This window comes from Thunnus albacares, chromosome 22 (genome assembly GCF_914725855.1).
Source record: "Thunnus albacares chromosome 22, fThuAlb1.1, whole genome shotgun sequence".
Taxonomy (NCBI): domain Eukaryota; kingdom Metazoa; phylum Chordata; class Actinopteri; order Scombriformes; family Scombridae; genus Thunnus; species Thunnus albacares.
In genome coordinates this window covers 8,467,826-8,539,914 of record NC_058127.1, presented here as the reverse complement: position 1 = coordinate 8,539,914, position 72,089 = coordinate 8,467,826, and the positions used below count along the sequence as shown (strand labels likewise).

Here is a 72,089-nt window from a genome sequence, read left to right as displayed (position 1 = left end):
GAAAAATAAATGATCGGTAGTTTCAATTTCAGTATCACAATAGCTGCACTTATTGTGGTTAACATTACATCCCAGTCTCAGCGGTTCATTGGATAGATAAATATTATTAGACTCTTGACTTGTGTTGTTGTTTGACTTTCAACAGAGCTGTTGCTTTATCAATCTTCTGCAACTGAGTAAACAAGTTTACAGTTATTGCCTGCAAAGGCTGTGCCACCAAATATTAAGTTAAGGGTACCAATATTTTGGCCAAACTATTTTCATTTGTTTTATTGTATTAAATAATATGTTACGTTGTAAATCAAAAGCAAAGTTTCAGTTATATTCAATGTGAAATAAAGAATGATGGATACCATGTACTTCTGTCAGTTTCAACTTAATACAGAGAAAATTTAGTTTTTTTTAAAAAGTTGAAAGGGTACCAATAGCTTTGGCCACACCTGTTTGTGGTATCATGCCTGTCTTGGACAACGTCCAGTTCTTGTATTTAGTTCCCCTTTTCAAACAATCTCTTCTTATCATCTGTTTCACCATGTATCATGCACTTCAGATAACCCTTTCTATTTCTTTATTCCTAACAAACTAGACATTAATTTGCCTACACAAGCAAGAAACATCTTACTTAAAAACACAACAATGTGATTACAACATATAAAGGTCAACAGACAGGGTCAAGAGTGCATCATGTTCTTTAAAGGCAAAACTGATCAGTTGAATAGACTTCTACACTGGATTAACCATCATCCAAATATTAATACAATTTAGTGATTTCTCCAACAGAACACTTCTACTGTCATTTTTCCAGCACAGTGGTTTCATCTTCTAGGCCACCTCCTATATCATAACCAGAAGTTAAGCTGTTTTTTCAGAATTGATACAATTTGACAGTACAAAGCTGTAGCTGTAAAACCATTGAACATGTGACACATTTAACATGTAAACACCAGTGTGTAAAACCTAAAGGCAGGTGATTATTTTTGTGAATAAGTGTTCTCCTCTTCAACATGTGTTTAATAACATAATAAATGGTAATTTACCTGAGTGATTAGTTTGTATTCAAAATTAAAACATTTGCTTCTGCAGCTTAGAGCAACATTGCATAATTGTGAAACACCCAAAACAAGAGAAAATGGCCCAAACACTTTCACAGATAGCCTCGACACTGGCAACAATCTCCGAGTCACTTGAAGAAATGAGTACAAATAATAATAATAGTACAAATCTTGAGATTAATTGTAAGCTATGAATAATAACACTGTAAAAGTTAAATGAATTTTAAAGCCTTTATTTAGAAACAAGCAATTAATTGCTGTCAAACTTGGACAGTAAGTCTATAGTCCCAGGAGTGGTTGAGGACGGACATCCTCGTTTGTGTTTTAAAACCATAATGCTTTGTAAAATAATTATTACAAATATTACAAATGATAACATTTTGATTGTAATTTAAATCCCATAATATTATACAACTGTTGAACTGAAGAAAATGTAATAACAGATTATTTTGGACAAACATGTCAACACTCAAACGTGCATAAGTGTGCTCTTGAGTGTGAGTAGACTCTGTTCTTAACTAAGAACAAATCTCAAATAAGAAAACATCGGTGAATGTCAGAATCTTCGTGAAAACTGCATAAGTGGGTTTTAAGAAGAACTTTCTTTTTAAGGGCGGCTGGTGAATGAGGCCCGTTGTTTTCAAGTTGCATCTTCCTCCGATGCACCTGTCACATACTCAGGTGTGTGGAGATTTTTTTCAAAAATATATATACAGACTACCAGTTTTTCAAAGTCAAAATATCTTACAACCTTTAGAGTGAGTTAGCTTGAAATTTGGCACAGTCAGTGTTCCCAGAGGATGTATCCTAATAACTTTGTTGATCCCTCAACTTTTCCTCTATAGCGCCACAAGGTTCACATTTGTAGCCATATTTGTGCAATACTTTGGTTTATGACCAAATCCATGCAGAACTAAACCCATCAGCCAGTAAAGTAGCAGTACAGTACTTTGTGTTTAGCGCCAATTATCACATATTAGCATGCTAACACACTTAACTAGAATTGGGGAAAACATTAATTAAATTAAATCAAATTGAATATTATTCCTGCAAATGTCAGCACTGATATTGTGAGCATGTTAGCATGTTTATGTTTAAGGACGGTTCACAACTTTTCAACTCAACTGTCTTAAAACAACATTCAGGAGCCCAAATGAACGATGAAATAGTTTTTTCTTGCTGTAATCATTCCTGCTGTTCATACTGACTTCATAATGCACCTACAGTGTAATTGATGGGGACCAAAATCCACAAGCCTCCATCTCTGAAAAGCGCCACAAGGTTCACATTTGTAGCCATATTTGTGCAATACTTTGGTTTATGACCAAATCCATGCAGAACTAAACCCATCAGCCAGTAAAGTAGCAGTAGCTAAACCCATCAGCCAGTAAAGTAGCAGTACAGTACAAAAGCCTCACAGATGCTTGCATTGCTGTAGACTCTTGACTTGTGTTGTTGTTTGACTTTCAACACAGCTGTTGCTTTATCAATCTTCTGCAACTCAGTAAACAAGTTTTGAATCAACAAATTAAGAAATATTTTCCTACAGTGGAAGTATAAAGTTAAATAAAATGGAGATTGCCTAATAAGTTCAAGGTCCTCAAAATTGTACTTGAGTCATTTCTTGAGTAGTTATTCTTTGCGTTCTAGGAAACTTGATTTTCGTTGGAAGTAGAGGGATATTTCTTCAAACTGTTTTACTTGAATGTTTCATTTCATACAATTTTTACCATGTATGTTTTGATTTTAGGTATGTAGAATATAGACTATATTTCTTTTTTTTTCACTGTAGGCACAAACAATCATGATCTCATCTTATCATAGTTCATCTTATCATATACAGTTGTAGTAGTAGGTCTTGTAAAGTAGTAAGTAAAAGAAGCTCTATCAGTAGTGATAGTAGTTTTTTTTCTTCTTCTTTATTGAAAAAGATTCATTAACAAACATCAAGGCATAAAAACAATAAACTATTGTGATGACTTGGCATGTTCTCTTTTCAATGGTCTCAAAGCAACGAGAAGAATGTCCACAAGGTCCCAAGGAAAAAAGCGGGCTTCATTTTCCTCCATCTAGATACATGGATGAAAAATGTTTGCCAGGAGCTTCAATATCAAGTCACTCTTAATGTCTCCCATGTTAATACCAAACACAAACTCTCTTGTGAGAGGAGCAAATAGTTGGCTTTTGGTTGACAGCCAGTCCTGTAAATCCTCCCAGAATGTCACATATAATAGAAAAATAAATGATCTGTAGTTTCAATTTCAGTATCACAATAGCTGCACTTATTGTGGTTAACATTACATCCCAGTCTCAGCGGTTCATTGGATAGATAAATATTATTAGACTCTTGACTTGTGTTGTTGTTTGACTTTCAACAGAGCTGTTGCTTTATCAATCTTCTGCAACTGAGTAAACAAGTTTACAGTTATTGCCTGCAAAGGCTGTGCCACCAAATATTAAGTTAAGGGTACCAATATTTTGGCCAAACTATTTTCATTTGTTTTATTGTATTAAATAATATGTTACGTTGTAAATCAAAAGCAAAGTTTCAGTTATATTCAATGTGAAATAAAGAATGATGGATACCATGTACTTCTGTCAGTTTCAACTTAATACAGAGAAAATGTAGTTTTTTTTAAAAAGTTGAAAGGGTACCAATAGCTTTGGCCACACCTGTTTGTGGTATCATGCCTGTCTTGGACAACGTCCAGTTCTTGTATTTAGTTCCCCTTTTCAAACAATCTCTTCTTATCATCTGTTTCACCATGTATCATGCACTTCAGATAACCCTTTCTATTTCTTTATTCCTAACAAACTAGACATTAATTTGCCTACACAAGCAAGAAACATCTTACTTAAAAACACAACAATGTGATTACAACATATAAAGGTCAACAGACAGGGTCAAGAGTGCATCATGTTCTTTAAAGGCAAAACTGATCAGTTGAACAGACTTCTACACTGGATTAACCATCATCCAAATATTAATACAATTTAGTGATTTCTCCAACAGAACACTTCTACTGTCATTTTTCCAGCACAGTGGTTTCATCTTCTAGGCCACCTCCTATATCATAACCAGAAGTTAAGCTGTTTTTTCAGAATTGATACAATTTGACAGTACAAAGCTGTAGCTGTAAAACCATTGAACATGTGACACATTTAACATGTAAACACCAGTGTGTAAAACCTAAAGGCAGGTGATTATTTTTGTGAATAAGTGTTCTCCTCTTCAACATGTGTTTAATAACATAATAAATGGTAATTTACCTGAGTGATTAGTTTGTATTCAAAATTAAAACATTTGCTTCTGCAGCTTAGAGCAACATTGCATAATTGTGAAACACCCAAAACAAGAGAAAATGGCCCAAACACTTTCACAGATAGCCTCGACACTGGCAACAATCTCCGAGTCACTTGAAGAAATGAGTACAAATAATAATAATAGTACAAATCTTGAGATTAAGTGTAAGCTATGAATAATAACACTGTAAAAGTTAAATGAATTTTAAAGCCTTTATTTACAAACAAGCAATTAATTGCTGTCAAACTTGGACAGTAAGTCTATAGTCCCAGGAGTGGTTGAGGACGGACATCCTCGTTTGTGTTTTAAAACCATAATGCTTTGTAAAATAATTATTACAAATATTACGAATGATAACATTTTGATTGTAATTTAAATCCCATAATATTATACAACTGTTGAACTGAAGAAAATGTAATAACAGATTATTTTGGACAAACATGTCAACACTCAAACGTGCATAAGTGTGCTCTTGAGTGTGAGTAGACTCTGTTCTTAACTAAGAACAAATCTCAAATAAGAAAACATCGGTGAATGTCAGAATCTTCGTGAAAACTGCATAAGTGGGTTTTAAGAAGAACTTTCTTTTTAAGGACGGCTGGTGAATGAGGCCCGTTGTTTTCAAGTTGCATCTTCCTCCGATGCACCTGTCACATACTCAGGTGTGTGGAGATTTTTTTCAAAAATATATATACAGACTACCAGTTTTTCAAAGTCAAAATATCTTACAACCTTCAGAGTGAGTTAGCTTGAAATTTGGCACAGTCAGTGTTCCCAGAGGATGTATCCTAATAACTTTGTTGATCCCTCAACTTTTCCTCTATAGCGCCACAAGGTTCACATTTGTAGCCATATTTGTGCAATACTTTGGTTTATGACCAAATCCATGCAGAACTAAACCCATCAGCCAGTAAAGTAGCAGTACAGCACTTTGTGTTTAGTGCCAATTATCACATATTAGCATGCTAACACACTTAACTAGAATTGGGGAAAACATTAATTCAATTAAATCAAATTAAATATTATTCCTGCAAATGTCAGCACTGATATTGTGAGCATGTTAGCATGTTTATGTTTAAGGACGGTTCACAACTTTTCAACTCAACTGTCTTAAAACAACATTCAGGAGCCCAAATGAACAATGAAATAGTTTTTTCTTGCTGTAATCATTCCTGCTGTTCATACTGACTTCATAATGCACCTACAGTGTAATTGATGGGGACCAAAATCCACAAGCCTCCATCTCTGAAAAGCGCCACAAGGTTCACATTTGTAGCCATATTTGTGCAATACTTTGGTTTATGACCAAATCCATGCAGAACTAAACCCATCAGCCAGTAAAGTAGCAGTAGCTAAACCCATCAGCCAGTAAAGTAGCAGTACAGTACAAAAGCCTCACAGATGCTTGCATTGCTGTAGACTCTTGACTTGTGTTGTTGTTTGACTTTCAACACAGCTGTTGCTTTATCAATCTTCTGCAACTCAGTAAACAAGTTTTGAATCAACAAATTAAGAAATATTTTCCTACAGTGGAAGTATAAAGTTAAATAAAATGGAGATTGCCTAATAAGTTCAAGGTCCTCAAAATTGTACTTGAGTCATTTCTTGAGTAGTTATTCTTTGCGTTCTAGGAAACTTGATTTTCGTTGGAAGTAGAGGGATATTTCTTCAAACTGTTTTACTTGAATGTTTCATTTCATACAATTTTTACCATGTATGTTTTTATTTTAGGTATGTAGAATATAGACTATATTTCTTTTTTTTTCACTGTAGGCACAAACAATCATGATCTCATCTTATCATAGTTCATCTTATCATATACAGTTGTAGTAGTAGGTCTTGTAAAGTAGTAAGTAAAAGAAGCTCTATCAGTAGTGATAGTAGTTTTTTTTCTTCTTCTTTATTGAAAAAGATTCATTAACAAACATCAAGGCATAAAAACAATAAACTATTGTGATGACTTGGCATGTTCTCTTTTCAATGGTCTCAAAGCAACGAGAAGAATGTCCACAAGGTCCCAAGGAAAAAAGCGGGCTTCATTTTCCTCCATCTAGATACATGGATGAAAAATGTTTGCCAGGAGCTTCAATATCAAGTCACTCTTAATGTCTCCCATGTTAATACCAAACACAAACTCTCTTGTGAGAGGAGCAAATAGTTGGCTTTTGGTTGACAGCCAGTCCTGTAAATCCTCCCAGAATGTCACATATAATAGAAAAATAAATGATCTGTAGTTTCAATTTCAGTATCACAATAGCTGCACTTATTGTGGTTAACATTACATCCCAGTCTCAGCGGTTCATTGGATAGATAAATATTATTAGACTCTTGACTTGTGTTGTTGTTTGACTTTCAACAGAGCTGTTGCTTTATCAATCTTCTGCAACTGAGTAAACAAGTTTACAGTTATTGCCTGCAAAGGCTGTGCCACCAAATATTAAGTTAAGGGTACCAATATTTTGGCCAAACTATTTTCATTTGTTTTATTGTATTAAATAATATGTTACGTTGTAAATCAAAAGCAAAGTTTCAGTTATATTCAATGTGAAATAAAGAATGATGGATACCATGTACTTCTGTCAGTTTCAACTTAATACAGAGAAAATTTAGTTTTTTTTAAAAAGTTGAAAGGGTACCAATAGCTTTGGCCACACCTGTTTGTGGTATCATGCCTGTCTTGGACAACGTCCAGTTCTTGTATTTAGTTCCCCTTTTCAAACAATCTCTTCTTATCATCTGTTTCACCATGTATCATGCACTTCAGATAACCCTTTCTATTTCTTTATTCCTAACAAACTAGACATTAATTTGCCTACACAAGCAAGAAACATCTTACTTAAAAACACAACAATGTGATTACAACATATAAAGGTCAACAGACAGGGTCAAGAGTGCATCATGTTCTTTAAAGGCAAAACTGATCAGTTGAATAGACTTCTACACTGGATTAACCATCATCCAAATATTAATACAATTTAGTGATTTCTCCAACAGAACACTTCTACTGTCATTTTTCCAGCACAGTGGTTTCATCTTCTAGGCCACCTCCTATATCATAACCAGAAGTTAAGCTGTTTTTTCAGAATTGATACAATTTGACAGTACAAAGCTGTAGCTGTAAAACCATTGAACATGTGACATTTAACATGTAAACACCAGTGTGTAAAACCTAAAGGCAGGTGATTATTTTTGTGAATAAGTGTTCTCCTCTTCAACATGTGTTTAATAACATAATAAATGATAATCTACCTGAGTGATTAGTTTGTATTCAAAATTAAAACATTTGCTTCTGCAGCTTAGACCAACATTGCATAATTGTGAAACACCCAAAACAAGAGAAAATGGCCCAAACACTTTCACAGATAGCCTCGACACTGGAAACAATCGCCGAGTCACTTGAAGAAATGAGTACAAATAATAATAATAGTACAAATCTTGAGATTAAGTGTAAGCTATGAATAATAACACTGTAAAAGTTAAATGAATTTTAAAGCCTTTATTTACAAACAAGCAATTAATTGCTGTCAAACTTGGACAGTAAGTCTATAGTCCCAGGAGTGGTTGAGGACGGACATCCTCGTTTGTGTTTTAAAACCATAATGCTTTGTAAAATAATTATTACAAATATTACAAATGATAACATTTTGATTGTAATTTAAATCCCATAATATTATACAACTGTTGAACTGAAGAAAATGTAATAACAGATTATTTTGGACAAACATGTCAACACTCAAACGTGCATAAGTGTGCTCTTGAGTGTGAGTAGACTCTGTTCTTAACTAAGAACAAATCTCAAATAAGAAAACATCGGTGAATGTCAGAATCTTCGTGAAAACTGCATAAGTGGGTTTTAAGAAGAACTTTCTTTTTAAGGACGGCTGGTGAATGAGGCCCGTTGTTTTCAAGTTGCATCTTCCTCCGATGCACCTTTCACATACTCAGGTGTGTGGAGATTTTTTTCAAAAATATATATACAGACTACCAGTTTTTCAAAGTCAAAATATCTTACAACCTTCAGAGTGAGTTAGCTTGAAATTTGGCACAGTCAGTGTTCCCAGAGGATGTATCCTAATAACTTTGTTGATCCCTCAACTTTTCCTCTATAGCGCCACAAGGTTCACATTTGTAGCCATATTTGTGCAATACTTTGGTTTATGACCAAATCCATGCAGAACTAAACCCATCAGCCAGTAAAGTAGCAGTACAGCACTTTGTGTTTAGTGCCAATTATCACATATTAGCATGCTAACACACTTAACTAGAATTGGGGAAAACATTAATTCAATTAAATCAAATTAAATATTATTCCTGCAAATGTCAGCACTGATATTGTGAGCATGTTAGCATGTTTATGTTTAAGGACGGTTCACAACTTTTCAACTCAACTGTCTTAAAACAACATTCAGGAGCCCAAATGAACAATGAAATAGTTTTTTCTTGCTGTAATCATTCCTCCTGTTCATACTGACTTCATAATGCACCTACAGTGTAATTGATGGGGACCAAAATCCACAAGCCTCCATCTCTGAAAAGCGCCACAAGGTTCACATTTGTAGCCATATTTGTGCAATACTTTGGTTTATGACCAAATCCATGCAGAACTAAACCCATCAGCCAGTAAAGTAGCAGTAGCTAAACCCATCAGCCAGTAAAGTAGCAGTACAGTACAAAAGCCTCACAGATGCTTGCATTGCTGTAGACTCTTGACTTGTGTTGTTGTTTGACTTTCAACACAGCTGTTGCTTTATCAATCTTCTGCAACTCAGTAAACAAGTTTTGAATCAACAAATTAAGAAATATTTTCCTACAGTGGAAGTATAAAGTTAAATAAAATGGAGATTGCCTAATAAGTTCAAGGTCCTCAAAATTGTACTTGAGTCATTTCTTGAGTAGTTATTCTTTGCGTTCTAGGAAACTTGATTTTCGTTGGAAGTAGAGGGATATTTCTTCAAACTGTTTTACTTGAATGTTTCATTTCATACAATTTTTACCATGTATGTTTTTATTTTAGGTATGTAGAATATAGACTATATTTCTTTTTTTTTTTCACTGTAGGCACAAACAATCATGATCTCATCTTATCATAGTTCATCTTATCATATACAGTTGTAGTAGTAGGTCTTGTAAAGTAGTAAGTAAAAGAAGCTCTATCAGTAGTGATAGTAGTTTTTTTTCTTCTTCTTTATTGAAAAAGATTCATTAACAAACATCAAGGCATAAAAACAATAAACTATTGTGATGACTTGGCATGTTCTCTTTTCAATGGTCTCAAAGCAACGAGAAGAATGTCCACAAGGTCCCAAGGAAAAAAGCGGGCTTCATTTTCCTCCATCTAGATACATGGATGAAAAATGTTTGCCAGGAGCTTCAATATCAAGTCACTCTTAATGTCTCCCATGTTAATACCAAACACAAACTCTCTTGTGAGAGGAGCAAATAGTTGGCTTTTGGTTGACAGCCAGTCCTGTAAATCCTCCCAGAATGTCACATATAATAGAAAAATAAATGATCTGTAGTTTCAATTTCAGTATTACAATAGCTGCACTTATTGTGGTTAACATTACATCCCAGTCTCAGCGGTTCATTGGATAGATAAATATTATTAGACTCTTGACTTGTGTTGTTGTTTGACTTTCAACAGAGCTGTTGCTTTATCAATCTTCTGCAACTGAGTAAACAAGTTTACAGTTATTGCCTGCAAAGGCTGTGCCACCAAATATTAAGTTAAGGGTACCAATATTTTGGCCAAACTATTTTCATTTGTTTTATTGTATTAAATAATATGTTACGTTGTAAATCAAAAGCAAAGTTTCAGTTATATTCAATGTGAAATAAAGAATGATGGATACCATGTACTTCTGTCAGTTTCAACTTAATACAGAGAAAATTTAGTTTTTTTTAAAAAGTTGAAAGGGTACCAATAGCTTTGGCCACACCTGTTTGTGGTATCATGCCTGTCTTGGACAATGTCCAGTTCTTTTATTTAGTTCCCCTTTTCAAACAATCTCTTCTTATCATCTGTTTCACCATGTATCATGCACTTCAGATAACCCTTTCTATTTCTTTATTCCTAACAAACTAGACATTAATTTGCCTACACAAGCAAGAAACATCTTACTTAAAAACAGAACAATGTGATTACAACATATAAAGGTCAACAGACAGGGTCAAGAGTGCATCATGTTCTTTAAAGGCAAAACTGATCAGTTGAACAGACTTCTACACTGGATTAACCATCATCCAAATATTAATACAATTTAGTGATTTCTCCAACAGAACACTTCTACTGTCATTTTTCCAGCACAGTGGTTTCATCTTCTAGGCCACCTCCTATATCATAACCAGAAGTTAAGCTGTTTTTTCAGAATTGATACAATTTGACAGTACAAAACTGTAGCTGTAAAACCATTGAACATGTGACATTTAACATGTAAACACCAGTGTGTAAAACCTAAAGGCAGGTGATTATTTTTGTGAATAAGTGTTCTCCTCTTCAACATGTGTTTAATAACATAATAAATGGTAATTTACCTGAGTGATTAGTTTGTATTCAAAATTAAAACATTTGCTTCTGCAGCTTAGACCAACATTGCATAATTGTGAAACACCCAAAACAAGAGAAAATGGCCCAAACACTTTCACAGATAGCCTCGACACTGGCAACAATCTCCGAGTCACTTGAAGAAATGAGTACAAATAATAATAATAATAGTACAAATCTTGAGATTAAGTGTAAGCTATGAATAATAACACTGTAAAAGTTAAATGAATTTTAAAGCCTTTATTTACAAACAAGCAATTAATTGCTGTCAAACTTGGACAGTAAGTCTATAGTCCCAGGAGTGGTTGAGGACGGACATCCTCGTTTGTGTTTTAAAACCATAATGCTTTGTAAAATAATTATTACAAATATTACAAATGATAACATTTTGATTGTAATTTAAATCCCATAATATTATACAACTGTTGAACTGAAGAAAATGTAATAACAGATTATTTTGGACAAACATGTCAACACTCAAACGTGCATAAGTGTGCTCTTGAGTGTGAGTAGACTCTGTTCTTAACTAAGAACAAATCTCAAATAAGAAAACATCGGTGAATGTCAGAATCTTCGTGAAAACTGCATAAGTGGGTTTTAAGAAGAACTTTCTTTTTAAGGACGGCTGGTGAATGAGGCCCGTTGTTTTCAAGTTGCATCTTCCTCCGATGCACCTGTCACATACTCAGGTGTGTGGAGATTTTTTTCAAAAATATATATACAGACTACCAGTTTTTCAAAGTCAAAATATATTACAACCTTCAGAGTGAGTTAGCTTGAAATTTGGCACAGTCAGTGTTCCCAGAGGATGTATCCTAATAACTTTGTTGATCCCTCAACTTTTCCTCTATAGCGCCACAAGGTTCACATTTGTAGCCATATTTGTGCAATACTTTGGTTTATGACCAAATCCATGCAGAACTAAACCCATCAGCCAGTAAAGTAGCAGTACAGCACTTTGTGTTTAGTGCCAATTATCACATATTAGCATGCTAACACACTTAACTAGAATTGGGGAAAACATTAATTAAATTAAATTAAATCAAATTAAATATTATTCCTGCAAATGTCAGCACTGATATTGTGAGCATGTTAGCATGTTTATGTTTAAGGACGGTTCACAACTTTTCAACTCAACTGTCTTAAAACAACATTCAGGAGCCCAAATGAACAATGAAATAGTTTTTTCTTGCTGTAATCATTCCTGCTGTTCATACTGACTTCATAATGCACCTACAGTGTAATTGATGGGGACCAAAATCCACAAGCCTCCATCTCTGAAAAGCGCCACAAGGTTCACATTTGTAGCCATATTTGTGCAATACTTTGGTTTATGACCAAATCCATGCAGAACTAAACCCATCAGCCAGTAAAGTAGCAGTAGCTAAACCCATCAGCCAGTAAAGTAGCAGTACAGTACAAAAGCCTCACAGATGCTTGCATTGCTGTAGACTCTTGACTTGTGTTGTTGTTTGACTTTCAACACAGCTGTTGCTTTATCAATCTTCTGCAACTCAGTAAACAAGTTTTGAATCAACAAATTAAGAAATATTTTCCTACAGTGGAAGTATAAAGTTAAATAAAATGGAGATTGCCTAATAAGTTCAAGTTCCTCAGAATTGTACTTGAGTCATTTCTTGAGTAGTTATTCTCTGCATTCTAGGAAACTTGATTTCCGTTGGAAGTAGAGGGATATTTCTTCAAACTGTTTTACTTGAATGTTTCATTTCATACAATTTTTACCATGTATGTTTTTATTTTAGGTATGTAGAATATAGACTATATTTCTTTTTTTTTCACTGTAGGCACAAACAATCATGATCTCATCTTATCATAGTTCATCTTATCATATACAGTTGTAGTAGTAGGTCTTGTAAAGTAGTAAGTAAAAGAAGCTCTATCAGTAGTGATAGTAGTTTTTTTTCTTCTTCTTTATTGAAAAAGATTCATTAACAAACATCAAGGCATAAAAACAATAAACTATTGTGATGACTTGGCATGTTCTCTTTTCAATGGTCTCAAAGCAACGAGAAGAATGTCCACAAGGTCCCAAGGAAAAAAGCGGGCTTCATTTTCCTCCATCTAGATACATGGATGAAAAATGTTTGCCAGGAGCTTCAATATCAAGTCACTCTTAATGTCTCCCATGTTAATACCAAACACAAACTCTCTTGTGAGAGGAGCAAATAGTTGGCTTTTGGTTGACAGCCAGTCCTGTAAATCCTCCCAGAATGTCACATATAATAGAAAAATAAATGATCTGTAGTTTCAATTTCAGTATCACAATAGCTGCACTTATTGTGGTTAACATTACATCCCAGTCTCAGCGGTTCATTGGATAGATAAATATTATTAGACTCTTGACTTGTGTTGTTGTTTGACTTTCAACAGAGCTGTTGCTTTATCAATCTTCTGCAACTGAGTAAACAAGTTTACAGTTATTGCCTGCAAAGGCTGTGCCACCAAATATTAAGTTAAGGGTACCAATATTTTGGCCAAACTATTTTCATTTGTTTTATTGTATTAAATAATATGTTACGTTGTAAATCAAAAGCAAAGTTTCAGTTATATTCAATGTGAAATAAAGAATGATGGATACCATGTACTTCTGTCAGTTTCAACTTAATACAGAGAAAATTTAGTTTTTTTTAAAAAGTTGAAAGGGTACCAATAGCTTTGGCCACACCTGTTTGTGGTATCATGCCTGTCTTGGACAATGTCCAGTTCTTTTATTTAGTTCCCCTTTTCAAACAATCTCTTCTTATCATCTGTTTCACCATGTATCATGCACTTCAGATAACCCTTTCTATTTCTTTATTCCTAACAAACTAGACATTAATTTGCCTACACAAGCAAGAAACATCTTACTTAAAAACAGAACAATGTGATTACAACATATAAAGGTCAACAGACAGGGTCAAGAGTGCATCATGTTCTTTAAAGGCAAAACTGATCAGTTGAACAGACTTCTACACTGGATTAACCATCATCCAAATATTAATACAATTTAGTGATTTCTCCAACAGAACACTTCTACTGTCATTTTTCCAGCACAGTGGTTTCATCTTCTAGGCCACCTCCTATATCATAACCAGAAGTTAAGCTGTTTTTTCAGAATTGATACAATTTGACAGTACAAAACTGTAGCTGTAAAACCATTGAACATGTGACATTTAACATGTAAACACCAGTGTGTAAAACCTAAAGGCAGGTGATTATTTTTGTGAATAAGTGTTCTCCTCTTCAACATGTGTTTAATAACATAATAAATGGTAATTTACCTGAGTGATTAGTTTGTATTCAAAATTAAAACATTTGCTTCTGCAGCTTAGACCAACATTGCATAATTGTGAAACACCCAAAACAAGAGAAAATGGCCCAAACACTTTCACAGATAGCCTCGACACTGGCAACAATCTCCGAGTCACTTGAAGAAATGAGTACAAATAATAATAATAATAGTACAAATCTTGAGATTAAGTGTAAGCTATGAATAATAACACTGTAAAAGTTAAATGAATTTTAAAGCCTTTATTTACAAACAAGCAATTAATTGCTGTCAAACTTGGACAGTAAGTCTATAGTCCCAGGAGTGGTTGAGGACGGACATCCTCGTTTGTGTTTTAAAACCATAATGCTTTGTAAAATAATTATTACAAATATTACAAATGATAACATTTTGATTGTAATTTAAATCCCATAATATTATACAACTGTTGAACTGAAGAAAATGTAATAACAGATTATTTTGGACAAACATGTCAACACTCAAACGTGCATAAGTGTGCTCTTGAGTGTGAGTAGACTCTGTTCTTAACTAAGAACAAATCTCAAATAAGAAAACATCGGTGAATGTCAGAATCTTCGTGAAAACTGCATAAGTGGGTTTTAAGAAGAACTTTCTTTTTAAGGACGGCTGGTGAATGAGGCCCGTTGTTTTCAAGTTGCATCTTCCTCCGATGCACCTGTCACATACTCAGGTGTGTGGAGATTTTTTTCAAAAATATATATACAGACTACCAGTTTTTCAAAGTCAAAATATATTACAACCTTCAGAGTGAGTTAGCTTGAAATTTGGCACAGTCAGTGTTCCCAGAGGATGTATCCTAATAACTTTGTTGATCCCTCAACTTTTCCTCTATAGCGCCACAAGGTTCACATTTGTAGCCATATTTGTGCAATACTTTGGTTTATGACCAAATCCATGCAGAACTAAACCCATCAGCCAGTAAAGTAGCAGTACAGCACTTTGTGTTTAGTGCCAATTATCACATATTAGCATGCTAACACACTTAACTAGAATTGGGGAAAACATTAATTAAATTAAATTAAATCAAATTAAATATTATTCCTGCAAATGTCAGCACTGATATTGTGAGCATGTTAGCATGTTTATGTTTAAGGACGGTTCACAACTTTTCAACTCAACTGTCTTAAAACAACATTCAGGAGCCCAAATGAACAATGAAATAGTTTTTTCTTGCTGTAATCATTCCTGCTGTTCATACTGACTTCATAATGCACCTACAGTGTAATTGATGGGGACCAAAATCCACAAGCCTCCATCTCTGAAAAGCGCCACAAGGTTCACATTTGTAGCCATATTTGTGCAATACTTTGGTTTATGACCAAATCCATGCAGAACTAAACCCATCAGCCAGTAAAGTAGCAGTAGCTAAACCCATCAGCCAGTAAAGTAGCAGTACAGTACAAAAGCCTCACAGATGCTTGCATTGCTGTAGACTCTTGACTTGTGTTGTTGTTTGACTTTCAACACAGCTGTTGCTTTATCAATCTTCTGCAACTCAGTAAACAAGTTTTGAATCAACAAATTAAGAAATATTTTCCTACAGTGGAAGTATAAAGTTAAATAAAATGGAGATTGCCTAATAAGTTCAAGTTCCTCAGAATTGTACTTGAGTCATTTCTTGAGTAGTTATTCTTTGCGTTCTAGGAAACTTGATTTTCGTTGGAAGTAGAGGGATATTTCTTCAAACTGTTTTACTTGAATGTTTCATTTCATACAATTTTTACCATGTATGTTTTTATTTTAGGTATGTAGAATATAGACTATATTTCTTTTTTTTTCACTGTAGGCACAAACAATCATGATCTCATCTTATCATAGTTCATCTTATCATATACAGTTGTAGTAGTAGGTCTTGTAAAGTAGTAAGTAAAAGAAGCTCTATCAGTAGTGATAGTAGTTTTTTTTCTTCTTCTTTATTGAAAAAGATTCATTAACAAACATCAAGGCATAAAAACAATAAACTATTGTGATGACTTGGCATGTTCTCTTTTCAATGGTCTCAAAGCAACGAGAAGAATGTCCACAAGGTCCCAAGGAAAAAAGCGGGCTTCATTTTCCTCCATCTAGATACATGGATGAAAAATGTTTGCCAGGAGCTTCAATATCAAGTCACTCTTAATGTCTCCCATGTTAATACCAAACACAAACTCTCTTGTGAGAGGAGCAAATAGTTGGCTTTTGGTTGACAGCCAGTCCTGTAAATCCTCCCAGAATGTCACATATAATAGAAAAATAAATGATCTGTAGTTTCAATTTCAGTATCACAATAGCTGCACTTATTGTGGTTAACATTACATCCCAGTCTCAGCGGTTCATTGGATAGATAAATATTATTAGACTCTTGACTTGTGTTGTTGTTTGACTTTCAACAGAGCTGTTGCTTTATCAATCTTCTGCAACTGAGTAAACAAGTTTACAGTTATTGCCTGCAAAGGCTGTGCCACCAAATATTAAGTTAAGGGTACCAATATTTTGGCCAAACTATTTTCATTTGTTTTATTGTATTAAATAATATGTTACGTTGTAAATCAAAAGCAAAGTTTCAGTTATATTCAATGTGAAATAAAGAATGATGGATACCATGTACTTCTGTCAGTTTCAACTTAATACAGAGAAAATTTAGTTTTTTTTAAAAAGTTGAAAGGGTACCAATAGCTTTGGCCACACCTGTTTGTGGTATCATGCCTGTCTTGGACAATGTCCAGTTCTTTTATTTAGTTCCCCTTTTCAAACAATCTCTTCTTATCATCTGTTTCACCATGTATCATGCACTTCAGATAACCCTTTCTATTTCTTTATTCCTAACAAACTAGACATTAATTTGCCTACACAAGCAAGAAACATCTTACTTAAAAACACAACAATGTGATTACAACATATAAAGGTCAACAGACAGGGTCAAGAGTGCATCATGTTCTTTAAAGGCAAAACTGATCAGTTGAACAGACTTCTACACTGGATTAACCATCATCCAAATATTAATACAATTTAGTGATTTCTCCAACAGAACACTTCTACTGTCATTTTTCCAGCACAGTGGTTTCATCTTCTAGGCCACCTCCTATATCATAACCAGAAGTTAAGCTGTTTTTTCAGAATTGATACAATTTGACAGTACAAAGCTGTAGCTGTAAAACCATTGAACATGTGACACATTTAACATGTAAACACCAGTGTGTAAAACCTAAAGGCAGGTGATTATTTTTGTGAATAAGTGTTCTCCTCTTCAACATGTGTTTAATAACATAATAAATGGTAATTTACCTGAGTGATTAGTTTGTATTCAAAATTAAAACATTTGCTTCTGCAGCTTAGAGCAACATTGCATAATTGTGAAACACCCAAAACAAGAGAAAATGGCCCAAACACTTTCACAGATAGCCTCGACACTGGCAACAATCTCCGAGTCACTTGAAGAAATGAGTACAAATAATAATAATAGTACAAATCTTGAGATTAAGTGTAAGCTATGAATAATAACACTGTAAAAGTTAAATGAATTTTAAAGCCTTTATTTAGAAACAAGCAATTAATTGCTGTCAAACTTGGACAGTAAGTCTATAGTCCCAGGAGTGGTTGAGGACGGACATCCTCGTTTGTGTTTTAAAACCATAATGCTTTGTAAAATAATTATTACAAATATTACAAATGATAACATTTTGATTGTAATTTAAATCCCATAATATTATACAACTGTTGAACTGAAGAAAATGTAATAACAGATTATTTTGGACAAACATGTCAACACTCAAACGTGCATAAGTGTGCTCTTGAGTGTGAGTAGACTCTGTTCTTAACTAAGAACAAATCTCAAATAAGAAAACATCGGTGAATGTCAGAATCTTCGTGAAAACTGCATAAGTGGGTTTTAAGAAGAACTTTCTTTTTAAGGACGGCTGGTGAATGAGGCCCGTTGTTTTCAAGTTGCATCTTCCTCCGATGCACCTGTCACATACTCAGGTGTGTGGAGATTTTTTTCAAAAATATATATACAGACTACCAGTTTTTCAAAGTCAAAATATCTTACAACCTTTAGAGTGAGTTAGCTTGAAATTTGGCACAGTCAGTGTTCCCAGAGGATGTATCCTAATAACTCTGTTGATCCCTCAACTTTTCCTCTATAGCACCACAAGGTTCACATTTGTAGCCATATTTGTGCAATACTTTGGTTTATGACCAAATCCATGCAGAACTAAAGCCATCAGCCAGTAAAGTAGCAGTACAGTACTTTGTGTTTAGTGCCAATTATCACATATTAGCATGCTAACACACTTAACTAGAATTGGGGAAAACATTAATTTAATTAAATCAAATTAAATATTATTCCTGCAAATGTCAGCACTGATATTGTGAGCATGTTAGCATGTTTATGTTTAAGGACGGTTCACAACTTTTCAACTCAACTGTCTTAAAACAACATTCAGGAGCCCAAATGAACAATGAAATAGTTTTTTCTTGCTGTAATCATTCCTCCTGTTCATACTGACTTCATAATGCACCTACAGTGTAATTGATGGGGACCAAAATCCACAAGCCTCCATCTCTGAAAAGCGCCACAAGGTTCACATTTGTAGCCATATTTGTGCAATACTTTGGTTTATGACCAAATCCATGCAGAACTAAACCCATCAGCCAGTAAAGTAGCAGTAGCTAAACCCATCAGCCAGTAAAGTAGCAGTACAGTACAAAAGCCTCACAGATGCTTGCATTGCTGTAGACTCTTGACTTGTGTTGTTGTTTGACTTTCAACACAGCTGTTGCTTTATCAATCTTCTGCAACTCAGTAAACAAGTTTTGAATCAACAAATTAAGAAATATTTTCCTACAGTGGAAGTATAAAGTTAAATAAAATGGAGATTGCCTAATAAGTTCAAGGTCCTCAAAATTGTACTTGAGTCATTTCTTGAGTAGTTATTCTTTGCGTTCTAGGAAACTTGATTTTCGTTGGAAGTAGAGGGATATTTCTTCAAACTGTTTTACTTGAATGTTTCATTTCATACAGTTTTTACCATGTATGTTTTTATTTTAGGTATGTAGAATATAGACTATATTTCTTTTTTTTTTCACTGTAGGCACAAACAATCATGATCTCATCTTATCATAGTTCATCTTATCATATACAGTTGTAGTAGTAGGTCTTGTAAAGTAGTAAGTAAAAGAAGCTCTATCAGTAGTGATAGTAGTTTTTTTTCTTCTTCTTTATTGAAAAAGATTCATTAACAAACATCAAGGCATAAAAACAGTAAACACCTCAGAGGCCCATGGTGTCACCTCTAGCCTCTTTCCACCAGTCTCTGCACTCTTCCATGTAGTTGCTCTAGACGTCTCAAATATTGTGATGACTTGGCATGTTCTCTTTTCAATCGTCTCAAAGCAACGAGAAGAATGTCCACAAGGTCCCAAGGAAAAAAGCGGGCTTCATTTTCCTCCATCTAGATACATGGATGAAAAATGTTTGCCAGGAGCTTCAATATCAAGTCACTCTTAATGTCTCCCATGTTAATACCAAACACAAACTCTCTTGTGAGAGGAGCAAATAGTTGGCTTTTGGTTGACAGCCAGTCCTGTAAATCCTCCCAGAATGTCACATATAATAGAAAAATAAATGATCTGTAGTTTCAATTTCAATATCACAATAGCTGCACTTATTGTGGTTAACATTACATCCCAGTCTCAGCGGTTCATTGGATAGATAAATATTATTACTAAGTCCCCATAGACTAAAAAATATGTTTTTCTTCTTGTTCCTTTAGTTTGATGTTTGAGCTTCACTGTGCAGAATGATGTATGTGCAGAGTTTGACACTAAAAGACTGTTTTCACATTTATCTGCTGAAGGTGGAAAATCTCTCTGTGCTTAAATCTGATTTTAAGGGGTCGGTCTGTACGCATAATTTGTGACATCACAACTAGTTTGGAGGCCAATCCTGGTCCAGTATTCGACTTACACGAGTGTGATGTGGAAACTTGAAGCCTCCAGTGCACAAACACTGATAACAGACTTTACAGTGAACAAAGAGACATCTTGTGTGCAGCAATTAAACATCTGGAAAAAAAACATATTTGCATTATCATATCCTCCATGTCTGGAGGGGATCTTGTAGAATTTTGAAACTGACTTTTTTTGTCTAGTTCCCCATTTCTTAAAGATCCCTTCCAGGCATGTATTAAGACATAAATACTCTGCTTGGAGCAACAGTGTGTGCCTGATATGGTTTTTCCACAAAAAAAAGTATAATTCCCACTTTAAAATCATTAAAATGTCATCTACTCCTTCTCCCTCGTTAAAAATACCAGATTCTAGGAATATGCAAATATTTTTCATTTGAGATGTTTAACTGCTGAACACAAGATGTCTCCTACTTCACTGTAATATCTATTCTCAATATATGTGCACTGGAGGTTTCAAGTTTCCACATCACATTTGTATAAATTGAATATTTGAGCAGCATTGGCTTCCAAACTAGTTGCAATGTCACAAATCATGCTTTCAGGCCAACCCCTTAAAATCAGATTCAAGCACAAAGAAACTTTTAGTGTCAAACTCTGCACGTACATCATTCTGTGCAGTGAAGCTCAAACATCCAACTGAAGGAACAAGAAGAAAAGCACATTTTTGAGTGGAAGGGAGCTTTAATATCTGACTCTGAAAACAGTAGTTGTAGAGGAAGAAATACTAGATACATTAGTAGCCAGTGGCAGACTAAGTACATTTACTCAAGTACTGTACTCATGTACAATTTTGAGGTACTTGTACTTTACTTGAGTATTTCCATGTGATGCTACTTTATACTTCCAATCCACTACATTTCAGAGGGAAATATTATACTTTCTACTCCACTAAATTTATTTGACAGTTTTAGTTACTTTTCAGATGAAGATTTGACACAATGGATAATATAACAAGCTTTTAAAATACAACACATTGTTAAAGGTGAAACCTGTGGTTTCCAACCTTTTTTGGTTTTTGACGTCTTACAAAAAGCAGTGTGTAGTCAGGGTCACATTTCAGATGTCTATGAGTTGTTAACAGCTCCACCAAATAGTGATTTTTCCCTCTAAACTTCTCACATGCTTTCATTTCAATAAATGTTCAAATGGTCCAATATTTCACCCAAAAATCAAAGATTAGAGAAGTTTCCAAAAACTGAAAACAGCTTTGTGTATCAGAACTTTGTTTTTTCTTCTTTTCTCTCCCATTAATCATCTCATGACCCCTCAGATTTATCTGGTGACCCTTTGGAGGGGCCCGACCCCTAGGTTGGGAACCACTGGACTAAACTAGCTAACTGTATATAAAGTATTTGAAACTAGCTCCACCTCCAGCAGCTACAACAGTAACACGCTGCTCTAACACTGATGTTTCAGTATTAATAATTTAATGATTTCATATATAATAATATATCAGTCAGAGGGACCAAAACACTACTTTTATTTTAATACTTTAATAGTTTTACATTCATGCAGGACTTTTACTTGTAATGTAGTATTTTTACATTGCTGTATTGGTACTTTTTCTTAAGTGAAGGATCTGAATACTTCTGCAAACACTGTTAGTTGTAGTAAGCAGCCTGTGACCACTAGAGGGAGCTGAGCGTCGACTCTCTTCTTGAGACGGACGCACAGAGACGTGTTGACGCACAGGGAGACGTATTGACGCACAGAGAGTCTTGTACGTAAAGGAAGAAAGGAGTAGCCTCTCTCCAGCATGGCAGCGACCATAGACAACAGCAATGCAGTACAGGCGACAAAGAGAAAGCATCTCGGGATCCCTGAAGCGGTGTTTGTGGTGCGTAAACCCTCTGAAATGTCTCACTATAACATGTCGGCAGCGTTAAAAAGACGCGTTTGTACTTGTAACCGGCGTGTGGGCGCGTCATGCTAAGTTAGCTAAGCTAGCGAGAGAGCTAACACAAGTGGGGCGGTTGCTCACTGCCATCTATGGACACAGCAGCCTGTACCTCATTTCCACTTTACATTTTTAGCTCATTATAGCTAAATAAACGTCTGTCAATCAACCTAGCTGTGCTAATAAATCTGCTGCTGTCATTTAAAGTAGCGTTAGCTTCCTGCTTCTCCTCCATTCATTGTTAGGTAATATATCACAGTGGAGGAGCCAGGCTAACACTAAATAAAAACAGTTTATAGAGGAATAATTCATCATTGTTGAGGATTTCTACCTAAAGGGATTAAAATTATGCGTTAAAACATGTTTGGGTTGTTGGCTGCCAGGTGTATGGCCACTTAAAGGGGATGTATCATGCACATTTGAAGGTTTATATTTATATTTTAGGGCTCTACTGGAATATCTATCATTATTTATAGTTAAAAACATCTTATTTAGGTCATTATGAAGCCCTTCAGTTTAGCCTCTGTCTGAAACATTGAGGTCGTAGTAAGTGGTGATGATGTACTGTCATAAAACAACAGTCAGGTGCCCAAATGAACATTGAAATAGGTTTTTCTGGTTATAATCATTCCTCCTGTTCATACTGACCATTAGAAGATCCCTTCATAATGTACATACCAGATATGCAATGTATTTAAAAGTTTATCTGAAGCTAATATAAAGCTTCAGCTGACCAAAAGAGTCAAATAAAGTCATCTTGTGATGTTACAGTCTTTTTTAGTGCCAAAGTTCCTCTTTTTGTTCCTGCTCTTCCATTGCAGCTCAAGGCAAGGTGAGTTAATTTGTATAGCACACTTCAACAAGACAGTTCAAAGTGCTTTACATAAAACATAAAAGGCTTCAAGGCAAAATGTAAAAGAAACACAAGATAATATAAAAAAAAAGACATTTAAATACAGTTAAATAGAAAGTAAAAATAGATTAAGGCAAATAAAATAGGAGAGTAAAAGTTACAGTGCGAGATATTAATCAAAGGCCTCAAATTTGATTTAGCTGATAAAATGCAGCAACGACCTCAAATCTTCTTGGAGTTTGTTTCAGGGGCCTCATTCATTACCTTTGAGATATATACGTCACTTCCCACCAAAAAGGACAGGAGAATGTGCTCACCTGTACGGAAACTCTGACCCATACATACGAACATTTTGGTGGTGAATCGAAGCCAGTTTATATAACGATTCCTCTCGCGTATTTCATTTCACTTCACTTCATACCACACGTTTACTATAGATCCACTTTATCAGCAGTGTTGCTTGTGCTTGTAGTCAGCCATAACTATTCCATAAACACCTTTTTTGTGATTTTTTTTAAAAAAAAAATTTTATTATTGAACTATTAATGAAACTTCTCACCATCACATTCCCAGAGCGCAGAGGAGAGGAGCTGTATGGTGCTCACATTTGGTTGTGAAGCAGTGCAGCTGCTGAAATGCCAGCATGATGCCAGGATTGTGGCATATTGAGTGTGTGGTCTCATCAGTCATGTATGTGTCTATATACAGTAGATGCTTAACAAATACCAAAGCGGTGAGCTTCGGTGTCGCCGTGCCTGCGCTACTTTGTACCCTCTTGCCACATCTTCACTTTTAATCACGTCTAATTTCATGAATTGTTTCGTTTGTTGCTCCGACTGCGTTACCAGCTGCTGCAGTCGTCACCCGCTCAAACTTTCTTCTTTTTAATGCTGCCGTTCTCCACAGGAACAGATTGTACCTCAATATTCATGAAGGCTTTTGCATTGACCATTTGCGCACGCCATTTTCAGCTTTTGTGCGCACATAGGCTACACTTTTGAGGCCCCAGATATGTGGAGCATAAAAACTGAATGCTGCTTCTCCATGTTTGACTCCGGGGACAGAAAAGAGACCTGTCCTAGACGATCTGAGAGGCGTGGACGGCTCATAATGTAGCATCAGATCAGTGCTTTATAAACCAACAGCAGTATGTTGAAATCAATTGTTTGACAGACAGGGAAGCCAGTGTAAAGATCTGAGAACCGGAGTGATGTGACGTCTCGAGCAGCAGCGTCCTGAATCAGCTGCAGCTGTCCGATCGATATTTTAGAGAGACCTGTAGTCGAATCGACCGAAGATAAACACGTGGATGAGTTTTTGCCAAATCCCGCTGAGAAATAAGTCCTTTTAATTCTTGATATATTCTTCGTCTATCTTAATGTGGCCGTTGAAATTCACGTCTCAGCAGGGAAACACAAAGAGGGAATTTAAAGCTAAAAAGACTGTAAATGTGTCAGATATCCACTTGATATGACTAACTCAGACTGCTGAAGCCATATATAAGCTTCACATCAACTTTTAAATGCATTTTTGCAGAAAGCGACTGTGTACACTGTGGATTTTGGCCTCCATCACTTACATTGAAAACACATGTGAAGGGGATCTTTTAGCAGCCAGTAAGAACAGAAGGAACGATTACAGTTCACTCGTCATATGGGCACCTAACTAGCTGTTTTAAGACTTTAAAAAAATTGTGAACGTATCCTTTAAATTGAACAGTATTCCTAATAGTTTCCCCTCCTCATGTATGTTTATGGGGTGGACGAAATATTAGGAACACTTGTCAATTTAATGAACTACAGCATACCACCACCATCCACTAAGACCTCAAGAATAAACATAAAGTAGAATTTATAGCAGCGCTGTTGTGTTGGATTACACTAGATTGCACAGTTGTTCCTAATAAAGTGCTCGCTGAGTGTTTATTGATATTGGCTTGTATGTGAGCTGATGAGTAACAAAGTGCAGAATAGGGTAATTTATCAGCTAATTTAGAAACAGTCTCACCATTACGTCATTCGTCCACCTAACAGCACTGAAAATATCCTGCTCAGTATATCTCATCAAGCTAAAAAAAAAAGCTAATTTAAGAGAATCTTTAAGAGATTCTAATTTAAGAGATTTAAGAGATTCTTTGTTTAAAATCAAGTTTTGATTTTAAACAAAGATTGTCTGATATGTGATTATTGACTCTAATAACTCAGTGTCATTCCAGTTTTAATGTCTTGGCTCACTGTTTGTACTCTGCAGGAGGATGTTGACTCTTTTATGAAGCAGCCTGGCAATGAGACAGCAGACTCAGCGCTGAGGAAGCTGGACGAACAGTACCAGAAATATAAATACATGGAGCTCAACCTGTCCCAGAAGAAACTCAGGTAACAACATACAGACACCAAGTTTCTCTGTCCCGCTCAAAATTAAACAGTGTAAAGGGACATGTAGTCATTTGCAAATAGAAGAGCATTTATCAGCTGTTTTAACTGTATTTACATGTGATTTTTACATCATGTGATATATTTCAAGCTGCTTTTAATCTTGTTTTCCCTTGTTTGAAGTTAGCTTTGCTTTGGTACAGAAATACACACTGTTTCATGTTTCTTTTTTTTTTCTTCTTCCTGACTCTTTCTCTCTCGGTACGTAGGTTGAAAAACCAGATCCCACAAATCACACAGACGCTAGAAATCCTACGGCACATGCAGAAGAAAAAGGTGCGTTTTTGTGACCTAACTTTGAACAAATGTTTGTTGTCATTTTCTTATGAAATATACAGTAACAATACAACAGTTTGAGAACAGAAAATGCACATATATAACACAAACACCCACGTACACGCACTCAATTTGCACCGGTATGGGATAGAATACAAATAAAACAAAATACCTCCCTGTATTCTTTACTAATTCCTCTCAGGTAAAGCCTACATTCCCATCTTTCATGACATTATTTGCCATTAAAAATGTAAGTTAGTCTTTCCGGACCGATACAATCTAAAAGCTGGAGCGTCTATATTTTTCCAACATAGATCAATAGCTCTCCTGGTTTGAAGAAGTCCGAAATTAGTGTGTTTCGATGTACAGTGTATTTAAAGTCCTTCAGATATATTCCAAGCACAGAGTTTGATGTTTAAAGGGACTTTGGATCTTTGGACATTCCTATAAAAAAAAAATAGAGCACCTTTCTCTCTCAAACATTTCGTACAAACATCTGGAATATTAGCAGACACATGATGAAGCTTGACAGGACTTATGTACATTAACTACTTAAATTGGAGTCATTTAAAACTTGCTAGTTGTGCTAAACTGGTATGACATCAATGTATTATGCTATGAGATGGCAGTGTGGTGGGTAAAACGTGTTGCAGTCTTAATTTGTTGTTGATTTAACTTGTCTGAGTAATCCGCGAATGACCCGAGATGAAAATAAAAGGATCACAGAAGGAATTTCTAACCGGATCAATAGACCTTTGACTGTTTTAAATCAGCTGCTTAACAAAAAACGTCACATTTCAGCACAGACGCAGGCAGTTTATTGGTCTTGTCAGGTTTTAATGTAGAAATCTTCAGTTATGCTCTCTCCACCTTCTTATCAATCAGTATTGATACGTCACAATATCAAGTATCTGTTGAGCTTCAAGATTCGCTTAAGTTTGATCTAAGAGGTTTAAAATGAAAAGATTTATGTGCTGCAAATACAATTTACTAACTAAATTATACAAAAATGAATAAATCATCTTTCTTGTTCGTATAAATCTTTATGAACTACAAACTATTCTTAATGTTCAGGTTTGTTGTGGCTAGAGCTGCAACGATTGGTTGATTAATCAGTCGACAGAAAACTTATACCAACTTTTTTGATAATCGATTAATAGTTTTGAGTTTGTTTTTTTTTTTAACAGAAAAAAAGTCCAAATTTTCTGATTTCAGCTTCACAAATATGAATATTTTCTGGTTTATTTAGTCTTCTGTGACAGTAATGAAAAATCTTAATCAGTTTTCACAATTTTCAGACATTTTATAGACCAACCGACTAATCGACTTAATCAAGAAAATAAACAACTAACAACTTTCTCCTGGACAAGTGCTCATCTCTCCTCTATTAGAGCTGTGTGATAGAAAATTTAAGATCAAACTTTGTTTAAAAAAATAACTGAAAAGTCTGTTTTTGACCAAGTTTGCTGTCATTTTTTTTCTTTTTACACAGGAGACCACAGACCCCATGGAAACACACTTCCTATTGGCTGACAATGTTTACTGCAAGGCCTCAGTGCCGCCCACCGATAAAGTCTGCCTATGGTTAGGAGTAAGTAGAGCTCTGATTTATGTCTCAAAGAACTTTATAGATACAGAATATAAGTCACAAAAGACATCAGCATGTGATGTTTGGAAAGAGGTTTAAGTTACTTTCACTGTGAGGCTGTAAACTCTCAACTTAATAGTCTTCTTCTTCTTCATCATCATTCTCCCTCCAAAGGCTAACGTCATGTTAGAGTACGACATCGACGAAGCCCAGGCTCTCCTAGAGAAGAACCTGTCCACAGCATCTCGTAACCTAGAGACACTCGAGGATGACCTGGATTTCCTGCGAGACCAGTTCACCACCACCGAAGTCAGTATCCTTCCACCTGGACCTGTAGTCCACGCAGGTTTGGCTCACAGTCGGTTTAAAGCGACAGGAAGTTCAGTGAAGCTGTTCCTGCTCGCTCGTGTGTTTTTATATATTACTTTACCAAGTTTATTCTCTAGTGATGCCTCCTTTGAACATTTTCTTTTTTTGTCAATTGTTAATAAAAAAGATAACACAGGTAAGAAAAACAAAATTAACAAGAAAAAAATGTACATTAAGTCAAATCTCTGTTTTTTTTATGTCAACATGATTCAATTTAAAGGTCTTAAAAATTACATCTTTACTTCTCATGTGATGTACTTATTGGCCCAAATATAAAAGACGACCCCCGTTTCTCCAACACATTTTCAGAAAAATACTTTATGAAGATAAAAACACACTTTTACACTGTTGGGAAAGTTTCCCAAAGATACTATTTATCAAAGGAGAATAAAGTCCTCGTCCTTGAATCATTTTCTCTCATAAAAGGGAAATGGCACCATTAAAGCAGAACGTAAAGTGCAAATTTGTGTACTTGTCAATCAGTCACTCACTCACAGTCTCCTGTGTCATTGTTGGAAGCATTGATATTATTTTCTCTGGCATTCACCATTTTTAAGACTTTGTGTCTTTTCGAGCTCCTCATCAGGTGTGACAGCAGAGATTCTCGGCTGCCTGATCGGTCCGCAATCTGTTTCTAAAGTAAACTCACTCGTCATGAATTTATTTCCTCCATTGTAGGAAAACATGTTACACGAGCCTTCAGAAACTCCTGCAGGTTAAACTGAACTAACCAAACACTTTTAGTGCTGACAGACTCTTAACAGACTCAATATAAACTGACTTGGAAACACTTGCTAGCGTTCATCAAGGCTACAAACACATGATGCAGCTCTCTGTATAAGCCAGTATTATAGATACTCGCCGATACATCGCCTTCTATTCGGGCCAATATGGTATTTCTCATAAAAAGAGGATGTTGTTTGGTTTTAAACAAAGAGGTATCAGTTTAAATGGTAAATCAATACAATATCAGTCAAGGAGTGAAATGCAGTTTGGTTTAATAGAGAAAAAAACACATTGTACCTTTCATGCAAAACAGAAAAATAAGAAGATAAATTGCACATTATTGATGGATTTTTGAGAGTTTAAAGGATGTTTACTACTTTTTTTTTTTTTTCTAACCCTAACCCTTTTTACATGATTACATAATATTAAACCTTTTTAATAAGGATCTTTTTAAGAGAAAGATCTAAGTAACTAGTAGATGTACAAAGGTGAACATTACTGTTAAAAATTAGTGCCCTCTAGTGGACAAACTATATAATGGAAACACAATTTCTATATCACCTTTACCTTTAGTTCTTATGAAAAGGTATGTCAAAGATTTTACAGGTAGTTTTATGAAAATGTTTTATATAATTTGGGTGAACTGACCTTTTTAAATCTATTGTCGAGGAATAGTGTTGTATTAGTTTGCTTATTTACCAGCCTGACAGTCAGTGTTGAGTTTACAGTTCTGTAGTTTTCTGTAAAAGGGACCAAAACAGGAAACAGCAGCTACTATATGTCTCCAGGTCCAACACTAAATGGAAAACTCTGTTTTACTATGACTAATCATGATGCTGTCACTGTGCCGCCGCCGCCGCTGCTGTTGTTCCTTAACCCAACGCTCCCCTCAGACATGGCACGAGTCTACAACTGGGACGTGAAGAGAAGGAGCAAAGAAAACCTCCTCAAATCAGCAGACAAGTCTTAATATTGACAAAACAGCCTCCACATCCCCTCCTGCTAACTATCTTCTCCTTTAGTCAATGAAAAACAAACCCTGTCCCCTCCTCCCCTCTCCTCCCCCCACACATCATATGTATGTTCACCCCAGAGCTCAGCAGATGGAGGGCATGTTTAAAACATTTCAGCGTGCTTGATTTAACTCTGTATTTGGAAGACGAAACCGGTTAAATCAAGCACACTTTTCATAAATCTGTCTGGTTTTGAATATGCCCTCTCATCACGTCTGGCTCTATCTACCACAACTACTGTTTTCTGTTGATTTGTTACTTTTTAAAGTATTTTTTCAAGTAAAAACTAACAAAAAAAACAAAGGCAACGAGGCAACTTTTGTATTCTTTTTAATGATTTAAGTATGTTCCTGTTATTTTCGGCAGATTTATGAGTGAGGGTTCTCTCGCATCGTCTTTTCCTCCATGCATTTTCCTGACTCACTGACCCGGCACCTCTGGTTTTTCTTTTGGGGTTTTTTTTTGTTGTTTTTGTTTTTATTTTTTTCTCAACCTGCAACAACATTCTCACATGGGATTTTTACTTGAATTGATTATCGTTGAAGCGCAGTTGCCATTATACTCCAGTAGAATCAGGCTTGTAGGATGGCTGAGATCTCAACAGAAGAAGAATACAGAATTTAAAAACTAGTTTCGCCTTGTGGCTCCGGTTTTCACCTAACTACAGGACTTTTTTTTAGGAGTTCAGAAGGATCGATGACTCTGTTCCCCGTCTGTAGTCCTGCTCCAAACCTGCTGCTCCTCCTCCTCCTCCTCCGTCCCTTTTACTCGACCATCTCTTCCTCTCCTCCAGTTCTCCTCTTTCGACGCTTCCTCTGCTCCCCCCCTTTTACCGCTGTTCTGTCTGTATTTATTTGTCTCTCACTGTACTCATTAAACAATGAATGAAGTAAATGAAGAACATTGGGCAAAGAGATGAGACCTTGACCTGGTTCTCTGTGTGTTATTTTTCTGATGAGAACTCCCCCGACAAAAAGGTTGATGGAGGTTAGAAAAGAAGAATATTTAACATTTAATGATGTTTGGAGTCGAGTACCTGCATGTAATCGTGTCGGGTTTCCTTTAAAACACAACATTTAAGCAGAATCAAAGGTCTAAGAGTAGCATCAACAGTAACTACAGTTGAAGACAAACAGCATTTAGCAAGGTTATAATTTCCACCAGTACAGTTGAAAGTAAGTAAATGTCAACTTTATTGCTTGCCACTGTAATATATTGTCGTCATACTCTAAATTCATCCCTCCTGTTCTTTCTCCCAGAGCTTCATCTTGAACTTTTCCCTCCTCTCATAAAATGCAACCCTTTTCCCTTTTTTTATTAATCCTGTCATCTGTCATTTTAAGATTCTGGATAAAGAAGCCAAAATAAGCAGTGTGTAGAGGAGACGTTGTAGTGCCTTTTTTAATTGACTGAGAGAAATAAATTTATTACATCTGCAGAATGCAACTTTTTGAGCTGATTCAGCTGATAGTTTGAAGTGTATCAAACCTTTGCTGCTCAGTGTTCAGTGTCTCCACCCAGTGGTGATGTGAGGAACTACAGCACATTTCAAGAAAATCGGTGCAGATCTACATCAGCTTATTTTATCTTTTTTAGTTTTTCCACTCATCTGTTAAATCTAACTAATCCACATCTTATGACTAGGATCAACATATTTTTATTGTACTTAATTACTCTCAAATGGCATAAAATGTGTGTTTCTTTGATCACACAGTGCAATGTACACTTGAGAGGAGAAAATAATGTTAGGAAAGAAAAAGCAAAATCTAATTTTTTGGCAAAACATAAAAGAATTAATTTTTGACATGTGGTAAGATCTATTAAAGACCCCTCCCAGTTTGCTTTAAGACATAAAATACTCTGACTAATAATTTGTGTCTGATGTTTTTCCACAAAAAAAAGTTCAATTAATGGGTTAAAGATTCTTAAAATGACATCCCCTTCTTCTGCCTCAATCCAGAATCTATGAATATGTAAATATTTTACATTTCAAAATGTCTCCTCGTTGTAAAGTCCATTCTCAGTGTTTGTGTACGGGAGGCTTCAAGTTTCCACATCACACTTGTGTAAGCTGCATACTGGACCGCGATTGGCTCCAATTACTTGTGATGTCACAAATCGTGCAAATCGTAAGTACAGGCCTTAAACTCAGATTTTTAATGAGCGCAGAGAAAACTTTCCACTTTCAGCAGATGAATATGAAAACAAGCTTTCTAGTGTCAAACTCTGCACATACATCATTCTGCACAGTGAAGATCAAACATCCAACTGAAGGAACAACACATGTTTGAGTGGAGGGAGGCTTTAATTATTGTATATGATGTATGGCTTAAACCCCTCTCCAACCCCAACTACCACTCTCTATACATTGTGTATGTATCTAGTCACCCTATTCAGTGTATTGCGTGCTACAGACTACACATGGCAGCTTTATTATATGCACAACCAGGTCAGGTAACTTACAGTTAATTGGTTAAACAACTTTATTTAGGAGTATGTACCATGTGAGTCCAATATAAACTAAAAAGGTGTTAAAACTATAACACAGTGCCTCTCAAAATTAAGGAATAATGCATGACTCACTTTTAGTTGACATATTTTAGTGGTGCAAATTCGCTCATAAACTTGCAGTAAACCAGTAAACCTGGGACTTTGGGTCCCCTGAGAGTCTGTTTCCTGCTTTTCATAGTTTTGAACTACTTCAAATATCCCCAAAACTGGCAGGTTATGAATAAATTTAATAATATTCTTAGTTTTTCCAACATCCTGCCTCTCTAGTAGTTCACAACATAAAAAGCCTGGGGGGGAGCAGCAACGTTATGTAAAAAAAAATAGCAACGAGAACATGTTTATTTTCCCAGTCACATTTTATTTTTAGTACATTTCAGTTTGTTGATAGATAACTAGAGCAGAGGAAGAGACACTGTCCGCTTTTACCCAGCAGGATTTAGGGGACAGCGATATACAGTATTGTCTGTACAGCTCAGAGGGTTGAAAACAAAAAGTGAAAGATCATTTTTATCGTACCGCGGCTCCTGTGAGAGGATGGGTTGAGTTTGAGGGCAGGGAATAATTGTCGTCTCCCGTCAGATACATGCGTTTGAATGCGAGGCTGACGCATTAATGACATGTTTAGAGCTGCAACGATTAGTTAATCCGCAACTATTTTGATCATTGATTAATCATGCAGGAGGTACCTTTTCAAGTAGAAATGCAAAACATTTGATTGTTCCAGCTTCTCAAAAGTGAGAATTTGCTGCTTTTCCTTGTGTTACATTACAGTCAATTGAATATTTTTGGATTTTGGACAGTTGATTGGACAAAACAAGGCATGATGACATCACTTTGGGACCTAGGAAATTGTTTTACTGTTTTCTGATGATTTTTTTGGACCAACTGATTAATCAATGACATTAGTTGCAGCTCTAGACATGTTACTTGTCAGACTGGCAGAGTAGAAAAAAAAACATCTACTGGTAGCAACAGTCCACTGGTAGATGGTGTTTATCTCCCACTGCAGTTTTGTCAGACCCATATAAATAATGTGCAAAGTCAAAGAAAAGGATAGTTTGGAAAGTCTCCTGTGCAGTTTGAAATATTCAAACTAATGAGGCTCCACTGAGGATATATTTTCTTAAAAAACAGGGACATTATTGGCAAAAGTCGCAAAGGGATGATAAAGCTTAAGGGAATAGTTTGACATTTTGTGTTTATTTGCTGTCTTGCTGAGAGAAGAGAAGATTGATACCAGACTCATATGTATACAGTTAGCTTAGCCATTAGCTGGTTAACTTAGCTTAGCATAAAGACTGGAAACATTGGCGAACTGCTAGCTTGGCTCTGTCCAAAGGTAACAAAAACCGCCCGCCAGAATCTCTACAGCTCATCTATTAAAACATTATATCTTGTTTGTTTAATTTGTACAAAAACAAAGTGTAAAAACTATAAGTTATGATAATAGCAGGCTAGTTATTTCCTCCTGTCTTTATGCTAAGCTAAGCTAATCAGCTGCTTTCTCATATTTACTGTACAGAAATGAGACTGGTGTTGATCATTTCATCTAATTCTTGGCAAGAAAGTGATGTCCAACATTTCCTTTTCACAAAGGTGTAAAAAAAAGTGACATCAGAACATAATTTTTAGTTCTTCTGAGGGTTTAGTTGCATTTTAGCTACCTCTTTACTGAGAGTTGAAGTGGGTCCAGCAGTGTTATGTATTCTGTGTGCGAAAGCAGCCTTAGTGAAACCAAATGCTGCCAAGGATACTGGCAGAGACCGCCGCCAAGAGCCCGTAAATCGCCCTGTACGTTTCTCTGGTAACGAGCCAAAAAGCAGATTGCTTTGTTGTCAAACATGAAAATGCTTTCCATCATACGAGTGGCTGCCTTCGAAGTGCCCTTCCTTAATCCCCCCTCGAGTCTTGAGGTGACTTTGTCGGCATCTCTGAATTTTCATATCGTTGTTTTCATCAAGCCAAGCTTCAGACTGAAACTGAAACAAAGGGAGAACCTTTACAGAGTGGACTGCAGGGCTCAGCCAAAAAATGCCTCTTTCAAGTTCAGCAATGTCATGTGACTTACTAAAGATTCTGCTCTGGAGGGGAAGTAGCTTTACTCACAGACTGCAGTGTCAAGTGGAGGCTAAAACATTAACAGCCACTTCCAGCACATTACAAGCTGATTGGGCTTCTAGGAAAGAAGAGGCTTCTCAGATGTAAGATGTCTTTAGTGTTTAATTGCTGGCTGCTTATTTCACACACTGATTGAATTGTGTTTTACTGGAATCAGCTGACATAGTGAGCCAGTCGTGGTCACATCAGGATTAGACTCTTTTACTCTTAAAAAGGATGTGTATTCAGTCAATATTACAGCAATAAGATGTGTTGATCTGCTGGGAATCAATATATAAATCTGATTAGAAGACACCCTCTTTTTAACACTGAACCAACAATAAACCATCAACATTTTGAAGCTCATCCCAACTTTGGCGACCGTTTAAAAACCTTCGAGATGTGACGGGCTTCATGATGGTTTAATCTCCCTGCTCAAACAGTGTTGAAAGTGGGAAATATTACTTGCAAAACAAATCAAGCTTTCTGCTTTCTTGGCCCAGATTTGGTCCAGAAATCAAATAACCAAGCGCTGATGGACAAAAACTGCAGATGTAGAAACATGTCTCAATTAAGCTTCTTTTCCCCGTAGAGAACCACTAGATGAGATTTTGTTTTTCTGAAACACTTTAGCATTCATTCAAAACACTTTTTTTTGTGTTCCCTCAATGCTTTTTCATTCTCTTGCAATATTTTTTGTTCCTTTGCATCACTTATTGCATTATGACATGATACTTTACACCAAATTAAATTAAGTAGCACTGGGTTGTGCGAAAGAAACATGAGTCAAAGGGATGCAAAAGTATGGAGACACAAATATCAAACCAAAAGTATGCAAAGAAATTATTCAGAAGGAACAGAAAGTTAATGGAGCAAATGATGCAAAAAGTAAATTCCAAACATTACCTTTGAGAGACTGGCGACAATATTTCAGACTGAAAGTGAGCTAATACAGATCTTTGAGATATCCAACTGAGTCCGGTACAGCAGAGACGATCTACCAGCTGGCTGACATCTGGTGAGAAAATCTTGCCAGCCCATAAGGAGGAGCCATACACACACACTGGAGACTACATCCACACCCACCCACGCAGACTTTAACACTTCTGAACTGTCTCCTCCGTGATGTCCACTTGGGAACGTTTAAAAGTGTTGGAGTAGAAAGCACTGGTGATGATACAGCAGAGGCAGAGAGAGGTAAACAGACTGTTTTTTTTTAAAGCTGTTGTGGAATTTAACATACCCTGATCATGCCCTTGCAAAACCTCCTTGTCAAATTTCAAAAACACAAGAGCATCCGGGAGAACGTCAGCTTCTTTTTTTATTCCAGGGAGGGGTTTTTTTGAAGGTCGACCTTTTGTCTGGCATCAGCATTTCACTCACTTCAGTAAGGAATAATGTGACCTGTACAGCCGAGGGAATGATGGACTATCATTTGAATAATCTCCACTCAAGTCTCACAACATTTTTTTTAAAGCATTCATAAGGTAGTGTTACATCTACTGGAAATGTTTCTCATTCACACGTTTCTTATTTGACAACTCAGTGTAAAATCACCTTATTTTCCTCCTTGCTTATACATTCATGTTAAAATAAAATGACACAAGCAGAACTCTTTGGAAACATATGAAAGAAGGCAAACAGTGTGAGAAAATGATGCACTTACAGTATCCACACTGACCTACAGAGGAGTTTAATGATTAACCGCAGAAGGGAAAGTATTGGATAAAGTAAGTTACTTGGGATTATGATAAAAGAAGCTTAAATATGAAGATCCTGCAAAAAGATTTCTAGATTTACAGTGTGAGTGTCATTAAGTAACAATGCTAAAAGTCTCTGTCTGTCCCTTGTCAGTGTTTAAATGACAATAATTTATTTAATTTTGGCAAAGACAGCCAAAAACAAACATTCATATATTTGGTCCAGCGGTTTATTTCAAAGGTTTGGATGGGATTCTACTTTTCTTGATCACCTTCATATGACATGTTTAATGTTTTGCCCTGTCCTGCTGCATGTGTGCATAGCCTATAATGCCAATGTAGACTGTGCATGAGTTACACTCTGATCTTAACCTGGCATTTACAGGAATGTCAGTAACCGGTAGCGGTAAAAGTTTAAAAGGTAAATTCACACTGAACCACATAGGGCAGAAAATTGTGGTTTAAACCTTTGAGCATGTTCCTCTTATGGCCACAATCCAAACGGTGATGTCATATCAGGTGTTTTGACTTTCACTGGTGATGGTGAAATCACCACACACCAGAGCCACAGAGCTTCAGAGCTTATTTGACAGTGTTACACGTGGGAGGATCTTTTCAATATCTGGCTAGACTGTGTCTAAAACCATCAAGTTATTTGAGCAATAGGCCTTTTTTTCCACAGAAGATATTTTGACATCTTACAGCAGGAAAAGCACAGGTGTAAATAATTAAATAAATGCATTTGTACTGTGTTTTTCCTACTACATGATATGGTCCTACTACATGGATATAGTCAAAATGTCTGTGGTCAAACAGGCCTTTTGAATTTCAATCTGTCTCTAATGCATCTTGTTTGCAGTTACAGTTGAGTTTTTTTGAGGCGTAGCTATCCGATTTACCCAAGACACATGAAGTAACTTCCCCAAGTAACTCTGGCACTTGCATCAACCTGTTGCCTTGGAGCATAATAAACTGAAAACAAACGTTTGATGGGATATTAAACATGCGCGCACTCACACATTAAAAAATGACATGTAAACCTCTGTGCCTGTATCTTTGTTGGATTAATTTAATATCTGCCAATTGGACCTTCTTTACTTGATTAAATCATGGTACACTTCAGTCCGTATGCGTGCATTGTAGGTAATGTGGCTGCTTCTTTTGTGGAGTCCGTTCCTTCAGATTCCCTCTGCATGGTTTGGTCCTCCCCTGTTTGCTTTGCTTTGCCTTCAAGAAATAAATTATCTCCAGTTTGCTGATTATCATCTTTCAAATGTCCCAAATGAGGCTCCTGTTATGTTATGGTGGACATTGGCTATTAAGGTGCTTTCTGGCTCCAACATTCCTATTAGTCCACCAAAAAAAGTTCCCAGTTTAAGGCAGGTAAGAGTTGTTAAGCTCGTCCACCTTGGTCAGTTAAGCTGTACAAGTTGTCTCTTCCTGCTTAAGGAGTCCATTGGGAACTGGATGGGTGATGGTGTTTCGTTATAGTGCGTTATTTAGCAGAATGATGGTGGATACAACCATGTAGTCAATGTCATTAAGCTCACTGGAGGCCCAAATTGTTCCAAAGAGACAGTTCCCAACAAAATCATAGCTCCAGGAATGAAATCTGTCTTCCCTTATTAAATTTGGGACCTCCAGGACTCCTCCATTGAGCTCTGATAGTGGAATGTGGAGCAAAATGCCAGCACAAGAGAAACGCAACTCTTGTCAATGAGGGAAGTTGAATCTAAGGGTGCTGACTAAAATGTTTTGAATGATATGTGCTGAGAGAATGTTGGACACCAACTTAGAGGATAAGATTAAGAAGTAGCGGAAGGAGAGGTGAAGGAAGAGATGAGCGGAGAAAGAAAGGTTAAACAAGTCAAGAGCGTATTTTGTGAAGAACCTAAGTTGATCCTCTTTCTACGGCCTTTCTAAGACTTTCAAGGAGGGATTTTCAGGCAAGAAGCCCAAAACAAAACTAAAGGAACTGAATTATGGGAACCCTCGCAAGTAATTGAGCATTTGTGATCCTTCCTCTCCAGGAAATTTAACGTATATGAACAGAAATGGGCACAAGCCTCCAGCTGTCCACCCACGTTTAAGGTGTTCTTCATCGCCTTCAGCCAGCCTATTCACTGAAATTCCTCAAATATCCTCCTCCGTATCCAGTCTGAAGAAAGAACAATTGAGGGTTACCAACAGTTTCAGTCAGAAGGCTGACACCTCAGTCCGTCAGCCACTCCCCTCTGAATCCTCCCTGGTTCCCTCCCCTTGTCTCCACCAGTCCCATCGTTCCAGCTCTTTCCAGATCAACAGAGACAGCGGCGGTCACTCTTGGTCACTTCCTCCGAGGAGTGAACCACGTTGGGGACGAACCCACTCTTCACACCCTCCCAGCCCTCCTGGATTGTGATGTCACCAGACCGCACCAAGGCGAAGATGTCCCTGGTCAGCTCGGTGAAGGCGTGCTCAACGTTGATGGCGTCACGGGCCGACGTCTCGACGTAGCGCATCCCGTACGCCCCTGCCAGCTTCTCTGCCTCCTGGCGGGTCACCTACAAGATGAAATGAGATTAGAAGAGACTTTCACATGTGGGAATTTGGCAAGTCAATGGCTGGTAGATGTACACTCTTAGGACGACAGCAGAGATCAGCAGAGGTCAACTTAAGCTCCTTGTTGACCAAATCGCATGAGGAACTAAGAAACCCCAGGAACTAAACATGGGATCTGAATAAGGAAATAAAAATCCCTTTTGTGCACTCTAGATAGTGTTTGAGGAACCATGAAGATCAGGAAAATTAGCTTAACGGATTTACACAAAGTCCATCCAATAGTTCCTGGGCCAAAAGAAGTACTACCACTAAGTAAGAAATCAGTTGTAATGCGGGTAAAATAAAGGTTCCTGGAAATGTTCCTGTGGTTGAAAAGGGTTATTAGAAGTCTCAAAAGAATCTAAAACACATGGTGGACCTTTGTGCTATTATCAACAATGAGGTAATAACTTAGCTACTGGTACATCTGACTGTGTTTAGATGATGTTAGCTTTGCCTGATGGCTATGTAGCTAAGTGACAAAGCCAAAAGAACAGCTGTTGTTCAGTTTAATTAAGTCTGCAGCTCAAGGTTTTGAGTTTAGACCAGAACTTAGGACAAAAGAAAAGAAAATTCATGTCGTTGACACCTGTTGGCACATTTAATTGTAATTTGCAGACGGCTAGTTCTTCCCCATCTCTCCAAAATGGAATCAGATGGAGTTGTTTTGCGTTGGCGCCGAAACGTTGCCAATTAAACAGAGTTCTCATTCTAGTGTGCAGGTACCTTTCAGTTGTATTTTTGTTGTTTTGTTGTTGTTTGTATCCAGCACTGAAGCTTTGTGCATGTACTGTACACAAGACTACCCTTGCCACTGGCTGGGAGATTTATAATATGGTCCCCTAAATTTGGCAGCTAATCAAAAGATTGAACATGGAGACAAAATGGAGTAAGCAGGTGACCGTGAGCTGTGAATAACCTGCTATAAAACAAATCCACTACTGCACAGAAACCTATGACAAGAAAAAAGAAATAAGACAGCAACTGTTTTGGTCAGGCAAGGGCATTAATGCGTCGACTGAGTGTGTGTGACTATGTTGCTTCAAAGTCTTTGATTTTTTGACCACACACTCAGAAACTGCTTAAAATCATTTGACAACATTACTGAACTGCATCAGACTGAACAGAAACATCATACCACATGCACTGAGTAGCATCACTAACACTTTTGAGATGTAGCCAGCTAAGTGGCAAGTAAATTAGCCTTTTACATTAACTGATTAGAGAAGACAGATCAAGATCACAATGAAGTGGCTAAGACGGGAAAGCTTACATAATTTCCTGGTTTATTTGATTTTTATCCTGCTCGCACAAGATTTTACTGTACAAGTGTAGACACACTGTTGTGCAGTGTCATCCTGTAATGTCTAAATTTCAATGGTGATATTTTTACTTTCTGTCTGCCAGCTGCCCCAAGAGAATTTATCACTGAAATAAATGTACTAAAAATAAATGCACTAAATGTGAACAAAAGGTTATTTTTAATGCTGCACACTTTGATAAATTGTATATTACGTAACATTTAAAAGAGTCACTATCCCCAGCAACACATTTTAACACACTACAGCCTCATGAGAAACTGTTGTGTTCACATTTCCATTCACTTTTACACTGTACATACCTGGCGCTGTGCCTCAAGGTCACACTTGTGGCCCACCAATAGGAAGACGATGCTGTGGGGCTGGACGTGACTGCGAGCCTCCTCCAGCCAATCGTGAACGTTCTGGAAAGAGCGGCGATTGGTGATGTCGAACAGGAGGAGACCGCCCACCGAGTTACGGTAGTAAGCCCTGGTGATGGACCTGCATAGGCCAGAAAATGGGAGGGAAAGATGAAAAGATCAGAGCCAGAAACAATTAATTCGCCAAGTTTGTCTCAGTAAACGTGATGCAGAGAGCGACGGGAAGAGACGCAAATTAGAGTGAAAGGGAATGTTGGTTGATTATACCAAGAAACAAAGGACCGTTATCTGCATTCAAGATAAAGAGACATTTAGTGAAGATGCAAACAAAAAAAGAGATAAAGTCAGGAGGAAAAATGGATGACGAGGTGTGAGAGAAGGAAAGATGAGAAGTGAGAGAGGTGTCAGGTGGAGGAGCTGAGAAGTCGGATAACAAATCAGATGGAGGGAGATAGCTGTGATCATTTTGCCAGCTATTCTGAACAATTTTGTTTGACAATTTAGATAACAAAACTGTTTGATTTCACATACAAATGAACGATCCCTTTACTGTATTCTTTAACAGAGGATAGAGCAAAGAAAAATGTTATTTTAAGAAATGGTCCTTGGAAGGCAAAGTAACTTGATATACCAAGAAAAGATTATATAGAAATTGCTAAATATTGTGATTACTAGTCAGTCTATTATTTGCTCCAATGAACCGCTCTGACGTGTTTTGTTTAACCAGTTTTTAATTTAAAGATCCCCTGCAGACAAGTCATATAAAATAGTCGGCTTCGAATAATAATTTGTGTCTGATGTGGTTTTTCAGTAAGACAGGTCAATTACCTGGTTAGAAATTGTCAAAATGACACCTCCTTCTACATCATTAAAAATCCAGAATCTATGAATATGAAAAACTTATTTCTACAATGTACCTGCCGGAGACAAGACGTCTCCTTCGCTGTAAAGTCTATTCTCAGTGTTTGTGCAGTGGAGGCTTCAAGTTTCCACATCACACTTGTGTAAGTTACATACTGGAGCTCAACTGGCTTCCAAATTAGTTGTGATGTCACATGCTCGTTAGTGCACGATTTAATCTCACGATTTTCGGTGAGCACGGAGCAACTTTCCTCTCTCAGTAGCTGAGGGTGAAAACTCTGCACGTACATCATTCTGCACATTGATGCTCAAACAGCCAACGAAGAGCAAAACTTTTGACTGGAGGGGAACTTAAAATTCATTAGACTTTTAATGCATTTTTTGGTGTCTCTTCCAAGCATCATGAGTCATTTAAACTGAAAATGAGATGGGATAATATATCATTATTGCCGATATACCAATTTTTTCCCATTAATTACCACACAAACAAGTAACTCTGATAAAATAATATCAATATCAACCTTTAAAAATGCTGAATTCCAGTGGAAACTCCAATCATGTTGTTTGATTTTACATAACTAACCACTGCAGCCCGACTTGAGAGGAGAAATGCCGCTAGATTTTGACAAGATGTGGCACCCCGCGTGCACACACCAAGACACACCAACCCCCTCTCTCTCTATGATCACGTCTTATCTTCCCACAGTATCCTCACGGAGAGAATGTCAACATAAATATAACGAGAAGGAAAATTACAGACTTGAGCAAGAGACGGAAAGAGAGCCGCGTCATGAAAGAGGAAGAGGGGAGGATTAGTCGATGGAGAGAATACAGTAAGGAGGTGGCAAAAACTCAGAGCCGGCGAGTGATTCACTTGATTCGACACACACACACACACACACATATATATATATTTATGGAAAGAAGGACCACGCAGATGAAACAGCAGTGACTAAGACTAAATGTGAGTCGTCAGTAGGAGAAAAAGAAAACAGACGAGGAAGATGAGGTGGATTAAAATCAGAGGAGAGGCTGTACACAGATCCTGATGCATGTTGCACAAAGTGTAAAATCAACTGCAGTGTCATAAAATCCCAAAATATGTAAGAAAAACATCTTAAATTCTTTCCCAAAATGGCTTCTTCAGTCAAAATGGCAACCTTATAAAGACCCATAAATGGAAATTTTCTGGTAGCTTTATATCTGACAACTTGGTTCCACTAAATCAGTTCCACATTGCAGAGTTATAGAAATACAACAAAAACACCTCATAACAAATAAATAAATAATTATCCTTGTGTGCACCATTTGGGATGTGGGTCTAAACATAACGGATAAAGCTGACATTATTCTATATTTCCTCTTACTGTCAACAGATCCCATGAAAAGACCAAAACCAACAATTTGTTAGTCCGTCTCTCAATACTTTCTGACTTCCTGAGCCTGTCTGCGCCACTCAGTCCTAAACCCAATTTGTGTCCACTAAAAATTGGTCATAAATGTATAGAGTAATTCCAAAAAAAACTTTACTCAAACAGGAGTAAATGTTGCATTTGTTGGGGACTATTTTCAGCTGCCGATGAATACACATTTGGTGCTCTGGTGAGTGTTTCCAGCAGCAGGACGGCTTATGTGGAACTGACTCAAAATAAACTTAAGTATTCGTGTTGATTTTTGGGGAAAAAAACATGTCATCTAATGCAACTGTGTGGCTCATTGATGTGTTTTTAATAGTTTCAACAATGGCGCTCTACAGCACATACTGTAGGAATGAGATGTATCCATTTTTACTTGTTGATAGGATCAATTCATTGTTGGTTTTGGTCTTTTCATGGAATTCCTTGACGATAAGAAAAATATTACCGTACTTATCCTGACATTTTCTGCCACAGAAAGCAGTACGACGTTCAAGATGAATAGAAACACAAGTGTGACCTACAACCTACAACTAATTTCAGTTAAATCCTTGTGCTTTATATTTAAAGCTCCAAATCAATCAGTGTCTCCTGTTCTTAATGGCTTTAACATAACAATCCTCTTCAGCACTCAGCTACAAAAACGTTCAATCAATCATTCTTGACCTTTGGGGAAAGTATGTGTGACAAAATCATTTTAATGAATCTATGAGATGTGTCTCAAAAACCAAGTAAAAGGATCTTTGTTCTTTATTTTATGTATAATCAAGTCTTGTATTGTATTCATATCAAATCCTGCATGTATGGCTGTATAGTCTACCGCTGCAACTAACGATTATTTTCATAGTAAACAGCAGAAAAGTGTCCTGGAGTCTAAGGTGATGTCGTCAAATGTCTTATTTTGTCCAAAAAACAGTCCTGAAACCCCAAAATATTACATATACAGTAATGTAAGTAACACAATCAACACATCTCCACATGTGAGAGCTTTGAACCAGCAAATGTTTCGCATTTTTGCTTGAAAAATGACGATTATTCGATTATCAAAATAGCTGATAGCAGATTAATTTTCTGTCTATTGATTAATCAATTAATGGACTGATGGTTGCAGCTCTAACATACTCTTATATTCAGCCATCAAGAGTCTTTTTTTTCTGTTAACGAGACGGTGTGATCCCACTTTACTCTCACAGTGCTGTTTTCTCACCTTTGGGAACTATAACTGGAAATGAATGTAATGATCTTGAAACAAGACACAGTAAGTCTGTTTAGTGCGCTTGTATCAAGAAATACACAAACACATAACAAAACAATATTTCTGCAGTAAAAATGAAAGATGTGAAGATGTAAAATATAACGAGCTAGTTATACGACTTAAGGGAGAAGAATGACCTTATTCTTCAGTTTTTAAATCAATATTAAGGCTTTCAGTGGACTATATAACTGTAACATACCAGCACAGAAACCACTTTTCTTCAGATGGTGTACATCTAATTTAAGAGAGGTCTTAAAAAAGCAATGAAACAAAGATTAAAGGCTTCTCTGCTCTACATGAAGTGACTCTTAAACTCATATCCTACAGTACAGTGCAGGATCAAGAATCTAATCGTGAGAAACACTCAGAGACTTGTCCTCAAAATGGCCTCTCGGCGTTTGAAAAAGGTTCGTCCTTCGGTCTCCGAGGGACGGGCCGCAGTTGCCATGGAGACGCTAATCATGCTGACAGGTGAGACCAGTCCCCCTTCTGTCAAGACGAGGAGTTGAGCTGTATCCGTGTGTGTGTGCAGGCATGTGTGAAGATGCATTTTAAGCTACGAGACGTAATTCGTTACAGCTTCATCTACGGACTGCAGGGTTCTCACGTAGAACATTTACCTTTCTTTACTGTTCCTTCAGATTACATCTACTCAGTCATTAAGTTGGTAATTGTCTTACTGAGGGGTACATGTGACATTTTATGGACTCCTCTTTTTATGGCTGCCGCTGCTGCTGCAGTGTTTGAATGCGTTGAATCACAACTACAAACGCTCAAAAGTGGGCTAATGACAAAATATAACAACATCTATAACTCTTTTCTGTTGTTTTCTGATATTTTTTGTTATTTTTTAGAATAAGAACGTGTCTTTTACACTTAGTTAGCATGAAGAAGAAAGAAAAAGAAGAAAAAAATCACACAACTAAGGACATTTTGTGCACTCGCAGTCATGCATTGCATGTAAAATGAAAATAATTGATTTTACACCCATTCCTGGAGAAGAACTGTAATTTTGCACTGACTATAAGGAAAATAATGATGTGTTCAATTGGTGCACTTCATATGAATTCATTCCAATTAATGGCGAGAAAAAAGTCTGACAGCTAGTGCACTGCAGGTCAGCTAATGGTGTAAAAAAATGTGAAATCTGTCTATAGACAAAGTTTCCAAATATAAATGAAGAGTTAATTTACTTGATTTAAACTATGCTTTTCTTTCAAGATTCCCCTACAATTACTAACAAAGTACACAACTCAAAATGCGCTGGTCTCACGATAAAGTCGCTCTTTACACTGAAGTTGTTTGACGTCTTCAGACTGTTTTCCTGCTTCATGCACATTGGAAGAAGACGAAGTTATGCCAGAAAACCCTTTTATGCATGAAACTGGACTCATTAATAAAATGTTACATAAGTGGATGATGCAAAAGGACTCATATTATACATGATGAGTTACTTTAAATGAAAACATGCTGTAATATATCTTGTAAAGCACTAACTGAATCCTGTCTGTCTATTATTGTAGCAACAGCGTTTCTTACCTGTTTTTAAAAGTTATTTTATCTAAGTCATAATGTTATAACCTCACAGCTTAAGTTGGTTTAATGTGGTTAATTAACATAATTTGAAATGACTTTTTTTGACAGTGTGAAATCTAACCGTGTTCAATTCCTCTTCAGACCTTTTTCCTCAAAAAATTATGAAAATATTAGGAGCACTTCCAGTTGTTTACTTGTCAGAAACATCCCCTCCGGTCGTATGCTCTGCTTGTCTCATTCAAACGCTCATTTGAATAACAGCTCCTTCTCCTGCCCAAGCAAACAAATTAGTTTCAGGTAGTAATTCGAGTTTTTAGACCTCTAGGCTATGTCGTTAAGTTCTCTAATATTACCTGTTTCCTCAGCAAAATACACTTTAGACCCTGAATTTGGGGTATTTGGATGTTGAGATGTGAACTAAATTAATTCTCTGATAGTTTTAGATTTTATAGATAAATTTCTCATGTAGATACTGTCTTTAAACATTCATTTATGTCTTTAAAGACAGAAATTTATACTGTATATTTTCTACATTTTGATATATTATAATATATGGTAGTCTTGATATGATAGTCAAGTAAAATTAAATTAAATTCCTTGGTGTCAGCTGTTGTCTTGTGATGATGTGATACTTAATTGATCTCTGTAAAAAAAAATTAACATTTTCACTTTCTGAGAAAAGGGGGTCAGCTGCAGGTCTTCTTCTCTCAGTTCTGTAAAAGCAGCTGCTTTATTTTCTAACCAAATATCCACAAGAGATTTGGAAACATTTAACCCTGTGTGACCTTTACAGTTCCCATAAAAAAAAAATTAAAGTGTCAAACTTCAACTTCCTTGTTTTCCTTCACGTCAGAGACATTTCCCATCGATCACTTGTCAGTCTAACAGTATTTAACTGTACTGTGAGGTATCTTCTTTGAAATTTCCAGTATGCAAGTATGCATTTCTCTTTTACTGGTCATGCTGCTCACACTTACTACCCAGTTCCTCTTCTAGTTTTACCTCCAAATGAACCACTTCTGCAGGAACATACGAAGCTTTACCTCCTACTGTGCAGCATTGTCTCTTAACCGAGGAAGACAGCAGATGTTTCCAAAGAGCAGATGGTGAAGCTCCAACAAAGACACTATTGAGTTGTTTTACTGTCCTTTACATCCATTAGCAATCTGAAAACGCTATAGCGCCCTAAAAGCTGAAACGATAAGCCGATAAAGAGAATTAAATGCGACTATTTTGATGATCGGTGTAATGTTTAAGTCAATTTTTTGAGAACATCTACTGGTTCCGGCTACTTCAATGTGGTGATTTACTGCTTTTTTCAGCTTTATATCATTGTAAATTCAATATATTTGGGTTTGGGACTGTTGGTTGAACAAAAAACAAATAAAATAAAACAATAAAATTTCAAAAAATGCCTCATAAAGGTCGCCTGACTGAAACTTATAGCTATTTAATAAATCTACTATAAGTGTTGATAGTGTGCAGGAGTCAGTTTTGTTGTTTTATATTCTTCCTTTTTCTCTTTCGTAGTTAGTGTACAAGTGTGCAAAAGACTAAAGTCCTTCCTTTGCACTGTTGGACAAAACAAGACATTTAAAGGCACCATCCTGCTCTAGGAACATACCAGCACTTTATAAACGAAATGATTATGATGATCGACAGAATAAGAAATAAAGAATAACTAAAAGAATCTGTCCTTCTCATGCTGTCATTACAGATTATTGTAGGAATATTATAAGTACGCTATAGACTAATGAGTCCATGGCAAATGACAAGACACCATAAATTACCTCATAATTAAGCACCAGGGGCAAACTGTGGTCACTAATGACATTTTATAGGCCTATGATCAGATAAAACTCATTGTAATGACTCAGTATAGTCACAGTATTCCCCATAACACTTCAAAAATGTAGGAGTGGTGATAAAAGACTATATTACAATAGCAAATTCACTTATATGTATGGGTGTAGATTTGGAAATGGACGGTAGAGACATGTCCCTACCAGTATCAAGATGTTGCTGGATTGTCCCTACCAATATTTTTAATATTTTTCAATCAATATAGCTGCTTTAACTCCACACAATAAACATTATTTATAAGCTACATTAGCCATAGCTTGTCCAACCGACCGAAACCACCATAAATTCAGGAGTTGAGCTGAATGAAAAATTATACAAATACAAGCTTTTGAGATGATCTAAAGAGAGGTTTGAGCATCACTCCGTCATCACCTGAGAGGCTGCAGCTCACCTGTCTTTACGTCTCTGTGCTGATCAGGCTGCTGCTGACAGGATTTTCATAATAAAATGATCAAAAACATGAATTCTAAGGTTAGGGACCAGTGCCAAGGTTACCACTGGCACTGGTCCCCGGGCGCTGCACTGCGGCTGGCCACTGCTCCTATACTGTGACAGTGTATGATATGTTGTTTTTAAATATTAATTCTGGTCTCAGATTTATAGTTAAGTACTCTATCAATAAAATAAAGTCTGGTTTCAGGCAAGTCAGCAAATGCATATTCAGTAAAGTTACATTTTGCAGAGTCAGGCTCTTTATGTGTGTGTGTTTGTGTGTGTGTTTGTGTGTGTACGTGTGCATATGAGTGATAGAGAGCAAGTACACATACACAATTATTTTGTTTCCCTACCAAAGTTCAAACCAAACCTACTTACATGCTCGTCATAAAGCTCCACACCCAGCTGTTTCTCACCTGAAGCGCTCCTGACCCGCGGTGTCCCAGATCTGCAGCTTGATCCGCTTTCCCGGCTCGATCTCCACCAGCCGGGAGAAGAAGTCCACGCCGACGGTGGGGTCCGACACCTGGGCGAAGCGACCCTCGGTGAACCGCCGGATCAGACACGACTTGCCCACCGTGGAGTCCCCGATGACGATCAGCCGGAACTGATAGAGCCATATCGCCTCCATGACTTGGCTTTGCCTGCCTGTCTGTCGCTCTGTAGCGGTCTGTCGGTCCTTGTGTGTAGGATGTGTGTGTGTGTGTGTATGTGTGTGTGTGTGTGTCTGTGGAGGTGTGAGCGGTGGAGTGGTGCACGTGCGTGAATGCGTGCGTGTTTGGGGAGGGAAAGAGAGAGAGAGAGAGAGAGAGAGAGAAAGAGAGCAACGACATTAGAATAACCCTATATGTTTGTAATTAGGCTATTCCTATAATATTATCCTGCTAATTTGCGACATTATCTATGGTTGATAATAATCTAGTCTATTTTCTATCATCTTTTTTTCCTATTTTCTTTATGTTATATGTTTTTAACGCTGTAGCACTTTGAGATTCACTGCGAATGAGAAGTGCAGTACAAATTAAATGCATTATTAATTCAGAGATGTGTCAGAGATCTTTTTTTATTGAATTATTCCCCCTCTGATAGTCCTACAATTGAGATTGGTAATAGACTAGGACATTCAATAATAACTTTATAGCGTAGTGCTCCTATATTTTATTATTCTTTTATGTTTCATCTCCACTGGCATCACTATTAAGACTTCTATTGTGCCCATAGTGCTTAATAATGACTGTATCTTATGGATATTTGTGGTATTCTTTATAAATATCTACCATAAATCTCTTCTATCTTTCTTAGATGTGTCTTATTACTCCTACATGGACTCTATTGCTGCTGTTGAATGCATTTGCAAAAGAAAGAAACTATTAAACATAATACATACTTTGATTCAATACTGAAATGTAACCTTTAATTGGCCATTTGCCCTCACACACACACACGCCCCCCTCCTGTGGCATATCTGGCTCACTGTGCCTCATTGTGTTCTGTGCGTGATTCAATTAAAAACCACGAGATGTAAGAGAAAAGCCGCTTAGCTTACATGCTTTTCACTTCACTTCATGGCGTCCATTTTTTAATAAGCCTGCTTTCTGGATTATTGGCCGTACAGCCCTACAGCCTTTTTTTTTTTGGATATGAGGCTTAAGCACATCTGAACGCTTACAAACGTGGATCCCATTCAGTTCAATATTAGAGGGGGCACGTGTCCGCTCAAATATTTGAGATTACATGGCTTTAGAAGTTGTTAAATTCTATTTTCACTTCTATTTGTTTTCCAGTAAGCTAATAACATAGCATATAGACAAAAGCTTTTCTGGATTGTTTTTTATTCGTATTTAACTCTGCCTGCTACACACCGTCACCCCCCTCTCTGTTTAGCCTACTTGGTTTCTTCCAGCTAGCAGGGACCGTTAACCAATCAACGTGTGAGGTATTAATAACCAATTTCAGCTCCCGCCATAAAACAGTCCCACTTGAATGAATATGTAAATTTCTTCACAATCTCTATTTGAGTGACTTTAACGTCATTGGATTTAATTACAACCCACAAGTAATTAACACTAGTGTTAGCTTTTTGTCCTTCGCTATTATTAGCAGCTAAATTAAAGCGTCAAAAGCTAAATAGTGTCAGTAAAACCGTAGCTATACATGTTTGTGAACAACAGAGCTGGCTAGCTAACTAGCTAACGTTACACCTGAGTTTAAAGCCTTTTCACTAGCATTTTCTTGTTCAATATTGCTATTTAAATGAAATATAGTATTAATAACTATCATTCACTTATAGTTCTAGATAGACTGATGGTGTGGTCATAAACATAGAGGCCAAAACAGATAATTACTGCTAACAACTTGGTTTGGTGTCAATATTAACATAATTCATGGTGACACTATGCCCCCTCAACAATTACATGTTATTGCTAATATATGCATTTTCTTTTCATGACATACCTGCTACAAGAGACAATTTTTTAGGTGAATTTCTGTTGTTAGTTAGATTTAGTACAGAATAAGTTGAGAGTTAAAAGCAAAAAGAACAAACTATGTGTTACCATATAACTATACCGCCTTCACATGTGTTGAGATAACCTTTAAATATCCTGAAACTCTCATCCTACCAGCATATTTAACATACCAGAACTGCCACTGGGGTCCCTGGGGACCCCAAGAATAAACTACTGTAAGAAACAACCATCATAGCAAAAAGAATATTAGTATTTCAGTAAAATTACAGTTAATTTGCATATTGTGTACACTGAAAATATATACTTTTCTTTTATACTATCACAGCTTTTTCTGCAAGTACAATCTTTCCACAAAGTATTCAAAATGACATGACACTCAAATATTGCTTTCTGGTTTAATCCCTGCGTGAACTTTAAGGCATATTTAAGACGATGATGCAAAGAAAGGGGAAATGGGCTTTAAAGTCGGTTATTTTTAGAAACACAAATGAGAGAGGGACTTTCTATTCTCTAGTAGGCTACTACTACACCACAGCTATCCCAGACCAGGCCATCGGGCGGGCAGAGAGCCAGACTCAGCCTCCCATCACCCCCTCCGTGTCTCTGTGGAGTCGGGTTGCGTAGCTCGGTCGGTATGCAAACATTAGTGGCTGAATCCCCGGTGAATAGCAGCCTTATGGGCTCACACCGGATGCAATTTGGAGGTCCACCACGAAACACAGCATATCACATATCCAACATTTACAGATGTGCCTCAAATATGTGTCAGATCCGAAATATAAATCACTAGATACTCACGTGGGGGACCTCTTACAAATCACTTTTACAGAAGCAGTCTGTGGTGGTTTTGTGCATTATGGTTGCACTATTTTCAGTTTATTAGGACATATGGTGTGAAATATGTTTAATTTATTAGACATCAAATATTAATCAACATTCCTAAAAAGCGATTTCAGTTGTGATACTTGTGAAGACTTTCCAAAACGTGCAATGTTCATTTTTTCATATATTTATGTGTTCACAGGTAACATGTGAACTATAAAGCGCATTTATGAGCTATTATAGGGTTTATTACATATTAGGATATAAGCGCAGAGTGTGTAGGCCTACTCATAAAAACGTCTTTTAGCAGATTGTTTTCATCACAGGCTATTATTAGACCACACAGAGCACATCATGACAGAAACTAGGCCTGTGTGTTCACTTTCAGGCTTTCAGCTGATTAATAGCAAAGCAGAAAACGTGAATACAGAGAGGGAAATGCTTAGAAAACCTACTTGGAGCAGGAGTGAAGTGTAGCCTGATATCAGTCAGAATAGTTGTTTGTTTGCGCCGTTCAGGACCAGGCTGATGTGGGCTCCATGGCACCGACGAGTGTGTCTGGATGGATCCGCAGGACGCAGCAAAATAACCGAAGCAGTGACAAAACCTCCGGGGGTCGATGCTTCTCTCACAGCCCCGGTGACAGAGGCTGGTGTAGGCCCTGGAGTCAGGGCTGATTTCCTTGTTAATGTCAGGCCCGAGAGCAGATATAGAAAAACAGAGCAGGTGCAAAAAGAAGAGAAAAAAAACGGATCTTGCGCTTTCACCCCGAAGCCACGAATAAACCACGAACGAGCCGCTTTTCTCAGTTTCGACACCGAGAACCGTCGCTGTTTAAGAGGGCAGGATGCTCGCTGTCAGAGGGGAATCCCGCCGTATCATTTGTGTGTTTGGTGTGTGTTTGTAGGTTTTCGCTGCTGATGAAATGGCAGCAGTAGCAGCAGCATCATATAGCCTGACTCATCCCGCATCAGTACCACTACCGTAAAGGACCGCGCACAGGCGCAACACTGTGGGGAAACAAGCAACACTGTGATAAAAGCTTAAATAACAAACATTTTTATGGACATGATAAAGAAATATCAGAAGAAAAACATCAGTCTAACTGGATACTGGGTATGATTTCGTGAAAAAATCTGACAAAATGATAGATAGTGTCAGTATAATTGATGGAAAACAGAAATAATACACATTAAGTCGGCTACTTGACTATATTTGATTTTGAGAGGACTTGAGGTCTGTTCAGAATCTTAGATGTCCACGGAACTGTATAATAATCCTGTTGTGATATGAGATAAATTAATGATAATTACTACAAACTACTATAAAATTACAACGGAGTACCACAGACACTATTATACAATATTATTTTATTGGGTTTTTTTTTAAATAAATATTTTTTGTATTGGACATGTTTATTTTTGGAGACAAGTGCAACAAGAGGGAAGCTGCACTCTCACTGCGCCGTCTGTGGGAGCAAATGCTAATGCGCAGACACGGAACTGGACACGCTGCTGGGAAATGTAGTTTTTACACATACGGCACGAAACCGTGTGTGTGTGGCTAGATGTTGTACCAGAGATGAGGAGGAGAGGAGGATCCCTCACATGAGAACATTTTCCCTGTTCTCAGAAGCTTTCTTGGGTAAAATTATGTTAAGATTTAGAGTGTTGAGAGAATGTGAGCTGGCATTTGAAGGAAAAAATAATCCACATCTGGCTCCGTTAACATTGTTGATGTTTTGCAACATAGCTCATTCTCCTACTAGAAATACTTTTAATAACATGCAGACTGTGGCAATGGAAGGACACACATGACCAGCAACAATTCTTAAGCACACTTTGGCATTAATAACGTTGAAATCAGACATGTTATGTAAATGTATATATCTTTATTGCAGCTACTTGTATGGTGCAGTCTGGGGATTTTTGCATTCAAGATACATTTACATTTTCTGTGGTTGGAAACTCTATATTGTCTGTATTACCTCTATTTGGAGAAATGATCCGTGCTGTTGAGTGGCACCTGATATGGTTGCAACCTAACTTCACAATTTCATTAAATACTGTCATCCTGTTGATTGCATCAGTGGCAAACACTTACTTATATGGTGAAAAAAAATACATAGACATAATATTCAGATATGAGGAAAACTGCACTGTTATGAACACAACAAACATTAACTTTATGATATTCAGTATTATGTTGTAAGGTGTTTCTCATATTGTGTTCACACTCTGTGTATCTTGTTTGACTCTGTCATGAAGCAACAAACACAAAACACTCCTAACAAATAAAAAACAATACAAAACAAAGATTTAATCAGTATATATAATATAATAAATTGAAGTGGGAGGCGGGCCTCTGAAGGGGGACTCCAAACAGATTCAGTGATTAGAAGTGAAAAAACATTACAATAGTTATTACATTCGTTATCAAAAGCAGATCACATGGAACAGCCTGAATGTGTGTGATTTGGTTAAAGAGACAGTTCAGAGATACAGTAGTTTTGGAGAATTTTACTGTTTTTCCCACTTTCTCGGAGTCAGAAACTAATTAACACCTTAGGAAAGACTTTTTATATGTATTTGGTGTAGTCTGAAGTTATGTCAAACAGTAATATTAGGCTATGTTGGCTCAGTTGTTGAATGTCTATGGGATCAAATAACATAATCATGAGCCCATAAGTATCCAGGAATTGAACGAAACTAAAAGGGGAGTGAGGGGACACCTTTTTCCAAGCTTTGTCTGAAGGAAGGCCTGAAACCCCTGTAAAAACAAAACAAAACAATGTGTTATGCATAAAGTCGAATAATGACGTAGAATACAAACACTAAAAGTTTTCTATATGTGCTATTTTGAGTTGCAGCCACATGATTCACTAATGCTTTCATTTAAATGCCGGTGTATCTAATAAAGCGGCCACTAGACTCTCTCTCTCTCTCTCTCTCTCTCTCTCTCTCACACACACACACACACACACACACACACATCAGATCAGATCGTCGTCACTTTTTGGGTACATTACATAAACTTACATTCATTTCCTGGGGACTTACCCTAACCATAACCACTACTTGTCCAAACCTACCCCCAAATTTGTTCCTAAAAGTAGCCTATGACACACACACACACACAAACACACACAGTGCGGCGGGGGGGGGGGGGGGGGGGGGGGGCGTGGTCGTGGCGCAGACAGCTGCAGAGCAAACTGCTGACAGGCTTCTTCATCGCAGTCTCAGTGTGTGTGTGTGTTTTTTTTTGTGAGGACGTGATGGCTGCAAAGCAAACAGTTGAGGAGATGTGCACACACACCGCAGGCTAAACAACACACCACACTTCCTTGACTTCTCAGCCACGACAGCGTTTGACATCCAGCAAGTTCTTCTTTTTTTTTTTTTTTTTTTTTTACTACTGTAAACTTTTGCACACTGATAGACAGATAAGCAGCATTTCGGTAGAGCGAGCGAGGATGACACCGGTACAATCGGAACGACATTTTAACAGACTCTTCCTGTGCGGGTTGATTTTCTATCTGCGGGACTCAACAGTGAGTTTATAGCGACTTTTTTTCAACACTGCTTACATCACAGTTATACTGAGAGTCAGTGTTTAGTGTAACTGCTCATCACTTGTGCGCATTTTACTGTTTAGTTCGGTAAAATGTTGTATAAAGTATGATTTACAGGCTATTTTTTTGCATATATATGTAGATCCATCAGTACTGTTGTCAATGGCCAAACCCTTCACATTTTGTAATCGTCTCTTTTCCACGCGCGACCCATTAATTGGAGACATCACCGTTCCATCCGTTTAACGCGCGCGCTCTCAACCGGAGCAGCTATGCAGCACGAGCGCTTGCTGAAAGTGTTGGTCATCGGCGATCTGGGAGTCGGGAAAACGTCCATCATAAAGAGATACGTCCATCAAGTGTTCTCCCAGCACTACCGGGCCACCATCGGAGTCGACTTCGCCCTCAAAGTGCTCAACTGGGATCACAAGACGGTGGTGCGGCTGCAGCTCTGGGACATCGCCGGTGCGTAAAAGTTTGGCTTCATGCAGGGAAAATGTGAAGGAGCTGCTGCCTTCAGATTGTGGTTATATTTGCCAGAAACCGCCTGTGGTGGAATGTAACTAAGTACATTTACTCAAGTGCTGTACTTAAGTAGGAATTTTGAGGTACTTGTACTTGAGTAGGCGATTTGCAAAGGTGGAAGAAGTATTCAGATAATTTACTTAAGTAAAAGTACCAATACAGCAATGTAAAAATACTCCATTACAAGTAAAAGTCCTGCATTAAAATCCTACTTAAGTAAAAGTACAAGTATTATGAGCTTGATGTAGTTAAAGTATTGCAGTAAAAGTAGTGTTTTGGTCCCTCTGACTGATATATTATTATATATGACATCATCAGATTATTAATACTGAAGCATCAGTGTTAGAGCAGCATGTTACTGTTATAGCTGCTGGAGGTGGAGCTGGTTTCAACTACTTTATATACAGTTAACTAGTTTAGTCCAGTGGTTCCCAACATAGGGGTTGGGCCCTTCCAAAGGGTCACCAGATAAATCTGAGGGGTCGTGAGATGATTAACGGAAGAGGAAAGAAGAGAAAACAAAGTTCTGATACACAAATCTTTTGATTTTTGGTGAAATATTGGATCATTTGAACATTTATTGAAGTGAAACCATGTGAGAAGTTTAGAGGGAAAAATCACTATTTGGTGAAGCTGTTAACAACTCATAGACATGTGAAATGTGACCCCGACTACACACTGCTTTTTGTAAGACGTCAAAAACCAAAAAGGTTGGAAACCACAGGTTTCATCTTTAACAATGTGTTGTATTTTAAAAGCTTGTTATATTATCCATTGTGTCAAATCTTCATCTGAAAAGTAACTAAAGCTGTTAAATAAATGCAGTGGAGTAGAAAGTATAAAGTAGCATCAAATGGAAATACTCAAGTAAAGTACAAGTACCTCAAAACAGTACTTGAGTAAATGGATTTAGTTAATTTCCACCACTGCAATAGAGATATTAAAGGAAGAATTTGACATTTTGGGAAATTCGTGTTCTTGCTGAGAGTTAGATGAAAACATTGATACCACTTCAGACCACTTCTCATCTAATTCTTGGCAAGGAACTGAAAGAGCATATTTCCCAAAAATGTCAAATTGTTCCTTTAACAAGTATCACTTGCGCTCCAAAACTAAATCTGATTTAGGTTTATGTGTACTCAGTTACTTTCCACCACTGCCTATTTCCATTTTGTGCTACTTTATACTTCCACTCTACTACATTTCAGAGGGAAATATTGTACTTTCTGTTCCACTACATTTATTTCAGCACTAAAGTTACTTTCTAAATCAATATTTTATATGTAAAACACATGATTAGTTTGTCATATATGCATAGACTGAGCATATAGATTAGACTATTCAACACTATAAAGTGTTAAAATTAACCATCATGACAACATTAAAATGCTGCTTACAATTAAACAGTTTTAATATTTAAACTTTAACTCTAAATTGGGCCATTTTACATAATGATTACTTTCATTTTTGACACTTTAAGTACATTTTGCTGACAATACTTTACTTACTTTCACTTAAATAAGATTTTGAATGCAGGATTTTTACTGGTAATTGAGTATTTTTTCATTGTGATATTGTTATTTTTACTTAAGTAAAGAATAGGATAACCACTGCATCGCCATGTGACACTAATGTGTCACTGTGCTTCAGGTAAAACTAGTAAGTTTAGGTCATTTTGAAGTTTAGGTCTACCAGACTCTTGATCAGTTTTTAATTAATTCATGGATTCTGTCATATTTGTAATATTTGCTTTGCTTGTAGCTGCATGTGTCCTACAAGTCAAAAACACATGAATTACTCAAATATGACACCAAACACAACATCAAGTGACCTATAAATGACATTATGAGATTCTCATTAAATAAAAACACAAAAGTAAAGAGGATCCTTTGTAATTTTTTAGTTATACGCATAATTTCTAGCTGTTAGATTACAACACGGTATTCAAATCTTTCTTAATTAGATCATGTAATGTGGAAAAAATGAGACAAAAACTGTAGATGAAATATTGTTTAAAAGGCAGAAAAGAGTTAACAGAAAGCCTTGTAATCACTTGTAACAGCCACAGACTCTTGAGCATTTCCACTCTTTGCTAAATGCTAATGCTAGCTACATGGACTTAGCTATTTTGCTGACTAAAATGCTGACTAAAAAGACTAAATAACTACGCAATATGACGATTTACTCACACTCTTGACGTAGGCCGTTATACTACAGGGGTAGAATCGCATGATCTGTTCAACTGAGGATGTGGGTGATTTTACCAGAGGCGGCCAGCGTCATGAGGAGATGATTTAGCCAAAAAAAAATCATTTTTGTTAAAAAATGACACAGGCCATTATTTTAGGAAGGTGACAATATGACATACACGTCAAAATGCATATTTAGCATAAAAAAACATACTTCAAATCTGTATGAAAGTGGTTTTATATCATGTAAGACATGGTGTTGTTGTGTCTATTTGGGCATGGATGCAGCAAATAATAAGAAAATAGAAAGAATGTAATTAGAGAAATATCTTAAATTAAAGTTTTAGCTAGTCATAAATGCATAATTATGAATATTTTAAAATGTCAAATCCACTTGTCATAGCTAATTGGCACTTAGTTGAACTTGGATTATACAAATACGATGCAACAAACGAGCCAAACATAGAAAAGCTGCATTTTGCTGATGCATCCGACAATGACGACGCATGATGTGAGAAGTGACCGCCTGCAAGATGTGGTTAACCTCCATTTCTGCAGATGAAATGTTGAGTTTACCCTCCAGTACGTCTCATTACCAACCAGATTAGGTGTCATAAAAGAAGAAAAACTCTTTGTTTTCTGATTATAAAACCATCACGTCTCTCTAGTTTAATTTGATGTACTTTTAGAAACACTGTTCTTCCTTGTCTCTCAGCTCTGTTTCTCTCTCTCACACACACACACACACACACACATGTTACAGTTTATCTTCTGCGGGTGTTGAGCAACATGATAGCTGATAAGAGGCGTCATTTACATGAAGACATCCTATTGAGGCTGTTAGCCAGACGGACTTTAGACCAGCAAACCAGTGATGACTTCATACTGGAGCTGCTGCTGGAGTCACTGCATGGTGACTTTTAAACTCTGACAGTGTGTCTTTCTCTCTCACACACAGACACACAGCTGGCAGATTAATCTTGCCAGCACATGAAAGTGATAATTGCATCACTGGTTTGTGTGAGTGAGGGAGTGTTTCACTGGTCCATCACAAGGTGTTTGCAAAGTCAATTTTTTTTACACCACAACATTTGCAATGTTTTTTTAGCTGCATATGTCAAGATTAGTTAAGTTAAAGGCCTTTTTTCTGAGTTCTCCAGTCATAACATCTTTTTGTTGACCAGTATGGAGGTTAGCTTCACTCAGAGCTAAACTGGTAGATTCCCAGTGGACGTTTTGTATTGGATGTGTCACAAATAAATACAACTTAACTTTTAGTGAGTACAGACTTACAATCTGATATTCATATATTTGTGTAAGAAGATAAGATCTCAAAAAAACAATACATTTGAACCACAAAGTCAATTACTGAAATACAAATAGATGCTAATGTGCAGCTCAGAGAATAGAGCAGTGGTTGAAGACGTATTTAGATTATTTACTTAAGTAAAAGTACCAATACAGCAAAGTAAAAATACTCCATTACAAGTAAAAGTCCTGCATTAAAATCCTACTTAAGTAAAAGTACATAAGTATTATGAGCTTGATGTAGTTAAAGTATTGCAGTAAAAGTAGTGGTTTGGTCCCTCTGACTGATATATTATTATATATGACATCATTAGATTATTAATACTGAAGCATCAGTGTTAGAGCAGCATGTTACTGTTGTAGCTGCTGGAGGTGGAGCTAGTTTCAACTGCTTTATATACAGTTAGCTAGTTTAGTCCAGTGGTTCCCAACATAGGTGTCGGGGCCCTCCAAAGGGTCACCAGATAAATCTGAGGGGTCGTGAGATGATTAACGGGAGAGGAAAGAAGAAAAAACAAAGTTCTGATACACAAATCTGTTGATTTTTGGGTGAAACATTGGATCATTTGAACATTTATTGAAATGAAAGCATGTGAGAAGTTTAGAGGGAAAAATCACTATTTGGTGAAGCTGTTAACAACTCATAGACATGTGAAATGTGACCCCGACTACACACTGCTTTTTGTAAGACGTCAAAAGCCAAAAAGGTTGGAAACCACTGGTTTCATCTTTAACAATGTGTTATATTTTAAAAGCTTGTTATATTATCTATTGTGTCAAATCTTCATCTGAAAAGTCACTAAAGCTGTCAAATAAATGCAGTGGAGTAGAAAGTATAAAGTAGCATCAAATGGAAATACTCAAGTAAAGTACAACCTCAAAACAGTACTTGAGTAAATGGATTTAGTTAATTTCCACCACTGCAATAGAGATATTAAAGGAAGAATTTGACATTTTGGGAAATTCGTGTTCTTGCTGAGACTTAGATGAGAACATCGATACCACTTCAGACATGAGTTGTACTGGTCTTCTCATCTAACTCTTGGCAAGGAACTGAAAGAGCATATTTCCCAAAATGTCAAACTATTCCTTTAACAGGTATCACTTGTGCTCCAAAACTAAATCTGATTTAGGTTTTATGTGACCTACATGCAGACCTACGAGGTCTTATTCTAAAGTATCAACTGTTAGCGGTGATCGGATAGTTTTAAGAGGTATTTTAAAGTCTTTCTCACACTCTGTTGAGGTGAGTGAAACACGGAGATAACGTTTGCTGACAACTCTCAGGCTGCTTGTGTGTGTGTGTGTCAGATGCTCACTTGTTGATTCACCACTATATTAGGATCATGTGGAGGAAGTTAGCTTCCAGGATAGAGACTTATTCATATATTCAGTATGTGTGTATGACGCACACAGTCATACACACATACTTAGATTCAACAAAAGATGTATTTTTCTGCACAAACTTACGGCTTAACAAGATTTAATTTTCCTCCGTTTCTCATTCTTTCACATTTTATTATTCAGTCAACATATCATAAACCGCTTTTTTCCTCCAATTTATTTGCCATATATACGTTTCACACATATTAACATTTAATTGTGTTTACGATGCAAGTCAGAAATGTGGAAAATATAAAGTATTCATCAACAACAGTGACATCTAGCCTTCAAAAAACTGGTTAAACACTGGATTAAATTTTCTGTTTTACAAATAACTTTTATGATATTTTAATTAGAATCAAACATCTCAGTGCGTGTAGAAATATATATAAATATGAATGAAATCTTACAAATAACAGTAAATTAGAAATAACTGTGACTCAGCAGGAACTACTGACGGTGCGCTCTTGAGTTTTTGTTTGAATTAAAACTCTTACTACATGTCTCTATGTTAAGTTGATCTGTAATCAAGATAAGGTTTGAGTTAAGGACATTTTCAGGTATCTAATCAAGTTTTATAAAGTGTCAGACAGACTTTGAGGTTGCAGCCACAATATGTGAATATTTGAGATCCGTTTCTGAAACTCCTGAATGGCTCAACTGATTCTAGAGAGACGAGACCTCCAGTAACACTTGTAGTACGAAGAGCAACTTTATTAGTTGACCGAAGCGTTTCGGCTTGTGGCCTTCATCAGGGTCATCATAAAACAAATTACAAACAACATTTAAATAAAGTGAGTTCGGTATGAGAAAAGGTTAAAAAAAAATGTTAAAAAAATGTAAAAGACAACCATATACATCCAGACACATATTAGCCAATGGGTCGTCTACAAAGATGGGTTGGATATATGGTCATGTGACTTCAGACCAATCGTTGTCCAAGATTAAGAGAGGCAAGGGAAGAAGGGATACGAGTGACACCATATTTGGTCCATTAACTAGAAAGGTGCAACTAGGGGCTGGTGCTTGGGTTCATCCAAAAATGTGCCTATTAGATATGGCATACATTAGAAACACTTTGATTAGGATAATAACAACAATAATAATAATAGTAATAGTAATAAAATAAATAAAAAGCTTTATGAAGTGCTGTGTATAGAGAGAGCAGAAAGACACATAATACAACAACTGAAACTCCTGAATCGTTCAACTAATTCCTCACCATGTTGTACTGATCACGTTTGTAACATAAACCTCATAAATGTTATTTATTCTGTCGTCTTTTCTTCTGTTTTCTCTCTAAAGGACAAGAACGCTATGGCAACATGACACGTGTGTACTACAGAGAGGCCGTAGGGGCTCTCGTCGTCTTCGACATGACCCGACTCTCCACGTTTCAGGCCGTCCTCAAGTGGAAAGGAGACCTGGACTCGAAGGTAAATTTGGGAAGGAAATAAGTGAAGGAGAGAGGGAAGGAAAGGGTTAGAAAGCATCCACCCTCTAATTAGTTTTACAGCTGCTAGTCATGCGAGGAAGCAGCTACAGACTTTTGTAATATACAAGTGGAACCTTTAATCTGTGACGTCGGCTGCTTTGTCTACTTATTCTGCAGTCATGATTTCCCACATTACCCTTTAATAACCTCTGCAGTGACATTGGATGTTGGATGTGCTGTGTGGATATTTATTTTCATTCCATCGACAGTAAAATATGCAGTTATGCTTTTCTTTCAGCCGCTTCCAACCATAAATGTCAGATTGAGATCTAAATATGTGACTGAAAGTCTGGTCTGTCAGTGACTTCACTTCACTGAAAGGATACATTCACACTTTTTCAAGTCAGTCTTAAAACAATTGTCAGGTGCTCAAATAACCATAAACCATAAACCACTAAGAGATCTCTTAGTGATGGTGGACCACTTCCACAGCCCTCCCTCTGTACAAAAATGTGTTTAAAAGTTAACTTGAGGCTAATATGAAGCTTCAACCATCCAAATTAGTCAAATCAAGTCAATATCTTTTAATACTAAAGTCTTTTTATTGCAAAATTCTCTCTTTATGTTACGATCCTTCAACTGCAGCTGAACAGGAAAACTGTCCGTCAAGGCAAGAATAGGGAATATTTTAATAAGAAGATTGTAACCGTGGGAGATATCTGCTTTATTTGACTAAACCAGACAGCTGAAGCTTCATATTAACTTCAGATAAACTTTTAAACACATTTTAGCTAAAACACAAAGGATTTTGTCCCCCTTTCACATACACTGTAAGCACTTTTAGAGGAGGTTTTCTAATGGTCAGTATGAACAGCAAGAAAAACATGTGTCAGTGTTCATTTGGGCTTCTGACTATTGTTTTAAGACAAACTTGAACAATTGTGAGCCTTTCTTTTAACTTAGTTGGTAGTTACTTCAAGGGAAACCAGCCTCACAGCAGCTGTTAGAATAACATATAACATATAAGACATGCACTACATGAATAAATAAATACATAGTTAAACAATAACATAAGATAAAAGATAAAAATGAGCAACCATGAAAAAGACCTACAGTCAGTAGAGATTACAGCTCTATGTCCAGCTACAGAAATACACTGGAAACGTCCACAAACTGTAAAAACCAGCAGTAAATTAGGACAAACTTCTCTCAGAGATAAACAGTACAACATCCAAAGGTTAAGCTTACTGTTTACTCTATAACTTAGATTTCCTTCTTCAAATAACAACATGTCCAGTCTGCTAACAAACAGAAGACTTTTAGTTTGGTTTCTATTGGTCAACTTTATCTTTTAAGCTGTATTTACAAATGAGTGATGACAATCTCTACTAAATACCTGTTTAACATATTTATATGATATCAGAGGAGGAATAAACAACAAGCTTTGGTGGTTTTATCTTCACATTTAGCCCATGAAAACTTCTCTTTTTCACTTGGTTATATGACCAGTGGATTATTAAATACTGAAGCCTGCTAAAGATATCTATTTTGCACTGTATTTCTTGGTCTCATCTATAAAATCCATTGAAATTGGACTTTTCTGCTCTACTATGATGTATTTGGTGAAGAAATGCAGACTTTAGGCGCTGAAATCTTAGTCATCTCCTTAGAGCTGCTGTTCTGTTCTGTTTTAAGTCACATCACATTTCCTCATCTGTTTTTTTGTTAGGTCGCCCTGAGCAACGGGAGGCCGGTTCCAGTTGTTCTACTGGCCAACAAATGTGACCAGCGGCGGCACGGTTTGTGCCCTAAACTGCCCAAACTGGAGAACTTCTCCAGGGAGTACGGATTCGTCGGCTGGTTTGAAACGTCTGCCAAGGTAAGACCTGATGTTCTTCTGCGTGTTAATGTTACCATGAGGAATGCAAATATTGTTTTAAACTGTGATCTGTTTCTTTTTCTGTTCTCCGTCGCTGTCTTCATTAATTTCCACTGTAAACAAATGTCACTGCATATTTTCTAGGCGCATTTCTCATTACTCCTCTGCCTCACTTAGTTGTTCTTTTCTTTCTATACTTAACTCCACTCTCTGTCTCTTCTCTTCATGCCAACTCTCCTCTCCTTTTTCTCAGTTTTCAAGCTGCACTGGTTAACAGTTTAATGTGAATATACACTTGGCTCTTGTGTCGAAACCACAAAATTTAAAAATCCAGTTGTCTGGTCATTGGCATCCTTCCTCCACTCCAGGAAGTGACAAATTCACAACCACAAAGTTGACTCTGTAAAGTAGAAAAGGAAACATTTAGCCGTGAAAAGTGTCAAGTTCATTTACTAACACCGCCTGGTTTCTGGAGATAAAGCTGCTCCTTCTTGCTGCCGTGTTGTCGGCCGCCAATTAACACACGTATTAATGCAATTACCCCGCTGCAGCTAAAATTACCAACACCCAACTAAAAATTACCAACAGCGTCTTCATTTGTAACTGAGAGCCTACGAGGAGTTAAAGGGATTTTCTGCCTGTTTTTTGGGGGGGATATGGACAAGGAGCTTGTTGTGGTATAGCTGTTCTCTTTGGTTGATTAGATTTTATTTATCTACTTACTCAGTTGATCTATATTTGAAGGGGCGAGTTAGAAGCAACAGCTATTTATAGCGCGCAAATTAGATCCGTTATACTTTTAATCTGCTTTCATGTCCTTTTGCTTGTGTTTACTTTCTAATCTCTTTTTTTGCACAGTAAAAAAAAAATGTACTTCACAGTTAAGAAATAAGTTTAAGACAATGATGGTTTATCTTGTGGTAATTAAGTAAGTAATTGTTTGTGTCACATGACCATGTTTGCCAGTTTCTACACTTACAGACTATGTTTAGTGACTGAGTGGAGAGATAGTTATAATAAAGTTAATAATATAATGTAATAAAGTTTGACTGGATTAACTTAATGGGGAAAGTTGTTGTCTTTTTCAGTTGTAGCTGCTGTTCAAAAGAATATTTGATCAATTTACTGATTTGTTAAAGTTTCTCCTCCACTCGAAAAATTTGTTTTGCTCGTTGTTGCTTCAGTTGGATGTTGATGAATGATTTATGTGCAGTTTGGCACTAAAAGGCTGTTTTCACTTTCATCTGCTGGAGCGGGAAAGCAAGATTTGTGGAAAAAAACACATTAGACACAAATTTCATATTATTCAAAGTAGAGAATCTTATATACAGCTGGAGGAGATCTTTAAGGAATTTAAAGCTGCATTAATTTATATTTTTTATTTTACAATTGTAAAACTGACTATACTGACTAGAGTTTTATCACCCTACTCTGAAGTTCTCCTCAGCTCTACAGAGCATTTTAGCTTCTTTCAGCTCATTGTTTTGGTTTTTACGGCCGCATTTTTACTTTTTTGGTTCACTTTCACCGCTCCAGAGTACACAGCTTAAATCTGAAAACACATTATTTGGTGCCACTTTACTATAAGACTACCCTTATACAGGATTTATGAATAGTTTATTAATAAGTTGTTAACACTTTATAAATCATTAATAAGCTGTTATAACATATTAGATAAAAAGGGCAACAGTGACCTTTTGCTTGCCAAATAGTGAGCCCACATTTTTCTGTACTGTTAAGCCTCAGATCAAATTGGTTACTTATCTATCTTACTTTATACCTGTCAGCTTCATCAGATATTTGTCCATAAGTTAGTAGCATTTAACCACCGTCTGCATATCTTAATAGTCAAAAAAGTTTCATTTGGCATATCAAATTATGGCATATGATTAGATTCATACACTAAGGCATTATTGTTTACGTTGACATTTCCAGCACGCTATCAGCAGCCGTCCTCGTTATTATCACAGGTGTTGATGACATATGCTATCAGGTTGTTACACACAGTGGATATTAAAGTTGTATATTGTGATGCCTCATGTTGGTTACAGGTGTTTCACACTTTACAGCAAGGCTCCCTTTTGTCAGTAATAAATGTTAGTAACTCATTAGAGTTAGAGTAGAGTAAGAGTTAGAGTAAGATTAATGAGTTGTAAGCAGTAACTTGATCTTGCCAAATAGTTGTATGAAAACTGTTATAACTTGTTTATAATTGTTTACATATAATATATGAAGTGACAACCTAATTAATAACCTAATTAGAAACCATTTATAAAATCTTTATAAGGGTAGTCTTATTGTTAAGTGGTACCCATTATTTTGAAAATAATGAAAACATATTTTCAAAAACAGTCACCAGAATGGATAAATCTGAAAACTTTGGTTTTGTGTTTGAGTGTGTACGAGGACAATTGAGCTTTTGAAAACAACATCATAAGCTAGTTAGTCTGTTGTTACATCTCGCTCTCTCCTCCCCTGTTTATGTCTCTTTAACCTCCGTCTTCTCAGGACAACACCAACATCGACGCGGCCATCACGTGTCTGGTGAAGAACATCATGTCCGTGGAGGAGGAGAGGGCCTTGAGTGACGCTACATCCAAAAATGAACCGGAAGGCAGCGTTCTGGTGCTGCCTCGCTTCGACTACAATGTGAAGGAGAAGGGACTCGGTGGATGTTCGGGATGCTCCGGTCTCAAACCCAGAGACGGAGACAACGACTGAAGAAGAGATCGGTCTGAACTGAGAGACTTAGTTGAATAATTTATATGTTGTAACTTAAAGTTACATCCCCTCCCTCCCTTTGTCCTCACAAATGCATTTTATTTAGAGACGTCAGATGAAATATTTTGGGTTTTTATTCCAAGACAAAGATTTGAAAAAGTTAAACCTTCTTCCAAAGTGTCGGAAGTCTTTTAAGGATTTTTGTGAAAAATCTTTTGTACAAGACTGTAATTATTATCTTTTTATAACAATAGAGTCAAAATATTTGTTTCATTGTTACAAAACTTTACTGTATTAATTTTAAAATGTGATAATAAAATGGTTTACAGGTTTGAAAGAACGTTTAGGGCTCAGCAACATTTTTAAGGTATAAGACATTTACAAAGAAGTTGAATTTCTTATTTTGTGATGACATGTTGGAATTAAATCCATTGGTTTGTTAATAACAGATTAAAAATCTAATTGTAAAAACAATGGCATATTCGTAAGAGTGCACTTTTAATCTGTCACGTCTGAATGTCAGAACATTTTGATTGTCTTTCTTTGGCTGTGATGAATGTGTTTCAATCCAATCAATGGAATAAAATATTGACATTGTACGTTTCTGCAAACCACGGATACGTTGAATCTCTACGTTTCAATGTTGTGTCATTTGACGCCACATTAAATGGCCGTTATCAGTTGAATAATTAAGTTTTATGATGTGACAACTCTGTGGTTAAAGTCTGATTAGGTTGAAGCATAACCATTGTTGTTTAGGGTTAGGGAAAGATCATGGTTTGGGTTAAAATACACGGTTTTGTCGCCAGAAAAACGGCTGCAAATGTCCCGACGTCTCGCTAAAAATACCAGGTTTTGTCAGTTGAAACAGGAAACGAGCGGTGGTCTCTGCTGCTTTGATGCTTTTGCACCTTTCTGCCATTCAACTAACTCTCAAACCAACCACCCAACCCGCCTCCTCCTAACATGGAAATGAGCTCATATAAATGTCGTCTGAGCTACGTCACTTTCCCCATGATAAGTATTGTAGAAATGTTGATATGCTACATATTAAACGTATTGAAACATAGAGATTAAATGTATCTGGGGTTTGCAGAAACGTACCGTGCCAACATTTTTGTGAATAAAACACAACAGATGTTATCCTGCTCTGAATGTGAGAAAAACATCTGTTTTGAAATGTGAACTGTTTTATCCATGAATTTTTTAAAAATTAGATGTCTAGTTTTTTGCCTGTAAACAAAATGCAAATTACTTCATGTATTTTTTAAACAGTAGCAGCAGGATTTCACTTCTTTTTTATGGTCTTTACTTGAAATGGAAGTGGACAACACCAACAACCTGTGGGACAACCTTAGCAACAAAGCCTACAAAATGGACGGCCGTTTATGGGCATGTGCGAACAATCTGATGTCATCGAGAGGAGGAAGTAGAGGTAACATTGCAAATGAAACATTCAGAGCAGGCTGAAGCTGCAGGATGGGGCATTTTACACAGGTTTACACACTTTGACCATGTTTAACATAGATGTCCGACATCATGACAGTATAAAAATTTGGGTAAAGGCGTCTGTTAAATGAAATTGTAACAGAAAAATAACAGAAAATTACAAAAAGCATGATACGTCCCCTTTAAGTTACAGGAAACCATTTAAAGGCACCATTTGGAGTTTTTGACCACCAATGGCTCTGTGGAGCAATGTTTTTATAAGCGAGTCCTTGTTTTTGTTTACAGCTCTACTAGCATGTGAGGATTCACATGTGTGTCAATACACATCACTGCTGACTGCAGAGGCCAGTAACACTACATGCTAAACATGCTAAACATGCTATTCCACTGATTGGCAGCTGGTGGCAGTAATACACCAAGAAACTAGTCTGAGAAAAACGGCTTTGCAAGTGTTTCAAGATGAATGAAATATATTTAACATGTTTGTTGGGATTCACACAACAGGTTCTGGTATGAAACACGATGTAAACATAACTCTGTTGACAAGAAAACTCCACAGTGTATCTTTAACTCTTTTTGTTTACTTTGTCTGTTTCTACAGTCACTCCCTGCTGTAGTGTTTCTGCACTGCACTCTGAGATCACCCGTCAGTCATTCAGTGCGGTCGGGACTGTGACAGCTTCTTCTTTTTGGTGTTCCCTTTATGATGTTTGAGTTTCTGTATCTCTTCAGGCACGGCGGTTCAAGGTTTTTTTTTTTATTGTCAACTGTTTCAGAGCGACGAGTCAGTAAAAATCATCTTCAGGCAGACTCCAACACTCATGCAGGACAGAATACAGTGGAAAAAATAAACAAAATAGACAATGAAGACAATAGATTAAAACAAGCAATAAAAATAACTAACATAAGTAACATTTACTTTTCAAACTCTAGTATTGATTTATAAGGTGATGTTGAAAGGTGAACTTTTCTATATAAAACATACAGATTCAAACTGTTCATATTTGCTGTAAAAGGTTGTGAAGGTTATTTAGCGCTATATCTGCTGATGCAAACTACTCATTTTTTTCTTCTTCTATTTATTCCACACAAACAATAAAAAGTTTTCCATATAAATTCCATATAAACTATAAAACACCGACCGTTTCATCAACTGGATTCTGGTTGTTTTTTACATAATTTGTTGATTGAATGTCAAAACACACAATTTAGTGGAAATGTTGCATCACTTTGACATGTTTCATATGCTTTAACGTGCATAGTTAGGTTTTCCCACATGCTTTTCTGAATGTCACATTCTTTGAAGCCTTTTATTTACTCAGAGTCTGTCAGCATTCACTCACCTCTCGGCTTTAAAAACGAGAAAAACAGGTATGACTATTAAATTAGAGTGAATTCCTTTCCTTCCATTCTCATTTTCACGGCTTTGCTTTTTAACTTAACACTGTCTCTGTTCTCTAAATGTGTTTGCCAGCTCTTACAGCTATAGCTCTCAAGTTAAAAGCCTAAAAAAACAATCCTAATTATATAGGCGATTGATAAAAGCAGTGTGTGTATTAGTGTTCGAGTCGTTCTTGCTGCTCAGCCTGATGGATAGTGCACTATAATTATGCGCCCACCCATGTAAATATTCCTATTCATTGTGCCAGAGTGTGCATAATACTCATGTTCTCTGAGGAAAAGTGTTTCTTTTTCAGTCGTCATCATCCTGCGTACATTCACAGTCCAACCACCATCTGAAAAGGTTCAATCTAAGTGAGATTTAAGTGCCGACTGGAAAAGAAATTAATCATTTTCTTTGTCAGAAGGAGGCACCGATCAAACCTTATAATTGCTTTAAAAAAAACAAAACACAGACGCCAAAATCATCCACATATCCTGAATAGATCTCTCACTGTGCTACACTGAAAATAATCATTTCATCTTGTCAGATAAAAAGTCCTCTCGGTGGGAGTACATGTATTTTACAATAAACTGCACATTACTATTTTCTTTTTTTTTCTTATATTCTAATCTTCCTCCTTCCCAGAAAACAGTGTGTCTTTAATGATGCTTCATGCTGCACTGCTAGACAGAAATAATACAAATTCCAACTGATAAAAGCATCACACATCCATTCCTTCTCTATCATGAGTCATAAACGTCCTTTGTTATGTCCTGCACCCCTCAATTCAACTGCAAATACACCCCATGAGGAAGTTTATACGTAATTGACTTTAGAGCTGCTGTAATTCTTTCAGTTTTGCAGAAAACATGGTGGATTTTTGATGTCTTTGTTCTTCACCGCAGGTTAAATGGACCAGTGAACTGACCGCGTGAGCTTACATGAGCTTCTTTGTCCTTTCCGTGTCGACACAGCAGGTGGTCGCGGGGAGACGCTGTGAATCGTTTCCCTGCTTGACATCTCAAATATGAGATAAGGCTTTTAGAGAGTTTTTTTTTTTTTAAAAATTAAAGACCTCCTAAGACATTTTTTCAATCACTGGCCTTAGAACAACAGTTTATGCGTTGCTTTGAAAGATTATCTATGTAATGCCACCACTAATGAGCGTTGCAGGATTAACCTGCTATTAACCCCCCATTTCCTTCCATTCTCTGTTTACAGCTTTTCTATGCTGCAGTACAACGTAGCCCCAGGTTAATGGTGTAGTAATTTGATTGAACACAAATTTGTTTTGTATTATGCAATCCAGAGCACAAAACTGAAATAGTGTAGATCTTGGGGAGGGACTCTCTGGAGGAAAGGGCCTAAAGACGGTGCGTGGTAAAGTGGGACCCGTCTTAAGGGGGGCGTATCAAGCACATTTGCAGCTCTATATTTATATTCTGGGGCTCTACTGGTTTTAAAAAACTCCTTATTTATCTTATACAGGCTCAACTCAACAATTCAAAAACAGAAGTCATACTGTTCAGTCCCCCTAATCCATCCAATAACCCCATTAGTCTTGGTCCCCTATCCACCTACATGAAGCCCACTGCCAGAAATCTCGGAGTTTCAAGCCACACATTAACAAAGTCGTCCAGTCCTGCTTCCTCCAAATCAGACCCATTTCCAGAATTAAGCCGATGCCAAAAATCATCCACGCTTTCATTTTCTCTAGACTAGTTTACTGCAACTTCCTCCTTTCCGGTATAACACAAAAATCCCTGTTCCGCCTCCACCTAGTCCAGAATGCAGCAGCTCGGCTTCTTACTGGTTTTAATAGACAACGTCACATCACCCCGATTCTGGCTTCTCTCCGTTGGCTCTCTGTTCGTTTTAGAATTGACTTTAAGATTTTACTGATCACTTATAAAGCACGTCTGGGTCTGAAGCTCCAAGCTAACAGATATGCTGACCCCCGTATGAGCCAGCCCGCAGCCTTACATCCTCAGGTGGGGCCCTTCTGGCTGTTCCAAAGTCGAGGCTTAAATCTAAAGGTGACTGTTTGGAACGACTTGCCTGAGGAGATAAGGCTCGCAGAATCAGTAACTTCTTTTAAATCACTTCTTAAAACCCATTTTTGCTTTTATGTAATGTTGTCTTTAGATCATCTTTCTTTTAAACTTTTTATCATCTCGCCGCCATCTTTTTAAGGTCAGATCTGTTATTGTTTTCTGTTTCATGTCTTTGCTTTGCATTGTACTGCTTTTGCTTTGTCTGTCAAAGGTGCTATATAAATAAAGTTATTATTATTATTTATGTGGTCCTTCAGTTCAGCCTCTGTCTGAAACAGGCCGTTTTAGCTCCTGTCTCTTTATGGACCCCCTCCTGATGAGCCCACTCTGCTCTGATTGGTCAGCTTCAGGTGACTCGGGAGGCTACGTAAACTAACAGTAGTAGTAGGATTTCACTTCTTTTTCTTGTTCTTTACTCAAAATGGAAACTTCTCAAATACAATCATACATCTTTGAGCCTGAATCCAATCTGAAATATGCAAATGGACAATATGAACAACTCATGGAACAACCTTAGCAACAAAGGCTACGTAAAATGCGATGTCCAGCATGCGCCAACAATCTGATGTCATCAGGACGAGGAAGTAGGTGTAACTTTGCACACAAAGCGTTCAGAGCAGGCCAAAGCCTTTTGACTCTCAATGAACATTTTTACATACATTCAACTCAAGTTTAGGACCTTTGACCATGTTAACATAGACATCTAACTTCATAAAAGTATAAAAATACTAAAAAAGTACGATATGTTAAAGGAGCACTCATCACAAACCTTTGAAAACAGTTGTATAATGACACAGGAGACCGTGGCTCTGAAGGGAGCTCTCCAGTTTGAAAATATGACCATGATGATGTCATAGTGATGTCATTAGGGCTATCTTAGCTTCTGCTTGAGACTTAAATGTTTTCAAAAGAACCCGCATCACAAATTTGAGATGTGGGCCTTGGAAAGAAGTGAGCATTTATGAAGCGGGGGGCTCTAATGAAAGATGCCATTAGGTTGCATTATGGGAAATGTAGGATCCAGTGTTTTTGAAGCTTGACCCTTAACAGGGAACTAAAAGTCAGGATATCTCGGCCTCTGCTGCTTCAATTTTGACAAATCTTTCTTTAATCTCTCTCTTGTAAGTTCCCTAACTTTAGGAAAGTGCAATACTAAATCACTCAAGAACTTCTTTAAGGCCCCTTTAAGTTAAATTAGCACAAACAAGGTAGCATACAGCAAGACTGGAGCTTATGGAGGTCTGCTTCGCCCAGCTGTTAATCCTGCTGGTATATCAGGTTTATTTGTTGAAAAAGTAGAGAAAAGATCATCATAAAATAACAAACCACTCCACAAGTTATCTGTGGAGAAAGTAACATTATATGGATATAAATACACTACTATAATGTCAAGTGTTTTTATTTTACATTATCTATACATGTTGTCTCTTTCTCCCACCTGTCACATCTCTTGAAATCATGAAAGCAGCGAGAAGGAGGAAATAAGAATAATCATCAATCACAAGATGTTTCTGAGGGCGCCACTAGAGGGAGCAACAAGCTGTGATTTCCTTTAAAAGTGGAAAATGTGTGTACACAACTCACATTAAAGGTTGTAGTGTGTGTGTATGCACTTAAAATGATTAATCTTTTGGCTGTAATAGTCTCCATGT

At 36.9% G+C, this 72,089-nt stretch overlaps 3 protein-coding genes across 4 annotated transcripts; 2 read left to right on the top strand and 1 right to left on the bottom strand.

Moving 5' to 3' along the window:
- Nucleotides 1-21,861: 21,861 nt before the first annotated feature.
- Nucleotides 21,862-30,242, top strand: vbp1 (von Hippel-Lindau binding protein 1). The gene is made up of 6 exons (XM_044341072.1): nucleotides 21,862-21,998; nucleotides 25,162-25,286; nucleotides 25,553-25,619; nucleotides 27,112-27,210; nucleotides 27,382-27,520; nucleotides 29,196-30,242. Exons 1-6 carry the CDS (start codon nucleotides 21,918-21,920, stop codon nucleotides 29,270-29,272), a joined length of 588 nt encoding a protein of 195 aa, XP_044197007.1. The 5' UTR covers nucleotides 21,862-21,917; the 3' UTR covers nucleotides 29,273-30,242.
- Nucleotides 30,243-34,754: 4,512 nt separating this feature from the next.
- Nucleotides 34,755-51,488, bottom strand: LOC122973497 (ras-related protein Rab-39B). The gene is made up of 4 exons (XM_044341071.1): nucleotides 50,995-51,488; nucleotides 47,666-47,976; nucleotides 39,825-40,005; nucleotides 34,755-38,166 (listed from the first exon to the last, which is right to left on the bottom strand). Exons 2-4 carry the CDS (start codon nucleotides 47,878-47,880, stop codon nucleotides 37,921-37,923), a joined length of 642 nt encoding a protein of 213 aa, XP_044197006.1. The 5' UTR covers nucleotides 47,881-47,976; nucleotides 50,995-51,488; the 3' UTR covers nucleotides 34,755-37,920.
- Nucleotides 51,489-53,754: 2,266 nt separating this feature from the next.
- zgc:162171 (uncharacterized protein LOC565931 homolog) lies at nucleotides 53,755-65,784 on the top strand. Of its 2 annotated transcripts, XM_044341070.1 has the most exons (5): nucleotides 53,755-54,089; nucleotides 54,253-54,575; nucleotides 60,821-60,951; nucleotides 62,680-62,829; nucleotides 65,338-65,784. In XM_044341070.1, exons 2-5 carry the CDS (start codon nucleotides 54,383-54,385, stop codon nucleotides 65,548-65,550), a joined length of 687 nt encoding a protein of 228 aa, XP_044197005.1. In that variant the 5' UTR covers nucleotides 53,755-54,089; nucleotides 54,253-54,382; the 3' UTR covers nucleotides 65,551-65,784. The 2 variants fall into 2 exon arrangements, with proteins under 2 accessions (XP_044197005.1, XP_044197004.1); XM_044341069.1 differs by having other exon boundaries at nucleotides 53,755-54,575.
- The last annotated feature ends 6,305 nt before the right edge of the window (nucleotides 65,785-72,089 follow it).

What these genes read in the sequence shown, in the direction of transcription:
- LOC122973497 (XM_044341071.1), bottom strand. Translation starts at nt 47,880, where the DNA reads ATGGAGGCGATATGGCTCTATCAGTTCCGGCTGATCGTCATCGGGGAC. An exon ending in GCGGGTCAGGAGCGCTTCAG is followed by an intron (nt 40,006 to 47,665) that starts GTGAGAAACAGC and finishes TGGCCTATGCAG; the next exon opens with GTCCATCACCAGGGCTTACT. An exon ending in ACCTTGAGGCACAGCGCCAG is followed by an intron (nt 38,167 to 39,824) that starts GTATGTACAGTG and finishes TTCATCTTGTAG; the next exon opens with GTGACCCGCCAGGAGGCAGA.
- zgc:162171 (XM_044341070.1), top strand. Translation starts at nt 54,383, where the DNA reads ATGCAGCACGAGCGCTTGCTGAAAGTGTTGGTCATCGGCGATCTGGGA. An exon ending in AAGGAGACCTGGACTCGAAG is followed by an intron (nt 60,952 to 62,679) that starts GTAAATTTGGGA and finishes TTTTTTTGTTAG; the next exon opens with GTCGCCCTGAGCAACGGGAG. An exon ending in GGTTTGAAACGTCTGCCAAG is followed by an intron (nt 62,830 to 65,337) that starts GTAAGACCTGAT and finishes CCGTCTTCTCAG; the next exon opens with GACAACACCAACATCGACGC.
- vbp1 (XM_044341072.1), top strand. Translation starts at nt 21,918, where the DNA reads ATGGCAGCGACCATAGACAACAGCAATGCAGTACAGGCGACAAAGAGA. An exon ending in AAGTCTGCCTATGGTTAGGA is followed by an intron (nt 27,211 to 27,381) that starts GTAAGTAGAGCT and finishes CTCCCTCCAAAG; the next exon opens with GCTAACGTCATGTTAGAGTA. An exon ending in GTTCACCACCACCGAAGTCA is followed by an intron (nt 27,521 to 29,195) that starts GTATCCTTCCAC and finishes CGCTCCCCTCAG; the next exon opens with ACATGGCACGAGTCTACAAC.